This window comes from Hyaena hyaena, unplaced genomic scaffold (genome assembly GCF_003009895.1).
Source record: "Hyaena hyaena isolate Hyena2069 unplaced genomic scaffold, ASM300989v1 scaffold_117, whole genome shotgun sequence".
NCBI classification, from domain to species: Eukaryota; Metazoa; Chordata; class Mammalia; order Carnivora; family Hyaenidae; genus Hyaena; species Hyaena hyaena.
In genome coordinates, this window is record NW_024080749.1 from 1,063,953 (window position 1) to 1,136,041 (window position 72,089).

Consider the following 72,089-nt stretch of genomic DNA (forward strand, 5'->3'; position numbering starts at 1 on the left):
CTAGGCATTCAAGAGTCTCTCATGGTTTGCCTCTAAGAGACAACGATCCTTTGGTCTCTGAGTCGTTTGGCCTGAAATTCTGAAATTCTGCCTCAATGGTTATCTTAAAAGAACTGACACTAAGTCCAACTTGGAGAACAAAGGTCATTGAAATGTCACTGAATCCCTAAGAAGGCAGAATGTGCATATGGAGTATCGAGGAAAATAACATCCAGTTTAGGAAAGAAATCAGACTTGAAAGGAATAGCTTATAGCTGGGTCCTCAGAGATCAGAATTGCCACCTTGTTCAGTATAGGTTGTTGAAAAGAATGTTGGCTCTGAGTCAGACTGCTAATGCTTTAATTTCTCCTCTGCTACCTGTGACTTTTACGTAACCTTGGGCAAGTTATTGAATTTCTCTACACCTCAGTGTTCTTATCTGAACATGGGAATAACAGTAACACATATTGAATTACCCCAGTAGTTGGCATAGTCCATCAAAACAATCTATATGAAATGCCATTATCGGGGTGCCTGGGTGCCTCAGTCAGTGAAGTGTCAGACCCTTGATTTTCGCTCAGGTCATGATCTCGCAGTTCGTACGATGGAGCTCTGCATCACTCTCGGTGCTGAGTCTGGAGTTTGCTTAAGATTCTTTCTCTTCCTCTCTCTCAACCCCTCCTCATAGCAAAAATAAACTTTAAAAAACAAAAACAAAAAAAAAATGTCCTTATCAATAACTATGCCTCAAATGGGAAAAGCCATCCCACCGTTAGGGTCCAATCAGCCACATTGTCTGGGAGACATCTTAGTTGAGTCCTTAGTCTCATCTTTTATATTTCGTAGTTGGGAAAATGTCTCTGAAGAGGGAAAAAAGCAGACTCACGTGTTCTTACCAATATAGAATAAAGAAACTCTGCAGTAACAACAACAGCTGTGAAAATAACTCATTTTTGAGTGTTCATAACCTCCCTGCCCTGTGCCCCCTTCAACTTGCCAAAAAAGAGTCATAATTGCTAGTCCAGTGCCACCACCTCCTTAAAATGGCGGCTGTGTCTTTTTCCACATAATAAAAGCATGGGGATGAGGAGTGAGAGAATGAAGAGTTATCAAGGAGGTTTGGGGAAACCATGAGAGAGTTGGTTCAAGCAGCTGCAGGATGTGATTGGTAGAAAAAGGGGGAGAAAGTAAGAGTGTTGCCATCTTGCTGTTAATCAAGTGTTTTGTGTTTCTTAGTGGTTCATATGAAATGTAAGTAAAAGATTGCAGGTATTTCAAAACTATTTTGGTTGTCAGACTTTGTGTTCTGGACTGTAACATATCTCGAGCTAAAGTGATGTATCATTAACAATGATTTCCACAAATCTGGAAGAAGGACCAAGTCTACTTTTATTTTTTTTAATGTTTATTTATTTTTTGAGAAAGAGAGAGTGTATATGAGCAGGGGAGGGGCAGAGAGAGAGGGAGACACAGAATCTGAAGCAAGGTCCAGGCTCTGCGCTGTCAGCACAAAGCCCGACACAGGGCTTGAACCCACAAGCTGTGACATCATGACCTAAGCTGAAGTTGGAGGCTCAACCGACTGAGCCACCCAGGCACCCCTGACCAAGTCTACTTTTAAAGACTTTAATGATTCCCATGTACCATCATTTTCTTGGAAGGAAGAGCAACAGATAGGAGAAGCCAAATCAGCCATTTCCCAAAGTCCCCTGATGTTTTCCAAGAGAGGGAAAGATCCAGGGCCAAAGGGTAGGATGGTCATTTCCTTCTCCATGGACTCCAGCAGCCTGATAGGGCATAGAATCTCCACAAAGGAGAAAATGGAGTGGGAAGTACAACTGGAAGTAGATCCGAAGTACTACTGGATCCATCAAAAACCACCCCTTGGTGGCACTGACCTCAGCTCTGACCAATATTCTCAGCACATCACTATTAGAGGCAGGGAAGAAGAGGACTCACACACCAGAAAGCTTTTCCTAGAATTCCATAGAGAAAGGACAATACCTAAAGAATATGAGTAGCAAAGGCAGGTGAAAGCATCGTGAGAAACTAGAAACCAGATACTGATCTTTTCTTGGGGAAATGCATCGGCAAGGAATCTCCATGAAGCCTAGGGCAGGGTCACTGCTTCGGGATTCTTGTTGGCATAGAATCACACTGCTGCCTCTTCCCCCTCCTGCTGGGGAGCATGTCTTATTCCGTCCTACTACAGATATTTTAACAATATTAATTCTTCCATTCATGGGATATCCTGCCATTTATTGATGTCTGCTTTAATTTCTTTCATCAATGTTTTATAATTTCTGGATATAAGTCTTTATCTCCTTGTTTAAGTTTATTTCTAAGTATTTTATTCTTTTTGATGCTATTATAAATGGAATTGTTTTCTCAGTTTCCTTTTTGGATAACTCATTGTTAATGTTGTAGGGAGATTTTCAAATCTAGGCTTTCTTCATGAGGTTAAAAAAGTTTCCTTCTCAGTTTATGTGTGTTTACTTATTTTTATTTTAGAGAGCGAGTAAGTGAGTGAGCAAGGGAGAGGAGCAGAGAAGGGGGAGAAGAGAGAGAGAATCTCAAGCAGGCTCCACACATACTGTGGAGTCCAACTCAGGGCTCAGTCCCATGACCCTGGGATCATGACCTGAGCCTAACTCAAGAGTCAATCGCTCAATTGACTAAACCACCCAGGCACCCCGTGTGTGTGTGTGTGTGTGTGTGTGTGGTGTGTCCTTTAAATCATATGTTAGTGTTAAATTTTCTAAGTACTCTTTCTGAATTTATTATGATTTTTTTCTCCTTTCATTTTAAGTTTTTTAATGCTTTATCTCTGAGAGTGAAAGAGAGAGAGAGAAAGTGTGATCAGGGGAGGGCCAGAGAGAGAGGTAGACACAGAATCTGAAGCAGGCTCCAGGCTCTGAGCTGTCAGCACAGAGCCGGATGTGGGGCTTGAACCCACGAACTGTGAGATCATGACCTGAGCCAAAGTCAGAGGCTTAACCGACTGAGCCACCCAGGAGCCCCTTCCCTTGCATTTTCATGTGATTAAATGTATTGCTACACTTTTAAAAACATTACATGAACTATGAATATCTGAAATTAAGCTAACTTGGTGATGATCTTACATATTATGGGATTTTATTTGATAACATTTTGTTTAGAATTTTTGCATCTATATTCCTTCAAGATTTTTGTTTTAATTTTTTTTTCTGGTAACGTTTTTCAAGTTTTGGCATCAAGGTTACACTGACCTCATAAAATCAGTTGAGAAACTTTCTTTTTGTTATTCCTTGGATGTGTTTGAGTTATTTTTTCCCTAACTGTTTTGTAGAAATTATCAGGGAAACCATCTGGGCCTGGCGCTTTGTTGTGGGAAAGTTCTAATTACAGATTCAATTTCTTTAATAGCTATAGGACAAATCAGATTTTCTCTCATCCTGTTTCCATTTTATATGCTTGTGTTTTTTTTAGGTATTTGTCTATTTCATCTACATTTTTAATGCTATTGGCATGAGGTTGTTCAGAGTAGTCTCTTTTTACATTTTTAATGTCTTGGATTTCTGTGATGTTTGCCTTATCTGATTTTTGTTATTTGTCTCTTCGCTTTTTCTCCTTGATTAGATTTGTTAAAAGTTTATAGATTTTATTAGTCTTTCAAAAAAAAGACCACTTTGGGCTCTACTGGCCTTCTTTAAAAAAGTTCTTTTTATGTTTTATTTTTTTTTTTTAAGAGAGATAGAGACAGAGTGCAAGCAGGGGAGGGGCAGAGAGAGAGGAAGACAAGGAATTCAAAGCACGGTTGAGGCTCTGAGCTGTCAGCACAGAGCCTGATGTGGGGCTCGAATCTAAGAACTGTGAGATCATGACCTGAGCTGAAGTCGGACGCTTGACCAACTGAGCCACCCAGGTGCCCCTCTATTGGACTTCTAATATAAGTTAATTTTATATTTCCTAAATTCTGCCGTTTTTACTTATTATTTTCTCCCTTTCACTCAGTATTTAGTTTTCTTTTGTTATTTTCACTTTTTTGATGGATACTTAGATCATGCATTTGTTTCAGCCTTTCTTGTTCTTTTAATACTACATGCATATAAGGCAAAGTTTTATTTATATCTTTCAGTGGTAGTCATGCAGTTATGCCTTTATTATTAACTAAAAATATTTTTCTTTCTTTCTTTCTTTCTTTCTTTCTTTCTTTCTTTCTTTCTTTCTTTCTTTTCTTTCCTTCCTTCCTCCTTCCTTCTTTCCTTCCTTCCTTCCTTCTTTCTTTTTCTTTGTTTTGTTTTGTTTTGTTTTGGTGAAATTGCAAATTTTTCTGTTTCTAATTCCAGTTGCCCATTGCTGATATATAAGACAACAATTGACTCTTGTTTACCAACCTGTGTCCTATGATTCTGCCGTGTATCCTATGATTCATATATTATTTCCAGGATTTGTAATTGTTGATTGTTTGTGGTACTCTACATAAACAATCATGTCATTTGCTAATAAAGATAGTTTCACTTCTTTCTTTCCAATTGTATATCTTTTATTTATATTTCTTGTCTTATTGCACTAGCTAGAACTTCCAGTTCAGTAATGAATAAGAATGTTAACAAAGGGTATTCTTGCCTTGTTTCTGATCTTTGGGAAAAAGCATCTAGCTTCTCACCATTAAGCATAATGTTGGTTGTAGTTTTTTTGTTTGTTTTGGGGTATTTTTTGTAGATGTTTTTTATTAAGCTCTCCTCTATTCTGAGCACTTTTATCATGAAAGGCTCTTGGATTTTGTCAAAAGCTTTTTCTGTATCAATTGATATAATCACACATTTTTTTTCTTTATTCTTCTGGTGATAACATTGCTTTTCAAATTGGAATAAAACTTACTTGGTCATGGAATATAATTATTTTATATACTGTTTTATTTGATTTGTTAATATTTTGATGAGAATTTTGTGTATCTGTTCATGAGAGATACTAGTCTATATTCCTATCTTGTAATGTTTTTATTTGATTTTGGTATTAGGGTAAAGGTGTTTTGTTTCATTCTGAAAACAGTTGGGGATTTTCCAGCTATCTTTTTGTTCTTGATTTCTATTTTAATTGTTTTGGTCAGAGAATGTACTTCATATATTTTTTAAAGTTTCACCTTGTTTTTAGGTGTATGTTTTGGCCCAGAATGTTGTCTGTTGGTGAATGTTCCATGGAGGTTTGAGAAGATGGTGTTATTCTGCTATAGCAAGATGGAGTAGTCTTAAATGTCCATTAGATAAAGTTGTTTGTTATGATGTTTAAGTCATTTATATCCTTACTGACTTTCTGTCTGTTTGCTCTGTCAGTTACTGACAAAGGGGATGTTGAAGTCTACAACTACTATAGCCTCTGCTATAACAGTAGATTTGTCTATTTTTTTCCTTTCAGTTCAATATGTTTTGCCTCATATAATTTAATGCTTGGTTGTTAGGTGTATATGAATTTAGAATTATTATATAGTCTTGGAGAATTGACTCCTTTATCATTATGTGATATCATCTTACCCCTAATGATTTTCCTTGTTCTGAAGTCTGCTTTGACTAACATTAACTTAGTTCATCCAGACTTCTTTTGATTAGTGTTGCCATGGTATATCTTTCTCCTTTGCTGTATTTTCAAACTATGTAAGTCTCTATATTTAAAGATGATTGCTTATAGATTTTGTTTCACGATCCACCCTGACAATTTCTGTTTTTTCGCTGGTGTGTTTAGATCATTATTTTAGAATATTAGAAGGAGCAGTCTGATTCACCAAACTTTTGATCACACAAAATTTGAGGGCTAAAAAATTTTACACATGTGATTTTATCTTTCTCTTTCTGTATTCAACTTTCTATATAAATAATTTCGGATTAATATTTATATAATTATATTAAAATTATAAAACATATACCACGAATAAATTCAGTAGGAACTGGACAAAGATTAAATAAACAATAATTATTGTTATACATATAACAGTTATATTATACATTTATATATCATATATTATACTTAATGCTATTAGTTTATTATATTAATATTAAGTATATTTAAGTGAAATCAATAGGATTAAATATGCATGAGCAAGGGAAGGGGCAGAGAGGGAGGCAAGAGAGAATCCCAAGTAGGCTCAATGCTGTCAGCACAGAGCCCCACATGGGTCTCGTTCTCACGAACCATGAGATCATGACCTAAGACAAAATCCAGAGTCAGAGCTTAACCAACCTGAGCCACTCACTCCTAAATATGTCTTTTTTTTAAATTTTGTAATAATATTTTTGATATAGTGACTTGAAGTTCTATAAATTTAGCTAATAATGGTTTTAATGAGTATATAGCTAAAAAATTCTATCTCATGAAGAAATTTAGATACAAATAGGGAAGAAACACATTACGGATCATGCTTCCTGAATAATGATGTTCTTTTTAATTTTAACATTAAATTAGACAAAGGTTTTTGCTTTTGTTTATTTATTTTAAATCCTGGAGTAAGTTTTCTTCATGTGTGATGTCTGTTGGTTGTTCTTGAGCACAAATCAGAAGGAATTACATTTTTATATTTTTAAAATTGAGTAAGAAAGCCATTGAAACTCTTTGAAAAACTGTAAAACAGAACATTCTATTCCAAGTTTCTAAGTATTCAGATGGGAACATTTTTATGAGTGACATTTCACATTACTTCCAGCATTATAATAAAAATATTTCACATATTCTTTTTCAAAACGGTCTTCCTGCTACACGAGGTTTTCTCTTTCTGTTAAAATGTCATCTTTACCTTGAAAAGACAGATTAAGTGTGTTTATATTTTTCAGAAATACCTACAAGGTAACATACTGCTAGAAGCTATTTGTTATCATAGGAAAGGTCAGGAAATTTGGACTACTAATCATTCTGAGAAAAGGAAATTCATGATTCATGTTTTAGCTCAATTGCCTTTAAGTACTTAGCCACAAATTTAGGAGTTAACATTTTGTTAGTGCTCAACATGTGTGGGGCGGTGCAGTGTGTTCTTTATACATTTTATCTCATATTATTCGTCATAATTACCCTTTCGTCATCCTTATTTTCCAAGTGAGGAAACTGGATTTAACACAGTGGTTAAATTGCCTGCCCACGATCACCTGCAGAGTGTTTGGGGCCAGAGTTTTCAAAAGAAGATTCTGAGGATTTGTTTGTGCCAGTGATCTATTAAGAAGGTGCTCCCAGAATTCATGGGTAAGAAAGTAGGGGAAGCAGGAAAGATAAGAGAAGAGGGGAAACAAGGATGCAGTCTCGACAATATCAGCCTCTTCCTGATTGTGAAGCTTAACCCTTGCTGAATAGTGATGCAGAATAAATGCAGAGTGCATCCAACTTTAAGGCAATAGATTTGAGATTTTCCAGTCTGGTCCACTTATTAATATCCATTCCACCCGAAAGGATCAACACTCAGGCAAGCCAGTAACCAGTTCTGGCAAGAAGCCTTTGTGGTACCCACAGGACCCCTCCTCTGAGGGGAAGTCTAGGTCCACGTCTTTAAAAGAAAAGCCCATAGAAGCAGGAGCGTATGTGCACAGAACCTTTCAAAAGGATCTAAGAGAATCTGAGTTGATCATTTTCAGTTTTTGCTACAGCTGGTAAGTGATATAACCAGTATTAAACACAAGCAATATGGCTCCAAACTCCCTGTTCTTAATCATTATACTAGGCCACTTGAGATAATTAGCAAATATCTAGGTAGGAAATAGATTCCATAGTCATTTCCCAGTTAGAAACACTATTAATATCCTACTATACTTTTTAAGATATTGTTTTTGTTTTTGTTTTGTTTTGCCTTGAGAGACAGAGTGTGTGAGCAGGCTGGGAAGGGATAGAAGGAGAAAGCGTAGAGCCCAGTGTGGGTCTGGATCTCACAGCCCTGAGACCATGACCAGAGTGGGAATCAAGAGTTGTACACTTAACTGGCTGAGCCACTTAGGCATCCACTTTACTCTTTTTTTTAATTAAAAAAATATCTTTATTTAATTTTCAGAGAAAAAGAGAGAGAACAAGGGAGGGGCAGAGAGAGAGAGAGAGAGAGAGAGAGAGAGAGAGAGAGAGAGGGAGACACAGAATCTGAAACCGGTTCCAGGCTCCGAGCTGTCAACACAGAGCTCAACATGGGGCTCAAACTCACAGATCCCAAGATAATGGCCTGAGCCGAAGTCGGTTGCTTCACTGATTGAGCTACCCAGGCGCCCCTCACTTTTCTCTGTTTTAAAGATATTTTTTTCTGATCGAATTTACCAAATCAATGACAACCTGCAACATTTTGGCCTTTCGGACTCAGCTTTTTGCTATAATGGTTTCCCCATGAATTACACATTAAATGAATTTTACATGTAATGCTATCTCTGTAAATTACTACCAGAATTATTTTTAAATTCCAATCAAAGGAGTAGTCCATCTAATTGGAGAAATAACTTTGTTTTCCAGTGTGGGTTTAGATGTAGATCATTTAGAAATTGACCTTTTACTAGCAATTGACCTTTTACGTCAGATGTGCATGTATGCTAACCTAACCAGTCAACTACCTTACATAACAGATATTCCTACAAGCCACAGTGATGTGCACATTGAAAGGAAAAAGTAATCCTCACCATCCTTGGCTTTAACACCTGGAGTTCTTCCCACTCACTGTTTTGTGACATAGTCATCACTGAGCAGACGTCTGTCTAAATTATTGGGGTGTTGCTCTAGATTAAGTGACTCGGGCCTGTAATGTTGCATGGAGATGGAGGAGGATAGATTTAGGGATCAAGTTATCTTCTAGGTGAAAGGACAAATCATCCTAAGAGAGATGGAGGGAGACTGGTGGGCCGAAGTCAGGAGTATATTCCCTTTGGGTCTTCAGGGTAAGTAAAAGTCAGTGAGAGCTCTAAATGTCCTCTTCTAGGGACACCTGGGAGGCTCAGTCGGTTAAGTGTCAACTTCATTCCAGGTCATGATCTCACAGTTCGTGGGTTCGAGACCCGCATCAGACTCTGTGCTGATAGCTCAGAGCCTGGAGCCTGCTTCGCATTCTGTGTCTCCCTCTCTCTCTGCCCCTCCCCTACTTGTGCTCTGTCTCTCTCTCAGAAATAAACAAACATTAAAAAAAAAATCCTCTTCTACACCAAGAATCTAAGAATTCTAACCTTTCAGTATGGTAATTAACACCTATGAAATGTAGGACCAGGAAAAGTGGGTCGTAAAGAACAAGTAGACTTATTCCATTTCAGCTCCTGGCTGGCTATTTGGGAAAGGAATTCTTAGCTCATTAATACAACTAGATTAGGGACATTTAGCTGTCTTAATCACCAAAAAATAGTAACAGTTAACAACTATATGGTACTTTTTGAGTGCCATATGTATGAATGTCATATAAGGATTTATTTCAGTTATTGTTATTGTTACTCTCATAACTGAAGAAACTGAGACACAAAAAGATTCAGTAGTTTGTCCAAGACTACACAGCTTGGAAGATGTAAATCTGGAATGTAATCATTTTAGTTTTACCTACTAAGAGACTATGCCTAAGGAGGAAGAAGGAAAGCAAGAAATCAGTTTGGGAAGAAGTCAATAGAGGATGGCCTCATCTATATTTGTATAAACATTTGTTAAAAGAAGTGGCAGAGAAGCAACAATATCTTTATATTTTTGTTAATCTAAATAATTCATAATTTATAGAAAAGAATATTATCTTGCTTCTTAACACTAGACTTTAAAAGAAGGGCTTGAAGGGGGGGCAAGATGGCGGAGAAGTAGGGAACTTAATGAAAGAAGGGCTTGAAAGTCTGATAACGTCTTTCTCTGTGCTGACTATAATACATTTTTTTAAAATATCAAATTTTTTCAATCTTTTTTTTTGGGCACCTCCTGCTTGGACCGACAAAAAAGCAAGAGGGTTCAAAATGAAAAGAGTTTTAATGCCCCAAACCTTTTATGGATATAAAGAAGGCTGAGCAAACTACGCAGTTGAAAACATAGACCCTTCTTATCAAAAAGGGAGGATAACTCAGAAAAGCAGAGCCAAAAGACCAGATGTCAAAGCTAAGAGACCCCAAGAACCATTCTGAGGGAGAACTCAGCACTGATCAAAGACATAGAAACATGCACCTGGCTAGATTTTAGAATTACTCTGGGTCAGTGACTACAACATGTCTGTAGTCTTCCTCCCCTCTTCTGAATAGGAATGTCCATGGCTATTCCAGCATGCTCCCACGTGACATGTTAAGGGGATGGAGAACAGATAACTCACCTCTTAACTTGTCAGGGCTGAAATGGAGAGCTTCACTAAAGGATCTGTACTTGAAGAAGCATGTGGACGAGTCTCATGGACACTTGGGCTAATTGAGATAACAAGATCCTAAACATCAAGCATGAGCCAAGTCCTATAATAGGATGATATTTGGGTGATCTTGGGAAGGGAAAGAGGGTCTTTTCCATGTGGGAAAGATGGGAACCACTGGAGCCAGAGAGAGGACTGTGATTGACAGCTGAGGATCTTGAATGTATCTACTGTCAGACTTTTGCTGTTTCTGCACACTGGCCAAAGAAAAATTATTGCTAAGGTAAGACATGTCAGACGACATACCTGAAAATGTAGCACATTAGCATTACATAAGGTTTTATCATGGGGCTCTGACAACTCTATGCATTCATATGTGTGGATATACAAGTTGTCAGTTTTTGTTTTTTTTTTTTAATATTTTTATTTATTTCTGAGAGAGAGAGCGTGCGAGAGAGACAGCGTGAGCAAGGGAGGGTCAGAGAGAGAGGGAGTCACAGACTGAAACAGGCTCCAGGCTCTGAGCTGGCAGTCAGCACAGAGCCCGACGCGGGGCTCAAACCCACGAACCGCGAGATCATGACCTAAGAGAAAGTCGGACGCTTAACCGACTAAGCCACCCAGGCGCCCCACAAGTTGTCAGTTTTTAATTGAAAGTGTCCTCAATCCAGATTGAATAAGAAGTAGGTATTTATTTAATGTCCTTCAATATGGCAATTATACATCTATTTTCCAAAACTGTAAAAATAATCTTGAGTTGGGGAGAGAGAGATAATGGGGAGAGAGATAATGCTCTACCAGATTCATGGTCTTCTATAATAAAAGAGGTTCCCTAGCCACATTTTCAACCAGTTGGGGCATTGTGACTTAGTTCTGGCCAGTGGATTTGGGGTGAAAGTGATATGTGCTCTTCTAAGCCTAGAACATAAAACTTTCCACTCTTTCACCTTTCTCCTCTTTCATTCTGTAAGCTGTCCTTGCCCATAGCCAGCTTGAAAGTTGTGTGTTGAAGATAGCTTAAATAATTTTGCTACAATATCATGTATAGCATTAATAAAACACCAAGATATGGCACATGATTAAAGTAATAAAATTTTAGGATAGGATGTTTTTATGTTTAGTATGATTCAATAATTTTCTAAAGGACATATTACCAGTTTTACCTGGTTCAAGATATTAATATTCTATCTGGTAAGTTTTTTCTTTTTTTTATTTCAAGTTTTTATTTAAATTATAGTTAGTTAACATATATGGTAAAGTTGGTTTCAGGTATAAAGTTTAGTGATTCATCACTTACATATAACACCCAGTGCTCATCACAAGCACCCTTCTTAATATTCATTATTTTCTATTTTGAAGGAAAAAAATAGCAACCAATAAGCAGTTGTTTGGGTAAGTATGGAGACTCTCTATCCAGTGTATCCATTTCTTTCCATCTCCACGGCCATCAGCCTAACTCAAACTATAATCATTTCTTGCCTGGACAACTACAGAGCCCTCCCTTTGTTCTCGTACCCTCCAATCTGTCTACAAGTTGTATTTAGAGTGACCTTTTCTATTTTATTACAGTTTCCATCATACCCATTCATAGCTTCATACTGTTGTTAAGATAAAGCCCCTTGTTTGTTAAGGTCCCGTGAGGCCCTGCCTTGTCTAACCCATGTCTATTTCTACATTTTCATCACAGATCACCCTTGTTCTCCAGGCGGTATACACCAGATGCAGTATGTTCCTGGATGCACTATACTCTTTCCCTCTATAGAAACTCATATCTCAGCTTAGACATAATTTTCTTTGGGAAGACTTTGCTAATCCCAAATAGAGTAAGATTCCTTCATTTTATGGTGTAGCTTTCCATCACACCATTTTTCTCACTTTGAAAATGTTTCAAATGTTTGATTATTTTGTGTAATCTTTCACCATGTGGTTTAAAAATTGTTTTAGAAGTGCGGTGAAATAAATGTATATCATCAGAGTGGAACCTAAACATTTCGCTAATGATTCAAGGGCCCAGATTTACCATGTCCTGAATACTTGTCTGTACTTGGGTCTGCTTCTGAACTTTCTATTCTGATCCATAGGTCAGCCGTCTATTCAGGTATGAGCACCATCCCGACTTAGTCAATAGTGCTATCTTATCTTTCTTACTACTTGATTTTGTACTATTAAATATTCTTACAGATTAATTTTTTGATTTATTGGCCCTAAATGGTGTTCTTGTATACACAACTATAACAGATCAAACATCAGAAAATTTAATTTTGTCTTCAATAACTTTTCCTTCTCTCCAATTTTTTTTAGTTGTTATAATTTCTACATTGTCGGGGTATAGAATGCTTGTATCCTCCTTAGTTATTTTAAATAGACACTTAAAAAATCTTAGTTCCATCATTAAGTAATTTTGTCTTCATCACCAGCTTCTCTGCCTGTATCTTCCAACATCTCTTATTTGGTAGGTATAGCCTGAGAATAGGGAAAGATGGAGATCATAGATGATGAATCTAAAGGTGTGAAATAAATACATTCAGCATCATGATCGAAGAAAAGATCTTTCCTTCTAAGCCACAGAGGGAAGAAAGTGAAGACAGAAATAGATTCAAATATATGAAGGAATAACAAATGTTTGTGTATTAGCTGTTCTGATAAGAATCAAGATCTTTGGAGTAGTTGAATGAGAAAGCTGATGGAGATGTGAATATTGTCTAAAAGAAAAGTACTTGGTTTTGTTGTTGTTTTTTTTTTTTTACTTTTTTCTTTTCAGAGTGAGGAAATTTCCTGTAATCATAGGACCCAGGTGATGACTGAGAGTAAACGGCTGAAATGGAATTGATGAGGTCATTAGACAAGACAGGGTCAAGGAATTGAAAGGCTAGCATGTTGAAAAAGTCAATGACACAGATTGAAGTGATCAAAGCATCCAGGGAAATGGCAAGAATCGAGGTGCAGAGGAAGACTGCTGGCAAGGTGCCCACACACCAATGAAAAGATAGCTTGTGGCATGAGCATCAAAGGAATAGGGGGTTTCACATGAAGGGGAGGAATGATTGTCTGGAAGCCATCTTACGGGAGGAGAAAATCAGCCTCAATTCCCTACCATGGGCAGTGAGAAGACTACGTTCCAGGACAGAAGGCAGATTGGGAAGTAGATTCTGGGAGGTGCCATGTTTCACTGAAATGTAGTAAGTGAGAAGACTGTGTCATGAAGAATTTAAGGTTGTACCATTTTGGTTTGTTTATGGGGAAATGGGTGTTCTGGAGGACATAGTCAAGGAGGAGAATAAAAGAAGCAAGTTGGGTAGGGGAGAAAAGCAAGTAATGTCAGTGGGGAGAAATGTTTCAGAGAGTCTAGACTCCTGCAGGGTCTTCTACCTCAGATGCTGAGGACAGCTAACCAAGGTGTTCTCTTAGGAAGGATTATCATTCTTACTTAAGCTGTATGTTATATGCATGTATGGGACATTTCTTTATTTCTTTCAATCTTGATTTTCCTGAATATTTTTCTGTCTCAAGTCAGTTGAAATCCATGCCCCCTTGCCCTTCCCGCCAAAGCACTTACCAAATGTAGTAAGTCCACAAGGGAGATGAAACTTTTACATATTTTTTTAAAACTTAGTATGTATCTACTAAATTATTGATTTATTTCTCTTTAGTAATACACTAAATGAGGGGCGTCTAGGGGGCTCAGCTGGCTGAGCGACCGACTTCGGCTCAGGTCATGATCTCATGGTTCGTGGGTTCGAGCCCTGCGTTGCGCTCTGTGCTGACAGCTCAGAGCCTGAGGCCTGTTTCAGATTCTGTTTCCCTCTCTCTCTCACTGCCCCTCCCCCACTCGTGCTCTGTCTCTCTGTGTCTCAAAAATAAATAAACAATATAAAAAAATTTTTTAAGTAATACACTAAATGACAAATAATGTATCCATTTCTTTACAGCATTCATCACCCATGAAGGGAATGGTAAAAGCAACATGTTTCTCATACTATAGTTTGCTTTTCAGTCTGTCAATGGTGTGGGACAGTGAATGTTCACTATACTAAAAGTCAACAGCGTATAGGGAAATGGATTGATAACATAACAGGGCAACTCTCAGGTACATAACACTTGGGAATCTTTATATAGGAAGTCTCTAGTAGCATCTTGAATAAAAAGTGGGCAGTTGGGTTAAGGAAGATGGTGACATGAGGTTCAATGTCCTAATAAACTCAGCAATAGTAAACGGAAAAGAGATGTAAAGCACCATCCTTGTCTCCAGTGATAGAATTCCTGCCCCTTTTAGGCTTAACTGGGTGAAGAAACTCACTATACCCTTTAAGTTGTGATACCAGGAAGTAAATGAATAAAAGAAGGCATAAACTGTACCTTCAATAAGCCCTGTGGTAGTTCTGGGAAGGAAGCAAGGCATTGTGATCTAGAAAAACTATATGAACATGAAAACACTTTTATCACTTATTTGCATAAGTATTGTTTTCAGGCAAGCAAGGGTGACTTTCAAGACCAAAAAAATCAAATATTACAATGATGTTAATATTTGTGAAAATATAAGTTGTATGTCATATTAATGATTAGAGTTATTTCCTTACTATTTATTACTGTTATTATTATTAACAGTGCTCATCAGAGTTATATGATGTTTAGAAGCACTGTCAGAGCCATCATAGAGAATTACAGAGGCTAAATGATACAGTGAAACCTACTCAAAAGCTGAAAAGGAATTTTTATGTGGCCAAAGAATGTCATCTCCAGGACCCTTTGTTTTAACAATAAACTCTTTTTTTTTAATGGAATGAACAAACCGTGGCTTCTAAATAATTTTTCCCAGTTGGAGTTTTTCTTACTATAAATATGCTTATTGTGATGGGTTTGGCTTACATTACCTAATGATGGGCAAGCTGTTTGGATTTGACATGATCCCTTCTATATTCATTACTGAAAACTAGAAAATGAAAATTAGATTCCTAGCAGAAAAATATGTTGCCCTGGGGTGATATATAGAAAAAGATCATTACAGAAATATGGGTAAAGACATTTGAGCTTTCCTTTGCAATTATGACTCTTAAAACATTTGACTGAAATATCATAGCTGATAATGAAGATGATGAATCTGTCTCTAATCATAACTCAAAAAATACAGCCATGGCTTGAATATTTGTTTGTTTTGCATCACACAGCATACAAATACAAGGGTCAGTTGCACCATCCTTTATTCTTTATCTTTTTAGGATTCCTACACTGAAAGACTAGAAATAACTTACCAAACAGACTACCAAATATGGATAAAGTTCCTTTATATTATAGCAAATACTATAAGATTTATTCAGCTGTCTTTTTTGACTAATAGAATTAAGCTTATCTGTTACCAGAAATAACAGAAATTATGTGTGTGTGATGTTTTGGTTAGGTGGTTTAGAGCATTAAGGTTTGCCGCAGTTGCATTCAGCAGAAACAGACACTGAATGCCAGTGAGATGTGAAAAAAAATAGGCATCAAAGCTGAGAAGGGAAGAGAAAGGAAGAATTCAACAGAGAGTGAAGCTGAACAGTGATGCAGACTCAATAAAATCTTGGCAAGCAGATGGAGGGCTCTGGAGCGAGTATTGACCATCAGAGTATCCTGCACTGGGCCAGTTACAGGTGGCTCTAGGGAAATAGGTCTTTATGTAAAGAACTCTTAAATTGGTGCAGAGCCTGAAGTTGCTGACTGTCCACAGAATACCCTCCCCACAGCTGCAGGAGGGGCTGAGACTGAGTGACATCTGTCCCTGACAACTGCAAACCCGAGTAGACTAAAGAGACACTGACAAATATTTGGATTGCCTCCAGTCTCCTATATCTAATGTTGTGCTATGTGTGTGTTATTATTAATTTGTTTTCAGCGGATAGAGATACACTGTTGACAAGTTGATTGATGGTGAGAATGGGACATAATTTCCTATTTCTGAGATTTGGAGAAGAATAAGATCAAGAACGAATTAGGAATCTTGGCTAACAGGTGGAGAGACAATTGGAAAAGGGTTCACAAGAACAGTACCTGGAAACAGGTAGATATTTTGGGAGCTCATCAAAGGGCAAGTACAGTATGGAACTAGGTGAATTGTACCCTGAAATTATTTCCAAAATGATAATATATTTTAAGAATAGCTATCAGCATGGAGATCTAAATATGATTTATGAACTTAAATCTTTCTAAAAAGATATCTGAATTTATTTTTAACAGCCTTATCAAGGTATAATTGATATACAAAATTGTATACACTTAATATATACAATTTAATGAGTTGAACATATGCATACACCCATGAATCTATTACCACAATGAAGGTAATGGACATATCCACACTTCTGAATGTTTCCTTAAGTCCCTTTATTGTTGCTGCTGTTTGTTTTTACATGTTTGTTTGTGCTGGGGGGCAGGGACTATAAAAACAGCAATGTGAGATCTTTACCATCTTAACAATTTAAGTGCACAATATAGTATTGTTGACTATAGACCTTATGCTCTAAACTAATTCATATTGTCTAACTGAAAGTATATATTAGTTGAGCAATTCTCCATTTTCCCCTTCTTCCAGCCTCTGGGAATCCCACCATTCTATTCTTTGCTTCTATGAATTTGACTATTTTAGGTAATTCATAGGTGAAATCATGCAACATTTGTTCTTCTGCTACTGGCTTACATTTTTTAAAAAGTTTGCAAAACACTATCAAAAGAACAAAATTTTATGACAATGTAAAAATAAAAAATGTACTCTTGCTATAATGACTTCTTAGATGAGTGGGTGGGTGCAGTGCACCCCCAAAATAAGACTTAGTGGTGAGAACTTTGTTCCCAAGACCGTCTCTGTCAGAAAGACACTTGGCACTCGCAGATGGTGGTAGCAAAGGCAAGGTTATAGCCTGCTGTGGCTATGATGTCATAATGGCTAACTGCTCACCAAGAGTAAATTATGATAATTCCATAGCTTTGTAGAAGAAGGAGCTAAAGCTTACTGAATTCTTAATTATATGCCATATATCAGACTTAGCATTTTATGTATTATCACTCCTCTCAGATTTTCTTACTGTGCTTTCTCCTGCTATGGAACATGGCCAAAATGACATCACAGTGTGAAGTCCATTATGAGAACAAGTTGCATCAGAGTAGGCTCTTGTTGAGAACTTGCTATAGTCTGACTCCTTAGAATTCATCAGGGCCTGACTCTTCACAGGACCTGGCCCTTGAATCAAAAGAGGGATGGAATTTCAGAGGTGAAAGCACTGGCCATGTCCTTTCTACCAAGTTCACATCATCCCAATAGGCCTTGACGTCACTGAAATGACAGTGTTTGGGGCTCTAGAGACTTCACAGTTAAATCACTTACTCATTCACACTGGGTTCTACTCCTGAAGCCACAACTATACTGTATATTAACTAACTTAAATTTAAATTTAAAAAATCATTTACTCACTCAAATATTTGTTGACTAAAATTTTTAAAATCAAGATATTCCATCCATATTGATTTTCCTTTTCCCTGAAACAAACCCATATTCCAAGGGGCCAGAATTATATAGGGAACCTTTGAGGTGATCATTTCTACCTGCCCACCATCCCTTTCCATTTCTTTGAGCAACTGAGTTTCCCTTCCCTTATTTTCTCTTGTGGCATCCATTTTATGTGGCTTAGACAGGGATCAACACTATCATAAGAAACTGATTTCTTGGCAGAAATAACTTGCCCCTTGTGGATGACAAACAGAGGAATAGCTTAACCAGCAATTTCTCCAAGGCTTGGAAATGCAGAGAGTAAAGAAATCCTAATCATGATCCTGCCGTTTCTTCTAGAACAATCATAAAACATTCTTCATGTGAAATGACCCTATTTGAGAGATGGAAAGCACAGGAACCATGAATCCCTGAACTGAATTATTCCTGAGGATATTATTCCCTTTTGATTTTTCAGTTACATGAACCAATCGAGTTCCTTGCTTGGCTTAATCTAGTTTGAACTGTCTGTTTATTCTGTCACTTGTAACCAAAAAGCCTTGACTATTGCATAGGCTTTTCCTTAAAAAAGACACCAGACAGGTGGAGAAAGTAATATTGTTCTAAGTAATTATATGTGCTGGGCATAAAGCTAGACACTATTATTTTATTTATACATGTTTTTTATTCATGGTGAAATAGAAAATTAAGATATGTGATTTGCTCTGTATCTCACTAAAAGTTAGAGATTCAGACCCAAACACAAATGTGACTCCATATCCAGTATACTATGTTGCCACCCCACGTTGCAATTATATCTCGTATGCAAATATAATTGTTTATATGCAAATACTATTTGAAGAATTTAAACACTAGTGAAAGCTGTTGCCCATTAAAGATAACAAAACTGATTGAGTTTGGAGAGAAAGTGGAGTCAGAAAAGAACTTCCAAAGCAGTCCAGAGCTGTCCAGAGTTCTGACTTCTGCCCAGATATCTTTGATCATCATCCTTAGGCCATTTCCCATTTTTCCAATACTGTAGTCTTGTTCACTCTCACCCTCATAACATTTACTTCTCGACCTTTCCTAAGGAAAATTGTGAACTTTGTTAGGCTGGCTTATACAAAATGCTTTGGAGTCATCTAGACCTAAGTTCAATATTTAGTACTTCTGATGAATCATTTAACTTTGAGTAAGTCACATAACCTAAGACTCAATGTGCTTCATATAAAAGGGTGATAAACTAGGACCTGCACTAAGGAGAACATAGCAGGAACCTTCTTCTCTTTGCAATAAAACTTGAAAAAAAGAAAAAATTTCTGTTGGCAGAATGACTTTTTTGAAATCATATTTGTTTTGACAAAATTTTATTTATTGGTATTTTCTGCACCCTGTTAAAAGTTTCTGATTTCCCCTAGAAAAACTTTGTCTTCATAGGGTGAAATTTTGGGCAGCCTCCTACGTAGATGTTCTAGATGTCCACAGAGTTATAGAAGAAAATATTCCATCCCAATAGAATCAAACTGATTTTGGAAAGCAACTGGCAAATCTCCTTTCCCATCCTGTCTTCTACTTATACATTTAAAGAAAAAAATAGGAGCAAAGAAAATTAGATTATTTCTGATTGTGTATATATAATATATATACACATATATATATTTTTATATATATACAATCTGTAAAATATATATACATATATATAATTCTGTCAGGGATGACAGCTTGTGGCAACTGAGCTAAATGGGCAAACTATTCCCTCTGATTTAAACCACAAATACAGTTAGGTAGAGGATGTAGAGTTAATTTTAGTTTTCAAAGTACATATTCAAGTCAGACATAAGCTTGACAATGTGATTTGCACTTTCAGTTTTACATGAAGAAGCTAAATGCAAGCCCCAGTTTCCATATACCTGAGGGGAAAAAAGCAGATCCTGAAAGGGCACAAAATACATGAAGTATACGTGCACTTGCTTTCCCACTTAAAAGTTTGCTTTCTCTTTTAAATCTCCCATTTTCCCCATACCATCATCATCATCATTTTAGCAATTTATCTTCTTCAAGGAATTGTTCTTTGGTTCTAAACACAACTTCTATTAAAAATGATAAAAGAGAAGCCCTCAAAGCTACCTTGTTAGCCCCACTGACAGCTCTTCAGGATCTTTATGTATTGTACTTAATGTGTGTATGTGTATATTTAGCCTATGAGGAAAAGATCACGTGCTCTTATGATTATACCTGCAAATGGTCTACACACACTGGCATAAAATCATTTGTTTCTGTTTTATAACTTACTTGATCTAGAATTTATTTTTTAAGATCCAATGAAGAGTGATTGGACGCATGTGGGCCTTGGGGTTGGAGAGTACTAAGTTTGAGCCCAGGCTCTATGACTTATTTTGTGGTTGATTTCAAGCAACTTACTTAAAATTTGTAAGCCTCAGTTTGCAAATATGTACCAGGATAATACTAAAGATAAACATAACTAAATAGCAGAACTGTGGCAGAAACTATTGGTTGGCTAATCCAATGCTATTCTGAATCCTCTTATCACCTTTCACCTTTCAATGGGTGGCACATGGAAGTCTCCAGGGAAGGCTTCCCTCTCAACTAAAACAACAAAGCTTTTGGTTGTACTTTTTTCTCTGTTTGGGATGAAGATATGTCTGTAGGAAGAGCCACCATTTTGGAATCCATGCATCTAGAACCACACAAAGGCACAGAAGGAAACTAGAAGGAACCTGGTTCCTACATGGTATTCTTGAGCAGCTAGAGGCCACCTAGAGTCATTTTCTCAAGACATTTTATTATGTAAAACCAGTCGTCTCTTACCTACTAAGGCCATGTTTTCTTGAATTTTCTATTATTCAAAGTTGCAGCATCTCTGCGATATGAGAGCAAATGTGGTCCCCAAGCCACGGTAGGAAGTTCAAACAATGTTAATTATCGTGTCTCCTCCACCAGTAGTAATGGCCATATCATAGATGAGGCATAGGCTCAACATATAGTTTTTAAAAATAAAAAATAGGTTAAACATCTCAGGCATCACTTTTCACTTTCCCATGAGTGGTTTTTCCATTCACCTGGTTTATATATCAGAGTCTTAGAAAAAGTCCTAATTTTCTTCCACCTTATATATTTTACCCAATCTGAGTTTCAAGGATTTTACCTCTAAATATCTGTCCCATCATTGATTTCCTTCTATCTCTCTTACCATCACCTTTGTCCATTACAGCTCACCAGGGCTGTCAGATCCTTAAATTCTTTCAGGTGAACTTCTGCACAAGCTGTTCTTTAGAATCATCTAGAATCTGTCTTCCAACTCCTTATCTTTCATATCTTGGCTAAATAAGTACATACTTAGAAGACATTTCCTTAACTTCCTTGCTCTGATCCTTTCCATTTTGTGTCTTGTTATATCTCTCTGTTTTTTAAACAAATACTAAGCATTTTACATTTATATGAAAGCCTTAATATCTATCTCCCCATCTGTTTGTAAATATCAGAAGAAGAGAGACTGATGTTTTATCTTTTATCATTTTACACCCAAGTTCAGCACTGAACATCAATAAGAGGTCAATACTCACTCATAATAACTAACATATAATGTCCACAGACTGTATGAGACATTTTTATGAGTGCCTTCTGTGAATTAATTCAATCCTATTTTACAGATAATAAAATAATCCAATTTAACTGATAAAAAAGGTAAGACACAGAGAAGTTAAGGGATTTGTCTGAGGCCACACAGGATTTGAGTTTGGCAGTATGTTTTTGGAGACTTATTAACCACAACCCAAAGCTGAATAAAAAGATGAAGCTTGCCACCAATTGGGCAATGATAATCATTCTGGTACACAGCTTTTGATGGTCAACAAGAAGTAAGTAGAAGCTTCTTTGTACAAGTTATTGTGCTGAGGATCAGTGGTTAAGATTGAGTCAAAGGGCACTCAATCTATATTTTAGGCTCTGTATAGTTAAACAGATTGGTCTGTGAACATAAAACAAATTTCTCTTAGACGTTTTTCTTAAACACAAAATACCAATGCATTGTATAATGATTGGCTTTCCTCTTCAATTTGCTTGACCCTCCTATTACCTCATACAAGAAAGCACTAGATTTCTTCTTTATTGTGCCACATTGAGTAATGCTATCTTGTTTTTTTTTAATTCCAAACCAAAATTATTTTGAAAGAGTGAAGAAAACACCATCTGTAACAACTGAAATCATAATAACATTTTTTTCTATTCTGAAAGCACATCAATGTTATATAAAGAAGGGAAAAATGATTAGTCCCAGGCTGAGCATGACTGTGCCAAATATGTATGCTAATTTTGTTGGCTTGGTTAGAAAACCCTGAAATCATAAATTTATGCAGGGATTTGCAAATGACAGACTATTTATGTACATCCATATCTTTATACTTCAACCACTAGTGCATTTAAAATGGGATTGGATTCTAGGGGGGAAAATACAAGAATGAAGGAAGAGTCAGTAGAGTGATGGAGAGAGAGCCCCAGAGGCAAAAACTGGGTCTCTATTTCATTCAAAATTACCTGAATTTTTAGATGTGTCTACAATGAAAAAGAATTAATGTTAGAGTAGTAATTAAATGTGTCCATCATGTTATGATTTTCAAAGCACTGTCACATTGTTAATCCCACATAATTCTTACAACTTTTGGTGATATGGCTATTCTCATTTTATACACTAGAAAGTTGAAGCTCGGGGGACTTAGGGTGGGAGTGGCCTGCACTGAGGACTTTACAGAGAGGACTTCCAGTGTGCAGAGCGACCTCACCTTGAGGTGAAGTGTATCCCTTTCACCTTAAGTCAAATGAGAAAGAAAACATCAAGAGCACTGCTCAGAGTTTCACATTGAGTTTGGGAAATGCAGGCTGTGGTGCTTCTACTCTCGATGGAAGAAGGCGGGTGGCTAGCTGGTGATGACTGAGCAAAGAGAAGGCTGTGTTAGGAATAAATGAGCTGTATATCTACTGAAAGTGGACTAAAGATGTGTGATTCACTGCCACCAGATATGGACTTCTAGAATAGGGCTTGCCTATAGTTATCCCAAATTGAACCACTACCAAGAAGACGACCTGGAAAGGTGTGATGTCAACAAAAGAGTGGGTTGCTGGAAGTCCTGGATGATAAGGGGAAAGTTGAAAGTAGGCAGCTGGAGAAGGCATGGTCTGCATTAATGGAACAGTAATCAGAAACCCCTTCATTAAAGTGCCATATTGTTAGTGTGAGTAGGGAAGAAGTAGCAAGCAATGAGGAAAAGAGCCAACAATGTCTTCTATACTAAAATCCTCTTTCCACTGTTAGACAATTTTTCTTCAGTTTTATCCTTGAACAATGCAAAGTAACCTCCCACCAACTCCTGGTTGATGACAGCAGTTGACTACACTCATTGTCTTGTACAACCCGTCTTGGAAATATCCATGGAAATATCAATTTTGCTCACTATCAGTAATGAACATGTTTCAATAAGGAGAGTCTAATGAAAAGGGAATTCAATTTCTAACCTTTCCACTAATTTCTCATGTAACAGATGGCAATTAACTTGGCTCTATGGAATTAAATTGAAGAAAATGTCCTCTAAAATCTCTTCCCACTCTGTGGAGTTGCTGAGGAAACCTTAGGCATTCAGACTCTACATTCAAAATTGTGCTAATTTTCCAAACTCCTGCCTGATATTTTGCTGCTGCTTTTAGTTTGAAAAAAAGTTGGGTGGGGGAGTATTTACTAAGTAAAGTTATCATGTAAGCAAGGGTTTTAATTTTTTTTAATTTTTAATGTTTATTTATTTTTGAAAGAGAGACCGAGTGTGAGTGGAGGAGGGGCAGAGAGTGAGGGACACACAGAGTCCAAAGCAGGCTCCAGGCTCTGAACTGTCAGCACAGAGTCTGACATGGAGCTCAAACTCACAAGCAGTGAGATCATGACCATGAGCCAAAGTCAGCTGCTTAACCAACTGAGCCACCCAGATGCCCCACAAGGATTTTTAAATAATCAAATGATTTAAAATATTTTAGAAGTACCCATATAGGTACAAAATTGTTATTGTTGTGTCAGTTGAATATTCTATTGGGCAAATTCTAGTGACAGTGAAATATGAAGGGAAAAAAAGTCAATTTTTTACCTCTGAGATTCTTTGTATCAATTCTGATTAGTCTCTCTCAGAGACCAAGTAGAGTTTCAAGGTCTTCCCCCCGCCCCCAATTTCTCCTTATCTCATTGAAATGTATTTGATTTTCTTCAAATTGAATTGGAAATGACATATCAAGGTAAAGCAATTTTCAAGCCTCTGAAAAGTGAAGAAAGTATTTCTTCTTATTTGATGGAAAATGTCAGCAAGGAGAAAGTCATAGGTACTAAAACAATGTGTGTTTCTAAGGAGATTGATGGAAACTTGCAATATCCTTGAGGAAAGAAGTACTGATATTTTTCCATCTCTTTGTATGAAAACTGATGCACAGCAAGTTTGACTTTCTCAAGATCAAACAATAACTTTATGTCAAAGCATGGGCTGGATCTCAGATCTTGGTTCCTCCATCATATTTCAGTTTCTTTACTGTCTGCTCCTTTGATAGATAGCGACATATCTTGTTTTCAGCTGAATTTCTTGCTTCCAGAAAGCACAGCAAGAAGCACTCTGTCAATAGTACCAGGTTTCCCTGAAATTGATTGAGGCTCATGAAATAAGCACTTTTCTTAAATAAATGTGAACTCTGCCTTTTGTAGCAGCAAGAACTATTCAAGATATCAAATGAAAACAGCAAATTCTCTCGGGAGGGAGAAAGGAAGTTGCTATTGTCTTCAAAAGAAAAATTGGACTGTTTCACCGAACATCAGACAGAAGAAGCCAATTTGGTCTGCATTAAGTAACATCATTGCGTGGGTCACTGTCTTCTAACATATCTTTATCTTTTTGGGTTTTGAGGTTATGTCTGCTGTGGGGGTAGAAATGAGGATGGAGGAAAGTAAATGGCTACTTCCTTTAGTTGGCACCTTTCTGGCCATGCTCTTGACTCTGTCTTTTCTCCCTTCTTCTTTGCCAGTTTGGTGTCTGCCTTCCTTCCCTGTCTTCTTCCTTCCTCCCTCCCTTCTCTCATTCCCTCCCTCCTTTCTTCCTTTATCCCTCCCTCCCTCCCTTCCTTCCTTCCTCCCTTTACAAAGGTAATCCTGCTCCTCTGATTGGGGACAAAGTTCTTGGGAATGCCCTGACTACTATGCTCTTTTGCTTTTCCCCTTCCCTCCTCATTTCCTTCTAATGCCAATTATCTTTCTTCCACAAAAATTCGACTGATTTTCTTACTTTTTCCCTCCTACGAGAGTTGGAAATGAATTCGAAGAACAGTGGTGGTGGTGCTCTGTGTGCCAAGTACTCTGAGGAGAAAATGAGCAGATGTGGACAACAGTGTGGCTCCTTAACAAGAATATTCCTGGCTCCAAAGCTCTGGGCTCCCTGCAAGGAGCAGTGACTATGAAATCATTAAATGCAAAAATCTTAGAATTGGAGGAATCTTGTAGATCAACTTGTCAAAAACTGTCACATTTAAGACATTACAACACTGAGACCCAAAGAAGTTAAATGCCAGTAAAGGCAGGGCCTTGAATGAATCAAGGTCCCTGACTCCCAGACCTGTGTTCTTTGGACATTGAACTGCCATGTTTAGTTGTACAAGGAAGGGAGGGGCCCTGGGTGGCTCAGTCATTTAGGCATCTGATTTAGGCTCAGGTCATGATCTCATGGTTCATGAGTTCAAGCCCTGTGCTGGCTTCGTGTCGGGCTCTGTGCTGACAGCTTGGAGCCTGTAACCAGCCTCAGATTCTGTGTATCTCTCTCCCTCTCTCTCAAAAATAAATAAACATTTTTTAAAAAGGTACAGGAGGAAAATGAAGCATGGAGAGACTATAGAATTTGGTGCATTTGTCTGTGGACCTGTCATTCACTGCAATTTATTGCCAAGAATAACTTTCACATATTCTTTTTTTTTTTTTTTTTATTAAAATACATTAAGTACAATCCCACTCCGGGGGAAATTTCACCTCCAAGAAATATCTTGTGGTTTTCATTTTGTTCTGATTTATACCATTGCCCACCAGAAAACAGCATTTGTTTCCTTTCCTGAGAATCTGTGCCTCCTAGCAGCCTCTCTGATGATATCAAGATTCCATCCCAAATTATATACCAATTGCTATGGCTACTTTTAATGCCTCTTGGTCTTCTTAGCCAACTAGATTTTTTAATATGAACAGGTATTTCAACTTCTGGCTAAATTTTAACTTTCTAAGCTCTGTATATATTTGATTCGAGGCCTCCTTGCCCTTTTCAGGGGCTCCAGGAGGTGGAATGAGTACTACAAAGAGCATTGCATTGTGCAACTTCACTGTGAGCTCTGGCATCGCGTCCCACAGCCTGCCCCCAGAGCAACCCCTCAGGAATGTGAACAGGCAGAACGAAGACAGATGGAGCAGATGATGGAATTATTAGTTAAGATTAAAGGCATTTTTGTAACATAGAAAAGTTGGAACGTGTTGAGACACAAAACATATACACAGGTCATTTTTTCCAAACATGAGACCAGAACACACGATCTGACACACCCATAGTCTGACAAAACGAAGTACTTGAAATTAGGACTTTCCCAGAGAATCCTGATTGAAGGGTCATTGTACACATAGAGAAAAGGGGAACCAATCTGGCAGGCAGTGAATTGGGTGTTCATTGTATAGCACTGCTCAAAAGCTAATGGGCACACAGACTACTGAGGATGGTGTTAAAATGGGGGCTTTGATTTTGTAGGTCTGGGGTACCCTAGGATTGTGCATTTCAAACAAGTCCCCCCCCCCCCAGTGATGCTGCCACTGCTGGTGGTCTAATGACAATTCCTTTGGAACCAAGTCCCTAGGGGCCCTGTCATACTTGTGTTTGTAACCCCAACATCCAGTAGGGTTATGACAAACATAAACATTTGGTAAAATAAGTTCCAAGACCTTTCCATGCACACCAAATTATTTAATCTCTTCAGTAATATTATAGCATAGATCTCACTGTCCTGTTTTACCAAAGGGTAAACATGAGCTCCAATAACTTGGCCTCATTGGCTTTCAGGATTCAAAATTTCTCAATGCAAAGAGCATCTTTCTTTCCAACCTGAATTCCTAATCTGTCAGGATGACATGGGACAGGTGTTTACTTAAGAATATGGACTCTGGAGCTGGTCTGGCTCGTCTGAACCCCAACTTCAATCCTTATTATCTGTGCAACTTGGGTAAGTTCACTACCCCCAACAAGGCTAAGTGTAGCCTGTGAAATGGGAATCATAGCAGGTCTTATGTCATAGGAGTATTATGAAAATTAAATGTCTTACTATTTGTAAAGCACTTTAAACAGTGTCCACCATATGTTGTATGATGAAGCATGGATTACATGTGGACTCAAGAAACAGACAACAACCTATTGCCCAGAAATTCACATACACAATCCTTTAAAGATACCTCTTCTCAGAGATGTGTCCTAGAAGTTTCTGTGGCTTGTAGTTAACTGGCGTGATTTGTTTCATAAGAAAATTGCACTCTTCTAGCCCAGTATCCCCAAATCAAAGTGAATACAATCTCCACTTGAAAAATAAACTAGCTTTTAATCATTGGATATTTATAAATGCACTCAGAACACGATTAGAGAGGCATTATCAAAAGTGAGATTAAAATTCTCATAGAAATTCTTTTTGAGAACATAGTACCTACTTGGTTAAGAATCTCTCTAAAACTTTTTTTTCTCTTTGTTTTTAGAACAAGTGGGGCCTACTAAGTTCTCTCAAGTCTTTTGTCTCGGCAAAGGGCACATTGTATATTTCCACCCACTAGCTTTTAAAGACATGCAGAGAACAATGATTCACCCCAGTCAACATTTTAATATTATTGAAATATCTCCCTGAGTTCCCAACACAACTTCCAAAATATGTTAGTCGATGAGAACAAAGGGCATAAACTGTCTTGCTGAATCATTTTCCATTTCTCTTCCTCGGCCCAAATTTCCTCTGATCTATAGCTTGCCAGCCAGCAAGAAGACAAATGGCATTCCTGGTTAATTAATGAAACTCAATCTATTGTCATTCAGTAATACCCTTCACTGGTTAGACTGGCCACATTTGAGCCTAATTTGTTGGTCTTTCCTGGCTTCAATTGTGCTTTAACTGTGTGTGAAAGGTGACATTAAATATATCCCAGGATTTTTGCTTAGTCTACTGCATCTTGGCCTCATCTGGAAATAATCACGTCATTCTCAATGCACTGTGAGTATATATGATAAAGCTGAATGATCCAGAATGGCGCTGACCAATGGGCTCTGATTCTTTGATGTCCAGCCTTTGAAATTGGAAGCAAGTCAGAAAGAAGGTTTCAAAAGGAGTGCAGCAAACTTCATTTCCTTATTTAGCCGCTCAGCACCAGGGGAAATAGTCTTTCTGCCTCCTGCCCAGATCAGCTTGTGCCCCAGGCTTAAGGGCCTTTAAATATTTTAACACTCCTCTTTTGGCTTCCAGTCCTGCATTTGGTTAATAGGCTCGAGTTGACAATTAATTAGCACAGTCACACGGGAGACTGAAAGGGATTTGGACTGGTCTGAAAAGAAAGCAGGTGGAAGCAAGTAAAACATGTGAAAACGAGACCCTGATGTGGCCACTGCATTTCTTTTTTTTTTTTTTTTCTTCAATATTTTTATTTATTTCTAGGAGAGAGAGAGACAGCGTGAGCAGGGGAGGGTCAGAGAGAGAGGGAGACACAGACTCTGAAATAGGCTCCAGGCTCTGAGCTGGCAGTCAGCACAGAGCCCGACACGGGGCTCGAACCCACGAACCGCGAGATCATGACCTGAGCGAAAGTGGGACGCTTAACTGACTAAGCCACCCAGGCGCCCCATGGCCACTGCATTTCTATTCGCTGGGCCTGTCTACCTTTGTGAGAAGGTCTTGGCAAGCCAAGGAGAGGTTTGCTTGCTTGCTTCCTCTCTTTGTTTTCCTCTCCTCTCTTTTCCTTCCTTCCTTGGTAAGAGATTTTATTTTCTTAATTGGTGAGTGTGAGGAGCCTGAAATTAAGTCCTCCATTAAAAGCAACCTCGGGCTGCACTAGCCCCAGTTCCAGGAAAAACTTAGGCTGAAGCCACCCTTGGGCCACCCTCGGATCAGCCAGTCAAAAGAAATGTGTAACATTCCTGTGGTCTGAGTCAGGGCTGGGAACTGCAGGTAGTTACTTTGTACAAACTAGCCAATCACTCACCGCTTGCCTAAACCCCACATAGGCCCTTTGAGCTCACCTCATAATTGGTCATTTTCAAAGGATTCTCAAAGGTCATGATTGGGTCCCACCAAAAGTAACGGACACCTCACAGATACTGATGGTCAAAACTGTCACCATGGGTGCTGTACAATTGTAATTGGAGCTTATTGATGATGCTATACATACAACGTGTGCACTGTAATACCCCCATCCCTTACCCCATAAAAACCCTGCTCGCTATTGTTCGGGGCTTCACCCTGCTACCGCTGCGCCGGTAGACGGCTGAGCCCCTGCTCGAGCTTATAATAAAGACCCTTATGTACTTGCATCGATGTCGGCTCCTTGGAGTCTCTGGGGACCCGCGATTCTGGCACAACAAGTGTTTTAAATCAGCAAAAGTACCAAAACTAGAAGTTTAACAGAATCGGATTTTCCATCAATATTCTGTGTAATCCCAAGCAAATCACTTTTTGAGGCCAAGGATTTTAATCTGAAATGAAGGAGTGGGAATTAGTCTCTGAAGTCTGTTCTAACTCTGAAGGGTTTTATGCAAAGCAAGCTGGGAACAAGGACAGATGTGACATATTAATACTCTATGGGAGTCACATTAAATAAGCCATGACGGTCTACCAAAGGAAAAAGTGGGCCTTGATGCCCGTGCTTATAAATTGACATAGACAAGAATAGTCAGGAGTATGGCTAAGTTGATTAAAGTCTTGGACACATGCCCCCACAGGGTTTGGGAATTTGGCCCAACTAGTATGACCTTGTTTTATTACATCAAGAATTAGGAGTTAGTATTAGCTGTATGGACTATCATCCATTCAAGCATTCATTCATTCATTTACTAAAATTCATCAGCCTTATTATATGCTGGACTCTCTGACCTGTGCCAGGAGTGCAGAGGTGAATCAAACATTACTGTTAATGCGTCTGGCTGAAATTTGGGTTAAGGTTATTCTAGCAACTTTCTTGAATCCTCTCCTTCTTTGGGTTTATACAACTCTCTACATGGTGAGAAAAGCACACCATAGAATGTGTGACAACATTTTGTGCCCAAAAACTTTTAGAGCTGGAGAGACTTAGAAGAAGGAAGAATTGTTTCTCCACTTTTTATCTCCCAAGCCCCTAGCAAAGGCTAAGGTATCCATTAAATTAATAAATATTATTAATATATAGTTAATATTGTTATTAACTATATATTATATATATTAATATTACATATGTGATATTTATAGTATATACTATATATTATTAAATTAATATAATCAGGTTAAAATTTATTACTGTTAATAGTTATAGTAATATGACATATTATTATGTCAGTTTCTGTGCTATATATTGTTTGACTTTTATTTTTCTTATGTTAAACTACCTTGAGGTACTATTTACATATAATGCATTGTACATATTTTAAGTACAAGATGTGATGAGATCTGAGATACATATATATATGAAGCCCCCAACCTGGTTAACAAATAGGCCATTTATTCAACCCAGACTGTTCCCTCATGACTCTATAATTGATACTACATTTTCACCCCCATTCTCTGCTCTAAGACCTGCTAATATAATTTCTGTTGCAACAGATGACTTTCCTGTCCTAATATATTCCATAACAATGAAATCATACAGCATGTACTATTTAATGTTTGATTTCCTTAGCTCACCATACTGTCTGTGAAATGAAGGTGTTTCATGTATCAGCAATTTATTTTTATTGCTGAAAATTATTCTATTATATGAATATACCACAGCTTGTCTACTGATTCATCTGTTGATAGGCATTTGGATTGTTTCTAGTTTAGGGTAATAATAAAGCTATAATTAGCAAGTATGTATAAGCCCTTCTGGTACATATATCTTTTTATTTTCCTGGGGTAAATGCCTAACGCTGGAAAAAAACACATTTTTCCCCTAGTTTTTTGACATTAGTTATCATTTACACTCTTGACAGCAATAAGATTTTCAGATGTTCCACATCTTCACCAACATTTGTTGTTAATCTTTTATATTTTACTCATTCTAATGTGTGTGATGTGTTTATTATGGTTATAACATGCATTTTTCTAATGACCAGTGACATTGAATATCTTTTCATGTCTTCAATAACCATTTACATAATTTATTTTGTGAAAAATCTGTTCACAAAACAGACTCTTGAGTTGTAAGAGTTCTTAATGTATTTTGGACACAAGATCTTTGTGGGTTCTATGTATTGCAAATACTTTGCAAATATTCTGATTTGTGTCTTGCCCTTCTGTTTTCTTAGTGGATTTTTGATGAGTAGATTTTACTTGTGACAAAATCTAATTTATAAAATTTTCTTTTATGTTTAGTGTATTTATTGGCTATATATACCTGTCTTTATCAAGATGGCATTCTTTTTTTGTTTTTTCTTAAAATATTTACACTTTTAGCTTTATCTCCAGGTGTAGGATTAATCTTGAATTAATTTTTGTAGTGATTAAGGGTCTTGTCTTCCTTTATGGACATTCAGTTGTTGTACCACCATTGATTTTCTTCTTCACTGAATCATTTTGACGTTTTCATCAAAATTAATTCATCATATGTATATAGGTCTATTTTTGGACTCTTAATTTTGTTTCATTGACCAAAATTGTTTTGGGTATGGTAGGTCCTTTGAATTTCCATATTTCAATAAAGTCCACTGAAATATATTTATTGTATACTTTTTGCTATATAAGTAATGTGCCATGTTTTTCCTCGATTTTTACACACATACACACACACATACACATATATATATTGTTGTGTAATATAATATATATGCATATAAACAAAACAATCTTGGAATCATCCAGAAAAACTTACAGAGAAAGGAGTACTTGAATTAAGGCTAAGTTTTCATCAGAAATATCATAGGCGAAAAAATAGAATTACAACTTTAAAACACCAAAAGAAAAAAAAATGTGAACTCAGAATTTTCTCACCAGGAAAAATATCATTCATTGATGAGTGAAATATTTTCATTCTCAGATAAATAAAAGCTGAAAGAATTTGTCACCAACACACTCACACTGCAGGAAATAGTTGAGAAAATTCTTCATACTGTAAGAAATGATACCACATGGCAAATCAAAGGAAAATTATGAAGAACAAAAGAAATAGCAAATAAATGGACTAATATAAACATCTGGTATTTTATTCTACTCTTAATTTCCTTAAGAGAAAAATTATGAATTCCATGGTGCAGAGCTTAACAAAGCTCCTTGGTCCCTTCTTGGGGTAAGGGAAGTGCTTCCATTGGACAATGAGACATTGTTCAGTATGTACTCTACTCCCTTACACCCCTTTTAATATCGACATTAATACCTAGACATCAGGAAATTCTGGAACATCTTGAGATCATGTCTATACTGAATATGCATTTGTATTGTGAACACTTTCCAAATGTGCTGCATCTCGTATGATGACAAAGTAAAACACAAAAATATCTTTCTAACAAAATGATCGCCTCACAAGACAACTTTTCTGGCCACAGGGTTTATATTCCTCATTTGATTCCTTAAGCTTTGTCCTTACCAGACACCAAACATTCCTTGTATATCCAATGTGGCCCATGAGTCTAGACAAATAGTCACTCAATTTTATCAGCTAAGAAGGCAAGTCATTATTTTTCAGTGACGATGACTCAGCCAAATCTAATGTCTGTAGCACCAGCAGCTATTCCAGATTATACATGAAGGCTTAGTTATGAAAGAGCACTACAGACAGGACCCCCAAATTGCATTGGTGATGATGTAATTAAGAGTGAATGCTTTTTTTAGAGGAAGATATCCCAAAATGGTAGACACAGATGATGAAAATGTGGATAGCGAGGTAATAGTGGATTATTATGGCTCCTGTGTTGACATTAAGGTTTCTTGGGCAATAAAAGAAGGGATGTATTTACACACTTGGGGTAAAAAATCAGTCACCTCAGCTGACTAATTTGCTAAGATGAAGAGATAATGAGAATCAGAAAGAAGAGCTCATGTCTATTGTAACATAATGGTAAATATTTGGAAGTCAACAACTCCTTTACATTCTAAGAAAGGAGTCAATTACTTAGATATTGGGAGAAAACATCTCTCTCTATGTTGGTGGCTCCAGGGTTATGAATCAGCGTTTTCTGGAAGATGAGGGTGTGTTTAAGTAAATATTATTTTGGATGCATTGAGTACCCCTAAAAAGGTCTGAGGTTTTTTGTTTCTTTGTTTTTTTTTTTTGGTGGTGGGGGGGGGAATTGTGTCCAGCATCAATGAAAGAGCTGAAAAAGTTGGCATTAGAAGTTTTGATTTCACATTTGTCTTTTTTCTTACAGAAATCTGATATTTAAAAATGATGTGAACTATTTTTGAAGGGCTCTTTCAATTCTGAAAGCTGTTACTACACCTGGGTCCTTAAACTGGGGGTCTATGTAACATGCTAGAAATTTGAGAACGAAGCATGCTTTCCTTCTGTTGTCATTTGATGGTTGGCTTTCTCATCAGTGTATAGAGCGGTAACCTCAAATTCTTGCTGTTAAGCTTGGGCAGGGCTAGCTTTTTGAGACTGTTTCCCCAGCAAACTATTGACTGTGGACACTTAATATGAGTGTTGTTTTCAGTAGTTCCCACAAAGTTTCTTCTTAAAATTAACCTTCAGCACCAGCATGATTTGCAAAGCCACTTAGATCTGTGTAAGAACTCAAGGACACCTCACGTAATAAATGTGCTTAAATTTTTCTTCCATATTTTCTCCTCTAGGCAGAGTTATGGTTCTAGCTTTCAAATAAATTGATTTATTGGTTAGATCCAGGTGGAATTTTACTTCCTTCTCTTAGATCTGAAATGCTTTGACATGTTCTTTGGGAAATGGATGGACAGCATCCTATAATGGTGTGAATACTTCTTGAGACAGCCAGATCTTTGACAAGAGGCTTTTTTATTACTTCTCATGTTAACTAGTGGAAAATTTCTTAAAAGACACTAAGCTGAGTACACTCACAAAACAGCTTCTAACATCAGGAGCCTTGTGATCAGGGTAATCCAGAAGTATATATGGAGATCTAAATATCTTTGGCAAAGGTTCCCCTTGAGAAAATCTTGTAAAAGAAATCTTAATTCTTTAAAAATATGCCTTCAATCTTGTGACTGTGGCCATTTCTTGAGAGCCATATAAATCATGAAGGATCCCTGGCCAATTTCACAGTCACATAAATAACCAAGATCTCCCAATGCTAGGTTATATAAATAGCTACACCAGGGGCGCCTGGGGGGCTCAGTTGGTTAAGCGAGTGACTTACTTTGGCTCAAGTCATGGTCTTGGTCTTGCTGTCGAGCCCCTAATCAGGCTCTATGCTGACAGCTGAGTCTGGAGCCTGCTTCAGATTTGTGTCTCCCTCTCTCCTTCATTCTCTCCTTCATTCTCTCCTTCGTTCTCTCTCTCTCTCTTTCTCTATCTCTCTCTCTCTCTCGTGCACGTGCACAAATAAATAAACATTAAACAATTTTAAAAAATAGCTACACTAATTCTCAGACTTCACCTGAGTGGGTTGGAAGGGAACACTCTCTCAAGGCTTCCTTGCATTTTAGAATCCACACACTGCATCACTGAATCTTACTCCATGCAGAACTTGATAGACTTCATGGACCTGCAGATGTTCTGGAAAAAAAAAAAAGAGACATTTGGCACGTTGGCAAGAATTTTATGCAAATGTGCCATGGATGACTTATTAAGAGACCATCTTTTATTTCTCTGACACATATTCATCTGTAACCTGAGCCTTTTCTTTGAGCAATATAAAAGACACATACCTTGTTATCAACATTTACCATTGCAGAGAAGAGATCCTTCACTGAACCATTTTCTTAACTATTGTTGGAGTTTTAGTTTTATCCTGATTTTATTTTAATTTGTAGAATAATTTTAGGTTAACAGAAAAATTGACCAGGAAGTGCAGAGAGTTCCCATTTAGCCCCTGACCTTTGCGAACTCTTTAAAAAGTAACTTCAATTTTTAAGTATTTTAAGATTCACCAAAGTACAAAGAGTTCTTATGTACCTTTCATCAAGCTTCTCTTAATGATAATGACTTACAGGACCATAGCCACAGTACATTATTCAAACCAAGAAATTGACATTGGAACTATGTTATTAATTCAGGCATAGGCTTCAAGTCACCAGTTTTTACACACACTTCTTTTTAAAATTTTGGCATATAGTTACATGAAATTATATTGTATGTACAAAGTCACCTTCAACATGTCAAGATAGAGAACTGTTCCATCACCATCCCACCCCCACATATACATGCTCACACACACACATATACACATATGTGTATACACATACATATGCACACACATGCACAAGCACATGCACAATGCACACACACCTCATTTATATTAACCCTTAATGGTTACAGTGTTTTCCAATCTCAATGCCTGGCAACCACTGCTTTCTTCTCCATCACTATAATCTTGTGACTTGGAGAATTCTGTATAAATGGAATTACACAATATACAATCCTTTGAAATAGGATCTTTGCATTATATCCTTGAGGTCCAGCCAAAATTACTATTTATATCAGTAGTTTTCCCTTTTCATTACTGAGTAACGTTTCATGGCATGGAAAGACTATAATTTGTATATTTATTCACCCATTGAAGAATATTTGAGTAATTTCTAGTTTTCAGCTATTACAAACTATGCTGCTAGAAACAGTCATGTACAGTTTTACTTTGTGTGTGTGCAAACCTAAGTTTTTATTTCTTTAAAATAAACACCCAGGAGTGTGACTGCCAGGGTTATATAGTAAGTATACACACACACACACACACACACACACACACACACACACACATATATATATTTTTAAGAAATTGCCAAACTATTTTCCAGGGTGGCTGTACCATTTTATACTCCCACCAGCCATATATGAGGGATAGAATTTCTTGCCAGGTTTTGATATCTTTTTGTTTTACTTTATATTTGAATTTTTAAATTTTAGCCATTATCCCTGAGTGTATTGGTGTCTTATTAGTGTTTTAATCTTCATTTATTTATTTTTTCATATATTTTTTAAATGTTTTATTTATTTCCAGGAGAGAGGGAGACAGCATGAGCAGGGGAGGGTCAGAGAGAGAGGGAGATACAGAATCTGAAACAGGCTCCAGGCTCTGAGCTGGTTGTCAGCACAGAGTCCCATGCAGGGCTCGAACCCATGAACTGTGAGATCATGACCTGAGCGGAAGTCAGATGCTTAACCGACTGAGCCACCCAGGTACCCCTTAATCTTCATTTAACAGCTAATAATGTTGAATACATTGCCATGTACTTAGTTTACCATCTGTATACCTTTGTGATGTGTGTCTTTGGCTTATTATCTAATTGAAATTTTTGTTTTCTTATTTTTGTGTTTTGAGAAGTTTATTAATAGATTATAAATACAAATACTTTGTCAGATGATCTCTAAATATTTTCTTCTACTCTCTATAAAGTTTTGATTTTTATCCTCTTAATAAGGTCTATGAAAGACCGTATTTCATGTGTTTACAGGTCCACCTATGATCCACTTTGAGTTACTGTTTGTATAAAGTAACAGGTTTAACTTAAGGCTTATTATTTAGCCTTTCAATGTCCAATGGTTCCAAGAGCATTTGTTGGAAAGGCTGTCTCTCTTCCACTGAATTGCTTTCGCATCTTTGTCAAATACAGTTGACTCTGCTTGGATGGGTCTATTCTGGATTCTCTATTCTGTTCTGGTGATTTCTATTTCTATTCCTTTCCCAATACCACACTGTCTTGATTATTATAGCTATATGTCTTAAAATCAGGTAATGTGATTTCTCCAACTTTATTCTTCTTTTGCATAATTGTTTTATGTATTGTTCTTTTTCATTTTTACACAAATTTTAGAATAATTTTGCCTGCATCTAAAAAGAATCTTGCTGCAGTTTTGGTAGAAATTGCAGTAAGCCTGTAGATCAATTTGGGGAGAAATGACTTCTTTACTATGGCCAGCTTCCCAATTTAGGAACATGGTATGTTTTTCCATTTATTAAGTCTTTGGTTTCTTTGATTAGCATTTCGTAGTTCATCAAACACATATTGTAACATAGACTCTAACATACATTCTTCTTATAATAAGAATGCTGGCAGCTGCCCTACTTCTGGGCCAGTCTCAGAAATAATCATCTTTTTTTTGGGGTTTGTATTAGGTGTACAGCACCCCAGCCCCTCCAGGCCATCCTGTGGAGGTCTGGCCACCTCTTTAGGGGTTTTATAATGACCAGGGGACTCAGAGGTATCCCAGCAGAAATCACAGAGTCCTGCTAACTTCTCCATCTCGAGGAAATTAACCTTGTTAGATTCAATCATTCTCCAGTCCAAACACTGTGCTATATTTTCTCTCCCTTTGGTATTAACTGGTAGGATATCCCCTCTCTAAGCCATTAGACTTAATGACTTAGTTGACTTATTTGACTATGTTGTGTATGGTATAAAGGAAGTGAAAATTTCCCTTGCCATGCAGCCAGGTAGCAGGACCCTACTCTTTAGAGATGTCTTCACAAAATGGGGACTCTGCACTATGTCTGGTGGTTCCTTTGAGACGTGCTTCCTAAATAGTTCCACAGATTCACCAGTGCTGGCCTGAAGTAAAGCAAGACAGTGACAAAGCTCCCTATTCCTGAAGGCTGGCAGAACGGGTGGCTTCTGTGCAGGCCCTTTTAGATTCTTACCTTAAGGTTAAAAACTATGAATCAGAATATGAATTCCAGGAAGAAGGCTGACTGACCCTACACTCTTTACTATTGTGAAACAAGCAATTTAAGGAAATGTAAAATTCATGGTGAATGTGCACTTGAGTGCTCACCTGTAGGGTTTAAGCATGAATATAATTCCTGCTGTTAAACAATTGTCTTTTAATAGGGTTTTCTTTTCTTAATCAGAATATACTGATGGGATGGGGGAGGTGGTAATTAAGAGCCAAAGAGTTAATAAAGCCTTAATTTTGAACTATTTCTTTTTTTAAAATGTTTTATTTATTTCTGAGAGAAAGAGAGAGAGAGCGTGAGCAGGGGAGGGCCAGAGAGAGAGGGAGATACAGAATCTGAAACAGGCTCCAGGCTCTGAGCTAACTGTCAGCACAGAGCCCAACGCAAGGCTCGAATCCACGAACCGCGAGATCATGACCTGAGTCAAAGTCGGACACTTAACCGACTGAGCCACCCAGGTGCCCCAATTTTGAACTATTTCTTTTTTTATTTAAGGGCTATTTATTATTTATGACAGTACAGGATGTACCCATATTTTGCATATCAAGTTACCAATGTCTATGACACATACAATGTTACTGACAGGAACTCGGAGGAAAAAGTTATCTATTTTGTTTGCATCTGAGATTTTACAAGGACTTTAAAACACCATTTTCCAGTCACTATCATTATAGGAAAGACCTGCATGACTGTGCACACACCCACACAAACACATAGACCTACTTTTGACAAAACTGAGGCTTAGAGGGTCATATGCACGTCCTTTCTGTTAAGCCTGTCTGACTTTGTAGATGGTCATCTGACAATCAAAGTTTCTATTGAGGGGAACTAAGTAAAAAGCTAATAACATTGAGTTATTTCTTAATTGCGAAAAATGATTATGAAGTATAGGGGAGGAGACTAAGGTAAATGAGCCCAGTCAAATCCTTGTTCTACTTACTAAACAGTGAGTGACAAAACATCAATATGCCACCTACATTTCTGACCCCTAAATTTCTATCTGTAGCTCAGACCTCAGTGCCCAATTCTAGACTCAGGTATACAATTTCCAACTTTTATTTCCACTTGTGTGTCCTGAAGACACTTCAGTTCAACATGGTCAAAACTAAACTCCTCTTTTCCCAGAAACTCATCTTGGTGGAAGGCAACGCTGCCCTTCCAGTTGACCAGCCAGAGTAGTCCGGTCATTCTCAACTGCTCCCACTCCTTTGCACTCCATATACAATCTGCTAGAAATTCCTGTTCACTTCAGCTTCAGCACAGACTCAACACTTGCACAGCCCATGCCACTATCATCTCTCAACTGGATTACTATGGCAGCCTCTTAACTAGGCTCCCTGATGTTACCCTTGCTTCCCTACAGTCTATTCTCAACCAGCAGGCTTGAATAATCTAAAATTATAAGTCAAATCGTGCCCTCCTTGCACCAAACCCTCCATGGCCCCTGATTTCACTGAGTAAAAGCCAGACTCCTCTTTTTTTTTTTTTTTTTTTTAATGTTTTATTTATTTCTAGGAGAGAGAGAGAGACAGCGTGAGCAGGGGAGGGTCAGAGAGAGAGGGAGTCACAGACGGAAACAGGCTCCAGGTTCTGAGCTGGCAGTCAGCACAGAGCCCGACGCGGGGCTCGAACCCACGAACCGCGAGATCATGACCCAAGCGAAAGTCGGACACTTAACCGACTAAGCCACCCAGGCACCCCAAAGCCAGACTCCTTCTAATGGCCAACAAAGCTTCACCTGACTTGACTCCTGATATTTCTCCTCCTTGGCCACACTCTAACGTAAGATGCCCATGCTTTTCAGAATATTCAAAACACATTCCCATCTTGTGAACTTTTCCTATCTGTTCCCTCAGCCTAGACCTCTCTTACTCCATAACTTCATGTGACCAACTTCATGAATTTCAAGTCTACACAATGTCACTTTGACTCCTGAGGGCCACCCTGAATTTTCCGCTTAAAATCAACCCAAACTGACACACACAATCTCCTCTACACCTTGCTCTACTTTTCCTTTTTCTATATAACTTACTACCTCCTAACATACCAAATATTTTATTTAGTTTTTTATATTGTTATTTCTCTTCTGTTCTCACCCAGTTGTGAGCTTTATGAAAGCAAGGATTCTTGTGTACTTTGATATAACACAAGCACTCAAAAGGGTATCTGGCATGGAGTAGATAGATGCGTAATACATATTTGATTGAATGACCTTGGGCAAATTAACAGCACTGTGAACTAAGTTTACCAACTTTGAACAGATTAGAAAAGGAAACGCATCATCCCCCTCATTTTGTTGTTTGTATTTACCTCCCTCTAAATTAAGTGATTACATTTAACCACTGAAATTCCTATGGTACATAATTTGAAGACTTTTAGAATCATTCAAATTGAACATAAACAGTCTCTTAGGCCTTTTCCTTATAGTAAAATGAGTGAATTTTATTAAGAGGATTTTTGTGATTTGTTGTAATTTCTTGTCATAAGGATTTTTTAAGATGCAGTTTCTAGTTCACTTGTATGTCTGGATAATTGACGTTGTCAAAGAAGTGACATATGGTGAGACACTGCCGTATCCACGTTTAGATCCTTCCCAGCCATGGCTGAGTCTAGTAGATTAAACAGACCTTGACTGATGAAGCCATCCCTGTCTCCTCTAACTAGAGACAGAAAACTGTTTTAATAAGACACTCTCGATTTTAATAAAACTTGCATTTATACTTAAGTTTTTCTTTTCCTAAGCATTTAAAAAAAAAAAACATTTATTTATTTATTTTGAGAAAGAGAGCATGAACAAGGGGTGAGGCAGAGGGAAAGGACAGAGAGAATCCCAAGCAGGCTCCATGCTGTCAGCACAGAGTTGGATGCAGGGCTCGATCTTACAAACGGTGAGATCATGACCTAAGCCAAAATCAAGAGTCAGATGCTGAACCTACTGAGCCACCCAGGTGGCCCCTTTTCTCTCCAGTATCTTACATGAAGATGTTTAAAAGCTTGTTTATTTCATTTTCTATATTCTTTAGCAACATACTGATTTATTCATAGATAAAAATATTTCCAGTTCATACAAATCCTGACAGAAAGAAAATAAATGCTTCTAATCTTTAAAAAAAAATGTGGGAGGGGAACACCTGGGTGGGTCAGTCGGTTAAATGTCTGACTATTGGTTTCAGCTCAGGTCATGAGCACATGGTTTCATGAGTTCAAGCCCCACATAGGGCTCCAAGCTGATAGTGTAGAGTCTGCTTTGGTTTCTCTGTCTCCCTCTCTCTTTGTCCCTCCCTGATTCACACTTTCTCTGTCTCTCTCAAAATAAATAAACTTAAAAAAATTTTTTGACACGGTTCTCTTTAAAAAAAATTAATTGAGCCATCCTTATATACATGTATGTTTGAATTAGAGATCTACTTGGCCATTGACTCCAAGTTTTGAGAGATATTTATAAATATTACTTGGTTTATTTGATCAGTCTTCATCTTCATTTTTTATTTACATGTAAGTTCTACCTTAGGTAAAAAAATATTAGTCAATAATATAATAATGAACTGAATATACACTCTTCTTTTGACACTAGAATTGGTTTCTTTTTCAGAAGCCACAGTCAATACTTAATATATATTTTTGATGAAAGAAAACCAAATTTATTTTAGATTTAATTAGAATTCTCACTCTTGTTGCCGTGTCTATCACTGAAACAGATATTTTACTATTTAAATATAGTAAAACATCAATTAACAAAAACCAATTAATCAGAGGCTTCACTTTGTAAAATTTATTTTTAAACATCTTTAAAATTTTTTTAATGGTTATTTTTGAGAGAGAGACACACACACAGAATCTGAAGCAGGCTCCAAGCTCCGGGTAGTTAACCCAGAGCCTGATGCAAAGCTCCAACTCACAGATGGTGAGATCATGACCTGAGCCAAAGTTGGACACTTAACCAACTGAGCCACCCAGATGCCCCTGTATAATTTATTTTTAATTCATCGTAAATCCTAGAGCAATGAAGAAAACCACAGGATACTGACTATTTCTTAAAAATTCTATTGGTTTTAGGGTTATTTTCTCCCTTAGCAGGTACTGCTGTAAGGGTTGGAATGATTGCCTGGGCAGTGGGAAATCCTCAGTTATAAAAATTCAATTCTGTTTTTCTTTTAACTTTTAATGTGTATTTATTTTTGAGAGAGGAGAGAGTGAGAGAATGGAGGAAAGGTAGAAAGGGAGAGAGACACAGAATCTGAAGCAGGTTCAAGGCTCTGTCAGCACAGAGCTTGACGTGGGGCTCAAACTCAGGAACCATGAGATCATGACCAGAGCCGAAGTTGAATGCTTAACCGACTGAGCCACCCAGGTGCCCCTCTATTCTGTCTTTCAACTCAGTTAAGTTTGGGGCTCTTGGATGGCTCAGGTTCGAGCCCTACATCGGGTTCTATGCTGGCAGCTCTGAGCCTGGAGCCTGTTTCAGATTCTGTGTCTCCCTCTCTCTCTGCCCCTCCCCCGCTCATGCTCTGTCTCTCTCTGTCTCAAAAATTAAAAAAATAATAATAATAAACTATAAAAAAATAAACTATAAATTCAGTTAAGTTCACACTACTGTTTTACCAAGATATTCCCATATATCTTGTAGAAAAATCATTAACAACCAACAAAATATATACCCAAAACATTGAATTCCTTAACTTTCTTTTCTAATGGAATTCAAAAAATTTTATTCTGAAAAGTGTAAAGTGTAAATAAGAATGCCAAATGGTCTACGTAAAGGGAATAATATCTGATAAATACCTAAGAAGTGCTAGTCAGTGTCCCAGACACATTAAGTAGGCCTGTATCCTCAAACTCCTGACAGTATGGGTGTAGGTTTCTAAAGGAAAAAATATATAGCTGGCGGAAAAAACTTCTTTCAGAGGAAATTTATTATGACAAAAGATGATTTCTCTCAAGCCTTATTCTAAACTTCATAATTTCACTCTTGGCTCCTCGTTTTTTTTTTTTTTTTTTTTTTTTTAATTCTTCTAGGCAAGGGCAAATGAGGTATATGGTCTATTTTACCTTTGCCAAAATGCGATAAAAATTTGATATTTTGAATCATTTCCTGTCTTTTCTGGGCAACAATTGGAGAAGACTGTGCTCTTCTGATAAAAATGAGGCCTTTTTTTTTTAAAAGTACTTTTGCACAAAGACCTTCAGACGTCAATTTGATGTATTCAAAGTAAAGTATAACCATGTTGAAGTGTTTTGCTAACATAATTGTGTTTGTGGACCTGGGTACAGATGTACCCTTGGTATTGCTATAGCAACATGAAGTCTTATGCTCTTAACTATATACATATGTGATTGTGTTTCTGTATTTTCATGGCTCACCAGAATGAACACGCATAACTATCTATAAAGTTCAGCTGTGCAGGGCACAAAAGTTTGAAGACAGGAAATTAAAGTGTTAAATATGTCACTTTAAAGATGAAGAAATGGACAATCATAGAAGAAAAGTAATTTCATGAAAGTTCTTTTTCAAGCCTAGGACATGGCAAGAATCCCGAATCACAGGGGAAAAGTGTACACTGTAAAATAATTATGAATATATATATAGCGTCACATTTTTATTTTTTTTTAAATGTTTTAATGTTTATTTATTTTTGAGAGAGAGAGAGAGACAGAGTGTGAGCCAGGGCAGGGTAGGGTGGGGACAGAGAGAGAGAGAGGGAGACAGAATCTGAAGCAAGCTCCAGGCTCTGAGCTGTCAATACAGAGCCCAATTCAGGGCTCGAACTCACAGACTGCGAGATCATGACCTGAGTTGAAGTCTGACACTTAACTGATTTAGCTACCCAGGTGCCCCTATAGTGTCACACTTTTAAAATACATATTTCATGGACAGGGCTATTATATAAATCTATATTATGAATATACTCATACCTTTTGTAAATATGCATTTGTTTTCAAGCAATGTCAGGAAATATGATGATCTGAATAGTCACAGGGAAGGTGGAATGTGACTCCCAGATTGCTAGTGCACACTGTTCAATGCCTTCGGAGTGGTAGTTTACCTGAAATGAAGTAAATACTTCTCTCCTGAATACATCTTATTGACTCGTAAGCCATTCATATAAGCAGATTCTACTTTAGATTGGTTTTCCTGTATATCTCAACTGTTCTATTGGAACTTGGAAGAGAGAGAAAGATCTGGAAGCGCCATTTCTTCTAGATCAGGGACGCCAAACTTTAGAGGCAGAACTTTGCAGTCAATAGCTTGTCCCTTGCAGAGTCATCCAGACCTATTTCATTGGGTTCTGTGTTGCCCATAGCAAGAGTCTTGAATTCTCAGACCTGTTTTGTTTAATCCTTCTGGCTTATTCCCTTCCCTTTAGACTCAGAGTGATTTGCTACACATACATTCCCCAAAGCACTCTTACTCATTCCTGGGTCAGTGCTTTCCCTTCAATTCTTATGACAACCCTGGTACTAAATGGACAATCAGAAGTTCCTATAGTTGAAAGTGTCCCCTACTAGTTTTTTCCTCTTCCTTCTTCAAAGCTTATGTTTTATCCCGGCTTCTCTGACACCCTTCTCCAAGAACTGGTAAACTAGGATGATAACATGTTTTTTCTATAGCTTACTAAGCTGTCCCAGGTATTTCGAGTTCTAAAGCTATCTTTTCCTAGATGCCTTCATTATGTTATTTTACTTATTCATCTTGAAGCCCTACAAGGTAGCTGTTATTATTGCCATCATTGCTGCCCATTATCACAAAGGGAAAATTGAAGGCCAAAGAGGTTAAGTATCTTGCTATGGTCTATACAATTAGTAAGCACAGAGCCAGGGTTTGAACTCAGAGCTGTCTGACTCCAGTGGTCATGTTTTCCTCTTTTTCACTATGTATCCTATCTTTATTCAACTAAAAAAACTCTTTAGATGTCTGATTTAGGGTCACTTTCCTCAATGAAAGTAAACTACCTGTATCACTCATATGTAAAACCAGCCCAGTGTCTCAGTGGAAATCCTGATTTCCAAGTTTTTAGTTAGTCATCGCTCATAGGTCAACCTTAATTAGTCTTATCTTTCATCAATTCTGCAAAATGACCTCCAACATGCACACAGGCAGATATGCAGTAGGAAAGGGAGGTGTGGTTCTAAATATCTTTTGTCACTATTTACAATAAACCTAACAGTCTTCATCAGTGGCCTGGTAAAGCATAAGCAGAGTCTTAGTTGGTGTTCTTTTCAAACCTTTGTGCAAATCCAATAGGAGGTTGGACAAGTTTATATGTATAACCTTTTGGATACCTGCCTTGATATTACCAGCTTATTTCTTTGGCATAAAATGCTCATGCCCACTAAAGAGTCAAGTTCATTCCCTCCACAGTATCTGTTCAGCGTTTTACTAGCAGGCACATGACATTTTGATGCTTCTGTGTTTTGATGTGGCTGCTTTAATGTCAAGGACATTGTGATGAGGCTATTTGACCCAGCTATGAGAACACTTTGATCTGGCTCTAAGATCACCTTTTAAAAATTATTGGTTGTAAAAAAAATGGGAGTGATATACTCCCAGTGCTAATTCGTATTCTATTCTCCTTATTTCTTCAATTAGTTTTTCAAATTACATGAAAAGTGAAATTTCTATCACCAGTTCCCTAAGACATGTTGCTTGGCTGTGAATCTGTGGGTGAGAAAGTCTGTATGCCTTCTAGTCTGTTACTAAACCATGAGGAGGTCTCCCAGTGTTAGATCATGGGAGAAAGATCCCTTCTTCCCCCTCCCCACCAAGGGCAACCCAGAGCAAACAGAAGAACAGAAGACAAACAAAGAAGTCTCTCCTTTATTAAAAATAGGAAGTACCCCGAACCCTGAGCACACAAATGAAGATGGACGGCTTCGTGGTTCAGAGTGAGAAGGAACCCAACCTGCCACTATAGATTTGTAGCTGAGGCTCTGACCTCACCAGGAGCCATGGGCAGACTGTGAAAATTTTCCTGAATCCTACTTGACATCTCAGAGGGATGGGAGAGGTGTGGCTGCAAGAAGAGAGGTGAAAACATGGCATCGTTGCAAGAAAGTTGATCATATGACAAGAGAGTAGAGAAACAGAAGGTCCTCTGCCTCTGTTCGAGGTTGTTCACGCACAACCTTAATCTGAGCTGGGAAGACTAGCCTCCCTGTGCAGAACCAGGCTCCCTGGTGGAGAATGTTGATAGGAAAATGTCTGGAGACAAGAAACCAATGGACCAAATTCCAAGCTACTGGTACCTTCTGATTCCTTTCAAATCTATTTCCCTGAAAATAGCTGATCCAGGAAGAACACCCTCATTCAATGTGAGGGGCAACGATTTAGAACAAAAAAACAAAACAAAAAATGGCTTAGGACTGGAAGGGAAATATTTCAAGAAAAAGGTAGAAAAACAAGAAGCCCAGACAAGGATGCACATTAGTGCTATCTGAAATAATTGACATTTTTCAATAAGTAGTTCTCCATGAAACTGGATAAATTAAGTAAATGATGTCTTTTCTAAAACAAGGTTCATTGAAAGACTCCAGGAAGAAATAACAACAGAAAGAGATGAAGGGTGACCTTTGCAGATCTCAGAAACTACTTGTATAAAATAGGAATTACTAGCTCCTGAAGGTTTGTTAAAAGTTACTCATAAACATTCTTAACTACTTGGTGCCTTTCTGTCATGAAGCAGGAGCTTCGTTTCATTTGCCCACCTGATCCATACTGATTGTCCAGGATTTCTTGTGCTAATGATATTCTTATAGGATAAGATTTGGCTACCTCTCCTATCTTTTGATGTGTGCTGATTTTGACCTTATTAACTTAGCTATATATTTCGTAATTTTTGTAGTCACTTCTTGTTTAGCTCATGGATTTTTTTAGCCAGGTATGGATTTTTAAAAAAGACAAATGCCTTGAGTTTACTTTCGATTTCTTTTTATTTCTGATTCTGAGTGTATTTTACCGTGCTTAGATGATGGGGGCCAGGTTATACTGGATTCTTTGTTGTTAAGAACATTTTTATAGCCTCATATATGGATAATCTTTTTCATGCTTCTTGGGTGTGTGTTTTGGGGGGGTATGGGGCATAGAGGCATGCATCTCTCTCTCTCTCTCTCTTCTTTTCTCCTTCTTTCTCTCTTTCTCCACCCTTCCCTATTCCTCTCCCTCCCAGCCTTCAGGAAATCTAGCTTAAAGTTACACTTGGCTTTAGCTGTGATGTGGAGAAGGACAACAGTGATTTGGAAACAGCAGCAAAGCAATCAGTACAGTTACCCTCAGAGGCGATGGCCCCCTCCAGGGAAGGCTTGTACAACAGTCATGTGACACAGGGGTGCTTGTGGAATCGGGGGTCTGGACAGCAGGTAGAAGCAGAGAAAGATGAGTCAGTAGTGCCTGGGTCCTGGAGCAGACCTTTGGCCAACTCCCAGAAGCAGCTGGGAGACGCATTTGAGAGGGACAGTTTCCTGTCCAGTGAAGTCAGGTCAGGAAGGGCTTACGATATGCCAATTTAAGAATCAAACACGAATGTGACCTGATTTTGCAGTTACAGGATGAAGCTCCCCTTCTTCAGCCAAAGAACAAGGCTTTGGTTGGTAGCCGTGCAGATTATTCAACTGCTCTGCTCGCCTGCCTCCACTGTGGGCTTTGAGCAAGGCTGTGCGTTCCGGCATAAGTGGACCACCCACTCTGTGTCTTTGCTTACTTTTCTCCCCTTGCCCTTTTTAAGGAAGAGAGTCTGATTTTGTTTGCTCTCTAGAAGCAGAAACAAATGTCCTGAGGTGGTTTTAAGCTTTTTACAGCATTGTGGCTAACTTTGCCCTAAAATTGGCCCTGGGAATCAACTGATTTTTTTAAAAGGGACAATTAAGTAACATCAACCTAGCATTTCTTTCTTAATAAAAAAAAAAGTTCCCACTTAGTTGAATATATTATAGAAAAATCTCGGCACACGAAGGGTTACCAGCACCTTATCCCAAAGACCTGCGATTTTCTTATTTACACTGCTTCTCAGCTTTGTCCTTCTCAAAGCCATTTCTGAGAAGGGAGCGAGGATGTGTGTGTGGAAGGAGAGGGTCTGCAGACACACTCAGATATACAGTGTCAAGGCTGCTTGTGGAAATTTTGCACTAGGACTACTCCAGTGCACACCTCCAAAGATGCCATCCTGCGTGTATACTATCCACACCGCAGTCTACATGATTTTCCGTAAAAATTCACGGGAAGGATATGACAGCCTTCCCCCAGATCAATCATTCAATACATTCTGCCCATCAATCTTTTGTCCAATTTCTAGTGAGTACCATTTTCTGAAATTGTTCTTATTATATTTTCTTTGAAGATGGAATGCCGATTGAATGATTTTGCTGGTGCCAAACTGCAATCGACATTTCGCTATGAAAGGTATCGCAGTTGTCTTCGGTTTTGATTGATGGCCAGATCCAGAATCGATCTTTGTTCGGGGCTTTACTGCATTTGAACTGAGCTACAGCTCTGCCCGCTGCAGCTTCCTTGGAATGTCTTGTTTTTTAAAAATTTTTTAAATGTTTTATTTATTTCAGGGAGAGAGAGACAGCATGAACAGGGAAGGGTCAGAGAGAGAAGGAGATATAGAATCTGAAGCGGGCTCCAGGTTCTGAGCTGGCTGTCAGCACAGAGCCTGATGTGGGGCTCAAACCTACGAACCGTGAGATCATGACCTGAGCTGAAGTCAGACGCTTAACCGACTGAGCCCCCCAGGCACCCCAGGAATGTCTTATTTTAAAGGGTCTCTAGTCATGAATCTAGCACTGTCCCTGCTCCAGTGTACAGTGAGAAACTTTGTGAGGACCATGCCAAGAACCTTGAACACATGTTTCTATTTTTACTGCAATGGCAAAAGTACTTCCCATCAGTTAGATTGGGGAGAATAAAGGATACACACGACACTGAAATGCACCTCCTGGGGAGGGAGGGGAGGTGTCAGGGGTAATACTGCTCAGAGGTAGGGAGGATCCAGGCATGTCTAGTCTGCACTCTTTATTTGGTAATAACACAAGGCTTTAACATTTCGAGGCAGTTGCTTTATGCAATGGAGATCAAATTATCACATCAAAATGTCATTGTTGTCAACACGCTGTGTCAAAATGACCTAGTCAAAATGTCCTACTGCATGTCAGACTGCTCTGGTTCAAGGCTTCACTATTTCACCCTTAGAGCATCACCACGTACCTGACAAGGAAAACACTGTCCTATATATGCCAACTTGGCCTTTGGCTTCCCTGCTCATCATTTTCCAGTGAAATCACTCCTTGATCTCTAGAAATTCTTCAAGTATCCAGTATAGGTTAACTTATTCTTGACGACAACAACCAACTTAGCAGATTTAAAGCCCCTATCAAACGTCAGGCACTGTTTCAAGCACTGTAGATGGAGGAACTTGTTTAATCCTGCACAATCCTTATGAGGTGGCCCTATATTTATTAGATTTGAAAGGTGAGGAAACTGAGGAAGAAAGTTTTGCTTGGTATTTTGCCTAAGATCAGTTAATAAATAGTGAAATTGAGACTCACATTCATAAATTCTGACTCCAGAGCCTGGGCCTTTTGCACTTTTGAAAGTATAGTATACTATGTATTATATTATGATATATATATATATATCATATATATCATAATATATATATACACATACACTGAAAAACAAGTGTGGAGGATTCTTATCCTATATTATCCTGTCCTCTCCTATCTACACACTAGCTCATTCTTGCTCATTGACACCAGCAAAGCCTAACAGGTGTCGGCAAATTCCTATCTTCACACTATTGGTAAAACTATAGATTATTTTGGGGTAGAGTGATTGGTGTTATGGACTAAATTGTCTCCTCCCAAAATTATCATGTGGAAGCCTTAACCTATAGTTCCTTAGAATGTGACTGTGTTTGGAGATAAGGACTTTATTATTACTTTTTTAAATGTTTATTTATTTTTTGAGGGGGGAGGGGCAAAGAGAAGGAGGGAGGCACAGAATCCGAAGCAGCTCCAGGCTCCAAGCTGTCAGCACAGAGCTCAACACAGGCCTCGAACTCACGAACCTGAGATCGTGACCTGAGCCGAAGTCTGACGCTCAGCCAGCGGAGCCACCCAGGCGCCCCTGGAGAAAGATAATTTCTTCTTTAAAAGAAATTATGTTTAAGTGAGATCAGATGGGTGGATCCTAATCCAATCTGACTGGTGTTCTTTTCTTTTTTTCTTAAGTTTTTGTTTGTTTATTTTAAATTTTTGAGAGAAAGAACATGTGCATGTGCACACAAGCAGGAGAGAGGCAAAGGGGCGGGGGAGGGGGGGTGTGCACAAAGAGAATCTGAAGTGGTCACAAACTGTGAGATCATGACCAGAGCCAAGGGCAGACACTTAACCAACTGAGCCACCCAGGTGCCCCTGAATGGTGTAGAAAGAGGAGATCAGAACGTACAGAGCCACCAGGGACGTGCTCCACAAAGGACATGTGTCATTTGGAGGCACAGCGAGAGGCAGCCATCTACAAGCCAAGGAGAGGCTTCAAGAGAAACCAAACTTGATGACACCTTGATCTTGGACTTCAGCATCCAAAACTGTGAGAAAATAAATATCTGTGTTGAAGCCAGCCAGTCAACAGTGTTTTATTATGGCAGCAGACAAATACAATCGGAAAACCAATTTGGGGGTTTACAGATCCATGTACAAATGTCTAATAAAATATGTTTTCTGATATTTCAGTTTCAGAGATGTAGCCCATAAACGTGAGTTTCTCAGCAACAGGTACATAAGGTTAATTCTTACTGCCTGATGGTTTCGATTGGCTGATACATGCGAGCATAAACATGTGTGTGTTATCTGTACAAAATTCTAACAGTAGCCATTGTTCTGATTTCAGGGACTGATTTCCTGAATATGTATAGTAGATAATTATATGAGATGGATAATACTGACTTCTATGAACAGAAATAATATATAGCTGTTTGAGATAAAACTTGGCCCCATTTTACTTGATGGCCTTGGTAGTTGATTTAGTTAATATAGTGATTACATATTTACCCAAGTATTCCATTTTAACAAAAATAAAACAAATACCACAGTAATACATGTTTTTTTTAGAGAAACATCAGATGTAATTGGATTTAAGTTGGTATGCTCTATAAAATTTCATTTGGTGACAGCTAAGCATATTAGGGTTTCTCCTAAAACAAGATTTTCCAAAGTGCACATTACATTGTGTGGTTAAAAATTCCCAGTGAACAAAACATTTTTAGTTTGAATACGAATATGTTGATACCTAATGTAAAATGCAAATGAGAAACACATCATATTTGAAAATTGTGTTTCTTATCACTACTTAAACATATCTTCAGTTAAATTAATATCAAATATTTCTATTTACTGAAAAGTTAAAAATATCTTCTTTTCATATAAAGTCTATACCTTTAAATAATAAAGAGAATATTTTTCACACCAAGAGGCCACCCTGTATTATATAGTCTATTGCACCTAAATTCTAAATAAATAATCTAAAGTGAGACTTCCCTCATTAAAAATTCAGGTTAAATTTGTTACAAACAAAAAAAAAAAACTTACTTATGATTCCAAATTAGGTATTTCTTTATTTCTCAAATACCATTAGCTTCATTTTCATTATCTAATTACCATTAGTTTTATTTTATTATCACCAAAATTGTTAATAAAAAGTTAATACCTAGAAGAATAAATTAGTTGAGCTACTTTGGAGGAGAATTTGATAATATATATATTTTTATATTTGACAGAGAGAGAGTGCAAGCAGGGGAGAAGGGAAAGGGAGAGAGAGAGAGAATTTTAAGCAGACTCCTTGCTTAGCAAGGAGCCTGATGTGGGGCTTGATCCCATGACCCTGAGATCATGACCTGAGCTGAAATCAAGAGTTTAATGTTCAACCAACTGAGCCACCCAGGAACCCCAATAATATTTTAATAATGATGAATTATTATACTCTTTGACCCAGAAATTTCTATTCATCCTTGCACACCCCAAATTTTTTTTCAAGAAATATATGTACAATAATGGCCTTTTCTAGTAGTAAAAAGGCCATCAATATGGGACTGCAAAAATAAATTGGAGTGTAACTTCTAGAGAGGACATCCAGACAGCCAACAGACAGGTGAACAGTTGCTCAACATTACTCATCATCAGGAAAATGCAAGTAACAACTACAGTGAGATATTATCTCACACTTGTTGGAATGGCTAACATCAACAACACAAGAAATACAGGTGGATGTGGAGAAAAATGAGCCCTCTTGTACTGATGGTGGGAAAGCGAGCTGGTGCAGCCACTGTGGAAAACAGTATGAAACTTCTTCAAAAAGTAAAAAAAAAAAAAAAAAAAAAAAAAAAGACTACTATATGATCCAGCAGTTGCGGTATTGGATATTTGCCCCAAGAATACAAAAACTATTTTCAAAGGGATACATGCACCTCTAGTAACATTATTTACAATAGCCAAAGTATTGAAGCAACCTAAATTTCCATCAATAGACGAATGGATAAAGAAAATGTACTATACACATCCAATGCAATATTATTCAGACATGAAAAAGGTTGAAATCTTACCATTTGCAACAACATGGGTGGATCTAAAGGGTATAATGCTAAGTGACATAAGCCAGAGAAAGACAAATACCATATGATTTCACTTATACATGGAAATTAAGAAACACATTAAATGAACAAAGGGAAAAAGAGAGAAACAAACCAAAAGCCAGGCTTTAAATTATAGAGAACAAACAGTTGGAAGAGAAGGAGGGGGGGGGGTGGTTAAAATAGGTGAAGGGGATTAAGAGCACACATGAAGAACACTAACTGAGACATGGAAATGTGGAATCACTATATTGCGCACCTGAAATGAATACAACACTGTATGTTAACTACGCTGGAATTAATTTTTTTCAAAAAATTAAAAACAAGTTAGAGTGTAACCAAAGGAAAGAATACCATGTAACTGTCAAAAATTAGAATAAAGAATTAGGAATATTACAACTGTCAAAAAAGTAGGTAATATTTTGGAAGTGTTTCTAAGAGCAAGTGGAAAGAGCATAATGTAAATCACTTTGTATAGCTTGGTTATCTTTCTAGGAATTCTTAAAAGGCAGTGTTCCTTGTAATTATATCCATGATGGAAAATGCATATGATTGTGTCTGCTTTTTATAAAAAAGATTGGAAGACGTAGAGGAGTAAGACTGAAGGCAGAGAGAAAGGAAGCTTACTGTATGTTGTGTCTCCCTGTTGTCTGTGAATTTCTAACAATGCTCATAAATTGTATACAATCAGTGAGCTAATGGGTCATTGTATATATTTTCTTTCAGATATATTTTTGTGTTGGAAAAAAATTAGAGTAGAGGTTAAATGTTCTCATTTTTTAAAAAAAAAAAAAAGTAACATATGAGGTGATTAATGTGTTAGCCTGATGGGGGAAATATTTTCACAATGTACACATATATCAAACCCTCAAGTTGTACCCTTCAAATATCTTACAATTTTATTTGTCAGTTATACCTCAATAAAGCTGAAAAAAAGAAAAAAACCACCTAGAGATATTTTTAACACATAGTCTACAATGAAAAGATTCTTCTTGTCTTTTTCAAAATCATATTCAAAGTGTTGATTTGCTCCTTTCAAATTAACAGCAGCAGTATTCTCTACCAGTCAGTGGACTTTATTCTTTTTGGACACTAGAGGGAGTTTAGAAATGAGATGAAATACATTGAAGAACCAAAATGGCTCATAATATTCCACGAGTGGATTTCTTCACTCCCCTTAAGAACCTCTGTAGAACTAAGGCATAACAACAACAGTGGTTGACTTTATAGGTATATCCTTAAGAGCATGTGTATAAATTGAATCATATTTTAAGTGCTCCTGGAGAGATTGCTATTGAGGAGAGTCCTACTGTGAATAGTCCTGTAAAAAAAAATGAAGCTTTCATAAAACAGATAATCACTGCCAGTTTATCATTAGTTGCCAAGATTCTTGTATTTTATTATCTTCTTTACCAGCAGATATTGTAAACCTGAGGTGTGATTATATTGGTACAATCAGTTTTGCAAGCCTTAGAAGGTACAGGTGCTCAATAAATATTTAATCATCTAATTCTCCCGGGCTAACGGAATAAATGGTTATTGTGTCTGGTGTTTTTTTCCTACTGATCTAATTTAAATGACCCCGCTGTCTGAATCCTACTAGACAGCTCTCTGTCTTCCTTTGTTCATTCATTCAACAGTTTGAGTGTTTACTACTGCCAGAGTGATATCACCAGTGATAAATAATATAAGGATTTTGACCTCAAGTTTTTTTCATCCTAGTGGGTACAGACAAGAACCATATAAGCAAACAGATAGAATATCACCAGAACATGTGGTCAGGAAAGGCAAAAATTAAGTATCATGTGGTAAGCAATATTAATGAGTATCTGGTTCTCCTGTACTTCTGAGTATATTGAAGATTATACTTCTCTGTCCTCCTGAGGTTATGCATGGTCATGTGATGAATTCTGGCTGATAGAGGAAAATGGCTATGTGACTACCAGGCTGAAGTTTTGGATGGTTAGTATTTGACTCTCCAGCTCTTTCTCCCTTTGATGTGGCAATCGGGAAAGCACAAATTGACATGGAGATGTCTGTCGTGAGATAGATGGAGGCTGGAACACTGAGCAACCACATAGAAGGTGATTTATCTGAAAAATTGCCAGGATCTTACTTTGTGAACAAATAAATAAATAAGCAAACAAATAAGCAACATTTGTCATAAAGCTGATACAAATTTGGAGTTGTTTGTTACCAAGCAGAGCCAAGCCTATCCTGACTGATACACAGGAGAGGGGGTGAGGGAGCGCCCCTCAGTCAGAATATTCAAAGAAGGGCTTTCTGACAAAGTGGCCATGTTGTTTTTTTGAGGTGAAGTTGTCAAGGATAAGTAGCCATGGAGTGGAATAATTTTTAAATATTGTCCAGTGAACCGACTGCTTCAGAATCATTGGAGGGCCCTTGTCAAACACATAAATACCTTGGCTTTGCCATAAGGTTGAATTAGAATCTCTACAGGTGTGGCCTCAGGGTTCTTTAATTTTAATAGGCTTCCCAGGTTATTTTGATGCACAGCCCACTCTTAGAACCGCTGAATTCAGCTTCAAGCCTTAATCGTTTACCTTTCTGACATATATGTTGTGGTATATAAAATTTTAAAGTGTGTACTGCTCAATCTTTTCCTTACTCTGTCAAGGGGTAAAATAAAGAAAAGACCACATTTTTATTTTTATCAAAAGAAATTTCTTTTCTTTCTATGGTTCTGAAAAAAGATGATCCCATATGTGTCTGTCTTAGTTTTAGAGCATTTTCTTGAAGTCTTCACAACACAATAATATCAGAGACAGGTATTTTTTTTGTTTGACTTATTGGGCAAGATCACATTGTAACATAAAGAATGTTATTTTGAGAAAGAGAAATATCAAGGTAGTCCAGAATGGTTTTGCTGTTTGAAGTTTAAAACAATCAAGACCACTACTGAGTGCTTAATGTGTGCATGCAATCACCATGCAAGATACTTCTCAGTGACGTTTTGTTTTCAGAAAAATGTTGGTGCTTTAAATTTTTGGGTTTTTTTCCTTCATTGGTATCCTGAATAAATTTGTCATTTTAATAACTACATTTGGGGAGTAAATTAAATAAGTTAACCAAGGAGCTTGGCTATAACATGACTGATTCTTAAGTAATTATGAATTTAGAGACTTCATTCTAGTCTTTTTAAAATTTTTTAAAAAGTTTATTTATTTATTTTGAGAGACAGGAAGAGAGAGCATGAGTGAGCAGGGTGACAGAGAGACAGAGGGAGAGAGAGAGAATCCCAAGCAGGCTCCATGCTGACAGCACTGAGGAGCGCAATCCCTCAAACCATGAGATCATGCCCAGAACCAAAATCAAGAGTCAGATGCTTACCCGACCGAACCACCCAAGAGCCCCCTTGTTCTAATTTCTTAATGTATATGGAAACTGAATGACTGAACATGCATTCAAGCTTCTAAACTTGGGAGTAAAAGAAAAAGCTGGTGCAAATTGTGGGATGTGTGGGGAGGGGCACTTAGCATAGACAATTACTTTGTAAGACTGTCTATGTTAGGTATTTCAATTTATGGTTTTCAAAGCCAGACATAAGCATAAACATAAGCAAACAGATCAAACCTAGCCTTTTTGTAATAATGTATAAAGATACATTTTCAACTAAAATAGGGAGAGAAGATACACAAGGCAGGCTGATCGCTTATGTTCATCTCTGCCCCATTACACAAGCCACTTGAAGAATAGTGAAGGATATAAGGTAGACAATCTTATGCCTCTATAAAGACAAAAGAACAGGATAAAATCGTATTGGCTACAAATAATGGAAGAGAAGTTGATGGCAGTAAATCCTGCTCCCCAATCACCACAAAGACACGTCTGTGTACGCGTGTGCCAACACACAATAGTGGATGTGGAAAAATCCTCAGTACCACAGCCCCACCAGACACAGGCCCCAATATTTTCCATAAGAAACATTGAGTGAGTGAGTGAATGATTCTACAAATGTTCAGAGATGTCAAAACAGTGTCACTGGCTTTCTAAGTGAGCTTTGTAACTCTAGTGCCAGGTAACTCAAGTAAAATAAGTGGATAAATATTCTATGTTGGTCTATTTCCCTAGTCGAGAGCCTGGGAAAGAAATCTAAATGGGGCAAACCATGAGAGACTCTTAATACTGAGAACAAACAGGGTTGATGGGGGTGGGAGGGAGGGGGAAAGGGGTGATGGGCATGGAGGAGGGCACTTGTTGGGATGAGCACTGGGTGTTATATGGAAACCAACTCGACAATAAACTATGAAAGAAAAAAATAAAAAATAAAACTCTAAAAAAAGGAGTCTAAATGGTAATTTCAAGCAGACCTCTTGCTGACGATTAAAAAGGTCCTTTAAATTCCATCTGGTCTTGGAGTTAAACAATAACATTTGTTCAGTTATTATTACTGTTAAGTTCACCACCAGAGGGAGCCCATGTGTCCCCCTTCATCTAGAGACCATGATTTTTCTTGTGATTTTTGTATTAAAATATGTTATGTAATTTTGCCTGGGATAAATATCAGAATGTTTATTTAGATTTATGCTATTGTAGCTGTCTCTGAAAGCACACAGAAACTTTAATCAAAAACACATTTGTTCTCCAATTTATTACTTCCTCAAAACCTCTCAATTGGAAACAAGCAAAAACTGGTGAGAGAATTACATTTTCCTCATGTACCCTCTAGAACCCCAAAATGAGATCTCTTTTCATGTGCCCTGATTTAATCGTTACTATATTTTCCTAATGAAGCATCACATCAGAATTTTTTAGGCTCTTGTGAGTCAAAATATGAAGAAAGGATCTCTGAAGAAAAATGATTGGCTGGTTGGTGACTGATAAGTCATTCAAAGGAAGTTCAGATTAGCTAATTGATAGGTATAGGGTTTCAGTAATAAAAAATGAATAAATTCTAGAGATACAACAATCTGTATTGTAGAGATACAATAAAATCTGACATACAACATTGTCCCCATAGTTAAGAATATTATACCATACACTTTAAAATCTTTAAGAGGGTAGCAGTGCCTGGCTGGCTCAGTGGGCAGAACATCTGACTCTTGATCTCTGGGTTGTAAGCTCAAGCCCCATGTTGGGTATACAGATTGTTTAAAAATAAAAAACAAAAAAGTAGAATTGTGTTAAAAGGGTAGATTTCAGATATTTTTATCACAATAAAAATAATAAATTTTAAGTCTTACCTACCCTAAATTGAAGTCACCATCTGTTGTGACATAAATAAATCTATGTTTGCTATTCTGAATCATTAATATTAAGTATAAACAAGCATAGAAAGTGTCCTAGGACTTTATTCACCAAATGATTTAATCCCTAACTATTAAAACAAAGTAAATCTTTTTGTGGGAAAATACATGATCTCTGCAAGTAAACTAAAATTGAGTCCTGGAATATTACATTTTAGTTTTCATTTAGTATCCGTTTCTCAAAAGCAAGAATTTCATTTATTGATATCTTTAACTGCCAGGAGCAAAGATTTGCCCTTTAGAAAACAGACCCATTTTGATATTTTTAAAAACTCAGTAAGTCTGCTCTCTCTGTAAATATTTGAATACTATAAACGTCTGGTACTGAGAAGAAGGATACAGTATTTCATTATTTACTCCATTTTATAGAACCTGTGACCATAGCAACCAGGTGCTATAAACTGACCCCAATGGAAGCCACACTTACCACTTTATCTAAATTGCTACTGGAAACACACAAGCTTTATAGATCTACAGAATTGCATTAGATGATGGGCATTTTTGGAGGCGTTCAAATGGGAGAAATGGTTTGTTTTTATCCAAAGAAGTAGAATTGTTATTTTGCACTGTTTCCTGAAGGAAATATTCATACATGGCTTAAGGATTTGAAGAAACAAAAGGAGATTGGAAGATGCATAAGGTAGATAGATTCCATATGCTTCTCTCTGCTCCACCCCAGAGTCCCCCTTCGTAGTAATAAAAGGGTATAAGATAGGCAATTTTGAGCCTTTATACAAGACAAGAGACAGGAGAAAGATGACAGCAGGCCAGATTGTCAACAGAATTTTGAAGGTTGGAAAATAGATAGATGACTCATAACTGATTTAGCAGAGCAGAAATGCTAAAATCAAACTGTCTATTGGGGGAGCAGGGAATGACAACAATAGGGAGGCTGATTCATGCTAGAATCCTCAAATGCACAGTGATTGAAGGGACTAGAATCTTCCTAATGAAGTCCTGAGTGTGGAGTGGAGCTGAAAACACAGAGTGTGGTGGATTGGCACTCATATTCCCCTATCCACACCCCACCCAGATACCGAGTTAGATAACACTCTTGGAAGAACAAGCTGAAGGAGCAATGGATCACTGGGTTGAAAACAGGGTAATAAATGAAAATCTGAATTCCTAAGAGTCAGACACTGAGCCCCCTGCCCTGCCCCAGCTGTCAGGCACATACCATCCAGGGTGGATAGTCGAAGAGTCTTTCTGGGAGATAGAGTCAAGGTGTGTCTATTTCAAATGATCAGCTTCATGATAGTAGTAGAGGTTTAAAACTATGTTCATGTATCACTAAAAGGTAAAAATAAATTATTAATGTCATGGAAGAGCTGCTTTTGATCTGCATTTCCCCAATGGAGATTACATACGTGGTATAGAGAGAGAAATTTTAATGTGCATCCCACCACTGAGTGATGCAAATCTGACCGTATGTAATAGTCTTACCCTGTTGCCTTGGAATTAGAAACAGGGGGACATAGTGAGGCCTTGAAAGACAAGTAGTGATGGTATCCTAAAAAGACCTGTGAATAATGAGCCCCAGATCTCCTCCTCTTACCAAAATGTAGCAAAACAGATCCCGATGGCCCCAGCCACTGTCCAACAACTACCTTGTTCCTTTCTATTCTCTGTGGCAGATAAAAGGAGAGGAAATTTGGGGGCAGGATGGAAGAAGAGAAAAGAATTACTGGAACCCTAAGCCTTGACCCCACCCAGTCCATAACTTTGTGGACGGGATAATCTCTGTCCTTCCTCCAGGCGAAGAGAGAGAGTGCATTAGTTTTTTAGAGCTGCTGTAACAAACCACAACAAACCTAGTGCTTTAAAACAATACAAGTTTATCATCTGACAGTTCTGGAAGTCATGAGTCTGAAATGGGTCTCCCTAGGCTGAAATCAGGTTGTTAGCAGGCCAATATTCCTTTCTGGAGCCTACAGGGAGAAATCTGCTTTCCTCCCTTTTCTAGAGCCTTCCTGCATTCCTAGGTTTGTGGGCCCCTTCTAGCTTCAAAGCCAACAGTGGCCAATCAAGTTTTTCTGGCATGGCATCATTCTAACAGTGACTGCCTTCCTCCCTCTTCCCTATTTAAAGACCCTTGTGATTACACTGGACCCACCTGGCTATTCCAGAACAATCTCTCTAAGGTCAGCTAATTAACAACCATAAATCCATCTACAATGTTCATTCTCCCTTGCCTTGTAACAGAAACATAATATTCACAGGTGCTACGAATTTGGACATAGATGAATTTGGGGGTATTATCTTGTCTATCTCAGAAGGGTTCAAGAAAACCATTCATCAAATTCTGGAGTGTCTATGAGACAGGGTGGCACCATTTCCAAATTGGATATAAGCTTAAAGCTATGCTGATCCAATCAAAGCTACCAGGGAGTTAATAATTTGAGATAAATGGCAAGCTGGAGAAAGGGAGCAGCCTGAATGCTACAATTTGGAATGGACAGGATGCTTATTTCCTGTGTGGCAAGCAGAAGTGCAAAAGTTAACCAGCCTTGAAAAATCTTTCTGCAAGTCAGGAACCCTCCCAGAAGAGGGAAGAGGCTCATCACAGCTAGGTCTCCTGTGCCTGGGAACGTGGGCACAGGAAACCCCACGGGCTCAGCACCTTCAAATTGATACACACGTGTGTTAAGCCAGTATTTTGCCTGTGGCACCAAGGGTATCAGGAAAGATCGTATTGGCCAGAGAGCAATGGCTGTCAACAATAGTGCAGTCACGTGGCCAGTTAAGAGGGAAAAGTGTCTGATTTTCTTCCATCTCATCTTCCCTCTCTCCCAAATCCAGAGGAGTTAGAATAGGAAAGGTAGGCACCCGTGCCTTGAGAAAGTGAACCACATCTCCATTTCTACTCAGGACCTTCAAACCTCAGGTTAACAGAAGCTGGGTTGGAGAAAGGATGAGGAAGTATGAGATGGCAGTTTTCAATTGGTTTTGACCAGACTTAAAAAGGTTTTACTGAAATATAAAAAATATACTGAAAAGTCCACTTAAGTGGATGGACTTCACAAACTGAACACCCTGGTGTTACCCATGTCCAGATCAGAAACAGAATATTCTCAGCCCCCAGATACCTTTCAGTCTCTTAGTAACCAATATTCTGACTTCAAACAACATAGATTAATTTTACTCTTTTTGTACTTTATGCCAATGGAATCATACAATTTATTTAGAGTCTGACTTTTTCAATTCAGTATTGTGTGTGTGATATTTACACATATTGGCAGGTCACTAATTCTCATTATTATGAAATATTATGTTCTGTGAGTATACCACAATTTATTCTATTGTTTATGGGCACATAAATAACTTCCAGTTTGGAGATATCTAAAATAGTGCTTCAATATATATTCCAGTACATATGTTTGGGTGAAAATATGTTTACTTTTGTAGTGGATATGTACTCAGGACTAGGATACTTGGGTCATATCTTTGGTTTGGGGATAAGTAATCAGTTTTTTAAAGAACAGAATGTGAGCATTCCTATAGCTCCACATCTTCATTTTACACTTGATTGTCTCTATTTTATCTTAGCTATTCTATGGGGTTGGTAAAAATATTTCAGGATGGTTTTAATTTGCATTTTGCATTTAATTTGCATTTTCCTGATGAATAATGGAGTTAAGCAATTTTGCATATATTAATTGACCAATTACATATCTTCTTTTATTAAAAGTTTGTTTAATCTTTTGTCCATTTTAATTGAATTTTCTTTCTCTTACCTACTTAGATGAATTTTTTATATATTCAGATATGAATCCTTATGAATTCCACTCTATATAGTAAATATCATTTCCCCCCATCAGTTACCTTTTCACTTTCTAAAATAATGTCTTAATTTTAATGGAGTCCAATTTATGAATATTTTTCTTTTATAGTTATGTTTTGTGTCCCATTTAAAAAAATTTTTGCCACCCCTAGACCATGAAGTTATTTTAATTAGATTTGTTATTAATTGGAAGTGACAAGAAATCTATGGGTTCTACCTGAAAAGTTGATTCAACTGAATGTGGTTAGAAGACAAATCAAATCTTCTCACAATTGTACCCAGTTCTGGTTGTTAGATAAACTAGTTATACAAAGAGAACCCAGTTTTCAAATTTTTTTCTGATTTAGGCCTCTTGTGTAACCTCCTCTAAGCAGGGCAAGAAAGAAATTTAAACCTAACAAAACCTCAGTCTCCTCTGGTTTAAACTACCACTTTTAGGTAAATGGTACGTCTTTCTTTCCATTCCCGTGAAGATGTGTGAATAGGGCATCTACTGTGTCCTTTAGTGGCAGAGCCCTCTGATTTCACATGACGAGGGAGCAAGGGAACTTGGACTTCTTTTACAAAGGTCCACCCTCATGACCTAATCATCCCCAAATGCCCCCACCTTCTAATACCATCACCTTGGGAATTAGGATGTCAACATAGGAATTTTGAGGGGACACATTGAGACCATAGCCCCATAATAGCAATGGAGTATTCCCAAGTCTATTGGTCACTGCCCATCCTTCTGGAATTGACTGCTAATGTGTGCAGCCTAAGAGCTTATGGTTTATCCTCTCTCAGTATGGTCAGGTACCCTGGTCTCTCTCCTGAGTCAACCCACCTGGATCTCTGCTGGTGATGGTATTACCATGAGGTCTGGCTGTGATGCCCACTTGATTCCTGGCTCGGTGATCATCCTGCAGTCTTTGGTATGGACTCACTTGGACACCAGCACAATGAACTGTCTGGGGGGTTACTGTTCAGCACCATCAGCTGCCTTTTGTATCCCTCCACAGGCAGGCTGGGCTGACACTCCTGGAGAGCTTCCACTGTTGTCACCACAGAAGAGAAAGAGAATTCAGGTGGTTAGACCCAGAACCTTCCTCTGACTCAGCAACTCATGCTGCTGATCTTACTGCCCCTTACTCTCCCGAAGTCAGCACTGAGTTCTCCTCTTAGAGATGCAAAAATGAACCAGGACTAAACTTTATGGTTTTTATTTTCCTTTCATTCTGTTTAAGCGCACCCTCCAGCAACAGAAGGAAAAGGCACAAGGCAGTACAGGGGAACATGAACCTTGTGGAAAATTATTTGTAAAATTAGCCACTACGATTCCCCTCTATGTTCCTTTGTAATATAACTTTGAAGTCTTTCCCATGAAGAGTTGATTCTCTTCCTCTGCCCCATTAATGTGGGCTGGCCTTGTGATTTGCTTTGACCAACAAAATACAGCAGAAGTGATATGATGTCATTTCTGACTATAGGCTGCAGAAGACCTTGTGTGCTTTGGTCATTTTTCTTGGAACCCTGCCACCACCATGTGAACAAGCCCAGGTTAGCTGGCTGAAGGAGGGGAGACATTGGAAAATAGAGACGAACTGGTCCATCTCAGGCCATCTTAGACCAACCAGTCAATCTAGTAGCAAATCACAGACTTAAAAGTGAGCCCAGCCAAGGCTAGAACCACCTAGCTTGGCTCTGTCAAAATTGATGACCTGCAGAATCATGAATTAATGAATGATTGTTGTTTTAAGATAGTAAATCCTCCTTTCCATACTTCACCAACACATAAAGGCAGGTTTTCATCTCATCTCCTCTTCTGTCATGGACTGTACGTAAGTGTATCACCGATCACTATTCATCTTCCTGGGACACCAGGTCTCACAGTGCAGTCTTGCTGATAGAATCAATCTTTTCTCTACATTTTGGAAGAAGCTCTGTGATCTAATCTGTCAGGCCTTGCTCATAATATGTTAATGATATCTAAAGGAATTTTAAAAATACTTTCTCTTTCTATGAAGCCTGGGTTCTAAGACAATTTGATTGTTGCAGACTCAAAAATACTACTTTGTATGCAAGAGCTGAATATCTCCTCTTTCTCTTTGTATCTCTGCTTTAATGATCCTAATCCTCCCTAGGCAAATGGATGCCTCTGAAAGAATGGGGTTGGTGCAGAAGGTCACACTGACATTAGTACAAGAAGAAAAAAACACTGAAATAGGTTCTAAAACATGATCTTCTTAACATGTATGATATATGCTTCTTTGGGTCAGTAAGGCACATCCTAGATTCCTCACATATAGGAGAAGAGGATTGGAATTTACAATTTTCTGTGACATTCTGAACATTCTATGACATTTTGGTACTTACTATGAGCCAGTTGGAGCTGCAGTGCAAGAGTAAGTCACAGATTTATTTATTTCATATGCTATGATGTCCAATGTAATGTTGAGTAACAGTGGTGACGATCAACATTTTTGCTGTTTCAGTCTTAATGGGGAAAGTATTCAGTCCTTCACCATTAAGTCTGATGTTGTTCATAGTGCCATGTATCAGGTTGAAGAAGGTAATTTTTACTGCTAATCTGCTGGGAAATTTTATCATGAATGTTGAGTTTAGTCAAATGCTCTTAATATGGTGAATTTTACATTTCAGATAATGTACTTTTCATCTTTAGAATTTCTATTAAGTTTTCACACCCTCCATTTCTCTTCTCATTATCATCATGTTTTTCTGTGACTCTGAGCATATTTAAACAGCCATTTAAAAATCTTTGCCTTATAATTATATTAACTATCTCATTTCTGTGTTTGTAGCTATGGACTGGTTTTTCTCCTGCAATAGGTCATAATGACCTATTTTTGGGTATTTCTAGTTTTGTTTTTTTTTCCTAACAGGATCCTAGACCTTGTGATTTTACATTGTTGAGCATCTGGATTATGGTTGCTATATTTTAAAGAGTATTGAACTTTGTCCTGGCCAGCACTTAAGTTGTTTGCCTATTAGTTTGATCATTTCAAGCCTTGATTTTAGTTTTGTTAAGGTGGGTTCTGGATAAGAGTTCATTTGGGGGCAAGTATGGTTCTGGTACTAAGGCATGACCTTCTGGGGGTGTCTCCACTGAGTACCGCAAGTGATCAGTGGGCTCCTCACTCTTGCTAGTCATAACTCAGTGCCTCCTAGGTTAGAGGGAGCTCTAGAAACCATTCAGCTTGGAGGTTGCTTGTGCTCAGGGTATTTCGTCATTTGCCTGTGTGGCTTAGGATTGTGCAGCAGATTCAAGGGAATCCCTATGCAAATTTCTAGAGCTCTCTTTCTATGTGACTTTCTTCTCTTTGGGACTCTGTCCCACAAATTCCTACCCTTCTTCAGCTCCTGAACTACCTGTTTCTTCTGTGGGACCATTGTAATGTTCCAATTAGCTGACCTCACAGGCCAATTCAGAAAGCGTCTCCAGGCACAAAGCTATGTGATTTTACATTTTACCACATTGACCATCCTGCTCTCAGGGATCACAGTCTTGCTGTTCAATTTCTAAAAACAGCTCTTTGATATTTTGTGTAGGGTTTTCTAGTTGTTAAGGTGGATGGCAAGTTTCATTCCAGTTACTCCATTAAAGTCAAAAATGAAAGTTCTTTCTATATTCTTGCTGTTATTTTTTTCCATTTACAAGAAAGAGGAATATTGAAAATCTCCAGCTATCATAGATTTATTTCTCCCCCTAGTTTAGCCATTTTCTCTTTTTGCCTTTGAAACTCAGTACTAGAGCACACACGTTTAGGCTTGTTGTGAAGTGTATTCTTGGGGAAAGAGCCATGTACCATGGAAGTGTCTCTCTCTGTCTCTGACAAAATTCCCTGCATTAGAGTCCACTTTGTTTGATATTAATATCATCATTCCAGCTTTTCTAAGACTATTTGAATGAACTATTAATTTTACCTGTTTGGTTTTAACTTATCTGTGCTCTTACATTTAAAGTGAATTTTTTGAAAATAATATATATTGGATCTTGTTTTTTTATGTAGTCTGACACTGCATTTTAAGTGGAACAATTGGATTATATCTTTCTAATGAAAGTAATGATAAAGTGGATTATAATCTAACAGGACACTCATTGTTTTCTACTAGTCCAATCTTTTTTTTAACTTCTGTTATTTTTTTTACTGCCTTCTTCTGAATTAATTGTATATTTTTTAGTGTTTCATGTAAAATTTTCTATTGGCTTTAACAACAACTTTTATTTATTTAGTGATTGCTCTGGGAATTAAGATGTGTGTCCTTAATATCACATTCTACTTAGAATTAATGTTATTGAACCTCACATAAAATATAAAAACTGTAAAGCAATGTAATTAACTCCATTACTCTCCCACAACTTAGGGTGTAGTCCTCATATATTCTATATCAACATTTGTTAAAAACCTCAAACTTAATGTTATAATTCTTGCAACAAACATTCAGTTTCTTCCTGAAAATTTAAAAAGAAAAATAGTTTTTGCTTTTTCCACATACAAATGATTTATTGTGCTCTTCATTTCTTTCTGTATATCTGAGTTTCTATTTGGTGTTACTTACTTTCAGCCTAGAGGATTTTTTTCATCATGTCTTGCAGTAGAAATCTGTAGGCTGGTAATTAATTCTTTCAGCTTCTGTTTACCTGAAAATTTCTTTATTGAAATTCATTTCTAAAGGATATCTTTGCTGGATATTAAACTCTGAGTTGATGTCGTGTTCTTGTTACACCTGTGTTCCATTGTCTTCTGGCTATGACTGTTTCTGATGAAATATCAGCCATATTCTTATCATTATTCTCCAGTTTGCGATGTGCTTTTTACTTTATAAATGTTTTCAAGATTTTATTTTTATCCCTTTTTTTTTCAGCAGTGTTCCTTTGGTTTGTCTAAGTATAGTTTTGATTTTATTTCTCCTGATCACCTTGGATTGTGGAAACTTGATCTTACACTTTGTTAGTTCAGTTCTTCTTTAATTTTCCCCTTAAATTCAGACCCGGGAACTAATTTTTACTCCTAAGACCTTCTCCTTGTGAACAGTCAGACTGCAGTCTAGATAACCCCAGCAGTGGACAACAGCTGATATTTCTACTTAGCTTTTCAACCCATCTAATGTTTGCTTTTTGCTGTGTTCTTTGAACTATCCTTCGAGAGTACCACTGGAAATAACTCTTCTTGGGTAGCCCATGGATGATGCAGTGTCATAAATAATGATACAACCGGCATTAAGTAAATGGCATTATGAAGTGCAAAGGCAAGATGATCGATACTGTTTTAAAACAAATAGTCACAAAGAACTATGATAAGAGAGACAGAATTTTGACAGGGCCTCCCAATTTTTGCCCCTCAGTGTACACACTCTGCATCATCACTGGGACTGTGAATGGGACTAATTTTGGCTCCTGTGATAAGGCTATATTATATGACAGAGCTGACGTTAAGAATGGGAGATTATCCTCTGTGGGCCAGACCTAAATCCGGAGAATTCTTAAAAGTGACTTGGCTCTTCTTGCAAAAAGGAGCTGAGTGGCAAGGAAGGAGTGGCCAGAAGGAGCCAAAAGCAACCCCTGACTGGTAGCCAGAAGCATGGAAATGAAGACCTTGGTCCAGCTGATACAGGGAACACTCTTTTTGGGTGACTCTCACAACAGAAGTTTGGAGGAGTTTTGTCCCCATATGCCCCAGAAAGGAGTACAGTACAGCTACCACTCAAATTGTGGTGGGTGAGACCTGAGCCCAGAACTCAGCCATTCCTCGCACTAAACTTGTGACGTCAAGAACCATAAGCTAGGGGCACCTGGGTGGCTCAGTCAGCTAAGCCTCCAACTTCAGCTCAGGTCATGATCTCACAGTTCGTGGGTTCGAGCCCCGCGTCGGGCTCTGGGCTGACAGCTCAGAGCCTGGAGCCTGCTTCGGACTCTGTATCTCCCTCGCTCTCTGCCCTTCCCCCACTCATGCTCTGTCTCTCTGTCTCTGAAAAATAAATAAACATTAAAAAAATTTTTAAAGTATTTAAGAACCATAAGGTAATAAATGGATGTTGTTTTAAGTTGCTAAGTGTGAGATAATTTTTTATGCAGCGTGGAAAATTAATACAGGTGGCATTGCTATATTTTCCTGTGGTGGGAGATATTAAACTGCCAAGAGTGACATATTTGACAATAAAGGACCTGAAGAGAGAGGGTGTCTGTAGCTGAGCAGGAAGAGCATGTGGATTCCCCCCATGTGCTCTGACTGGGCAATCAACAATACCCAAGTTTCTCTTCTCTACTCTTTTTTTCTGAATCTTCAATCACAATCTTCGTGAACTTTGCAATACACTTAAAAAATCAAATCGTGAATACTTACAGGGGCCCCCGCACACCTTCAGAGGGGTTCCAGCAGCAGTAGTATTTACTGCATTGGTTTTTGTGAGTGAATTAAGGTATGTCAAGGGCTTATCACAGTCACTGACAAATACTAAACAGACAATCAATGTTAGCCACGATCATTTGATCTTTTAGACTATCCCCAGATGTGGAAAGACAGAGATTGTAGGAATAGATCTTACAACTGAGGACAATGAGTCTCAGCAAGGTTAAATGATTTACTCAGGGTCACACAATAGTGTAGAGCTTGGAATCAATCCCAGATCTTACAGATGCCAAGTCCCTTGTACTTTCTGCTATGGATTTTTTTTGCAGAGATTCCTATTAGCACAATGATGTCAAAGTTCTTTATCTTTAACAGACAAATCTGAACAAAGTCACATTCTCAGAGTGACACAGCAAGTGGAAGTCATGGAGCCCCTCTACCAATACCATCAGCCAGTTGGGAGTGTTAGAAATCCACCACCTTACAAGTACAGTTTCTTGAGCCTGGCCCATGACCTACTGAATGACCACCTGCATTGACCACGATACTCGGGCAGCTCATATACACACTGAAGTTTCAGAAGCACACTTTAAGACTTTTGTCCTCTTTCACCATCTATGTCAGGTCTCCACATGAGTTCAGTTGGGTTTGTGTTCTTCCCCGAGTTTGCTTAGTGCCTCTTTATATATCTTCTATCGTTTTAATTATAAAATTCCTTTATTCTAGCCACTAATAGTACATTTCAAATTTTGGAACATTTTCCCGAGAAGGAAGGAGTTGGCTTCACTCGTTATTGATTTTTTTCATAAATAAATTTTAAACAATTACAGTTTTACAAGCATTTTTTTCTCCAAATCCACATTTAGGGCTTTCCAGACCACAATATCTAATAATAAAGTGCAGCCCAAATACAGGTCTGAATTGACTTGGAGGAAATTACTGTAAGATGGAGCTTATCAAATTAATTTTAGGCTCTCCTTAAGTAAATATTATTAGCCCTTTCGCTGTTCTAGTTCAATCTCAGCTTTTCCTTATGAGCAACCAGTTCTTAGGGCTTCTCTGACTCCCAATGGCGAGGAAACAGTGGGGGCTAGGTGTTTCTCGCCTCCAACCAGGATACTAGCAGAGTTTAAATATACTTGAGTTTGCCTCATATAATGAGATGGTAGTACCACAATGCACTCAAGCTGTAGCCCCTTGTTTCCTGGTCCGTTTATACTGCCTGGTCCTTATCAAAGGAACTGAGTCTAGAAACTCCAACCAGCTGACTGGAGTACACTTTAACACCCATTAGATGATGCATTTTATTAAAATGTCCCCTTTTGTGTCCCTCCTATTATGTTTCCTGTTTCCTTACATCTCTCCAGCTGGGAAAATTGGATTTGGCTAAACAAAGACAAGTTTGTTGTCCATGCGTGTCCTTTGGAGAGGAGAGAAGTTTTTAATGAAATAGAGATTAATAAGAAGTCCCCGCAGATGCTGCACACCTGTGTGCACGTGTGCACACATGCACACACACACACACACACACCAAGCTCACTCAAGACAGAGACGGATGTTCCTCTCAAATATTCTCTTTCATCTTGAGTCCACATCCTTAGGTCACAGAGGGTTCTCACAGAGTATTTCCAAAGCTTGAAGCCGGCATGAATATATTAAATATTTTAAAAAGTAATAATGACTAATGTTAATTCCTCCCTTCCTGGGAAAATGTTCAAAAATTTTTTTGAAATACAATATTAGATGCTTGAATAAAATCTTTTAAAAAAAGAAATCTTATTAAACACTGGTCTCATTTTGTATCTGTGGGACATGATAGCACATGTTAGCCTGTTTAGCTTTGTATGTGCTTTTATTCTACCTTCAAGAGGACTCTACCTTGACTTGGTCTTACCTTCCCTGTAGGAATGGAATATTTTACACAGCACCGAGTACTTGATACCCTCTCTCTTTCCAAGCTTATACATCCATCCCATATCCCCAGAGTAAAGACTGATGCTAAATCTCCTTCTAATCTGTGATAAGGCATTAGCAACAAGAAGGTACTTTCCCAGATCTCCTATAGCCCTAGTTAACTGTTCCTCCATCATACCAAAATATGCTTTTTATTTTATGTATTTGTTGTGGCATTTATCATAGGGGAATAGAATTGCCTACTTGAACACATGTCTTCTGCATTAGAACATGGCTGATAGGGGCACCTTGGTGTGCAATCAGTTAAGCATCTATTGGTTTCACCTGAGGTCATGATCTCACACTGTGAGTTCAAGCCTCGCATTGGGCTCTGCACTGATGGCACAGAGCCTGCTTGAGATTCTCTCTCTCTCAAAATAAATAAACTTTAAAAAATTTTTTAAAAAGAACATGAACATTAAACGCAAGGCTGATATCTTTATTTTATACAGAGCCAATGAATGAATTGGAGCCCAATTCATTCCCCAGGACCTACATCTCTCCCTTAGTTGTCCTATTAACTACATCTTAATCCTGGGTCTGTGCTTTTAACCCAGTTCTCTGGAAGTCCAAAGTAACAGATATTATGTTTGAATCTCCTGCTGGGAAAAGCCCTGGCAAATTATTTACACATTGGCCCCGAGACATACATAGCACTGGGTGTGTCAGACTCCAGGAATCATTGTTTCAGCATATTCACCTGCCTCATTCCAAATATTTATTGCCTTTGAGCCATTGCATCATGTGGAAAGTGAATTTGTCTCTTTGTGGCTATGCTATTACAAGATAGCTTGTTCTTCCAGGTTCTTCAAGGTCTCTGACTCCCATTTACCTTTGGGGTCTTACGTTGTAGGTTTCTTTCTCTTCCCCTTTTACCATTTCACTGCTGATGTTCTCTTCTAGATGACACTCCTGTCTAATACGCCAGAGCCGTGTCCTTGGCTGGTGCGCACAGCTGGGGGTCAAGCAGCAGCAGGTTTTATTTGTCTAATTGTTCTGAACACCTAGAATAATTTGTTAAATGGTCCCTCTGTGTGTCTATGTCTCATGTAAATCCAAAAACATGGTGTGATTTCTGCTGAGTCTGTGCAAGGTATACACTTTTAGAAGTCAGAGCTATTCAAATGAAGGCAATGTAGAATTACTGAAATTTGATAACCCTTTCCTTCCAGAGTAAACCTGTTGTTTTACTGTTACATTAGGCTGTGAATGTCCCTGTTGTTGCCCCCTTAGGTCATTGGCCTGGTCCCCTTCTAGGTGTGAGATCTTGCTCAGCCAAAGTGAGCATGGAAAAGACCAGAAACAGGGACAATTGGCCCAGGGGTGACCATCAAGTAGTGACATAAATTCTCATGCTCCTTCAACCCCTCTCTCCATTGGAAATGGATTTTGAGGTTTTTTTTTTTTTTATAGAGGAAGAACTGAATTGTTCTATTCTCTCTGTAGAAAATATTACATAATAGTTGCATCTATAATATATAGATCACATATATCTGTATATTACAGTGATTTTTATATATCAGTGTCTTATTTAACACTCTTGCAGAAGGCAAGATTTTTTTTTTTTTAGGATTGAACCCCAAATGCCCAGAGCAGTGATTCACTTATTAATTCACCCTTTCCCCTTATTACTTCTCCACTCCCCAAATAAACTACTTGTACCTAAATCTTTGTCTCAGGATCTGCTTTCAGTAGAACAAAATTATTCAAATTCATCCAAATGGATAGAAACAACAAAAGCTATCCACTCCATTTATCCATTTATTAAATGACTCAATATTTATGTATCTGTAGATTGTGGGCCAGGATTGTGAATTTTATTGTTTTTTTTTTAATTTTTAAAAAATTTTAATGTTTTTTATTTATTTCTGAGAGAGAGACAGCGTGAGCAGGGGAGGGTCAGAGAGAGAGGGAGACACAGAACCTGAAACAGGCTCCAGGCTCTGAGCTAGCTCTCAGCACAGAGCCCAACGCAGGGCTCGAACCCATGAACCATGAGATCATGACCTGAGCCAAAGTTGGATGCTTAACCGACTGAGCCACCCAAGTGCCCCCTTTTTAAAAAATAAAAAAAAACTTATTTATTTAGAGGGTGGGAAGGGAGAGAGAGAGAGGGAGAATCCCAAGTAGGTTCCACACTATCAGTGCAGGGCTCCATGTGGGGCTTGATCTTATGACTGTGAGCTCAGGACCTTAACTGACTAAGTCACCCAGGCTCCCCATGAATCTCAACTGTTAAGGGAAAAGGATCAAATTTATTTTTCCCCTCCATATGTGCTATGAAATGTGCCATTTTCTCCTATACTTGGTTATATATATTCCTAATGGTACTTTCTTCACAGAGTCAAGGTAAG